General features: G+C 39.5%; 1 non-coding gene and 1 pseudogene across 1 annotated transcript; one reads left to right on the top strand and one right to left on the bottom strand.

The window, feature by feature from the left end:
- Positions 1–1391: 1391 nt before the first annotated feature.
- LOC126021475 (U6 spliceosomal RNA) lies at positions 1392–1498 on the bottom strand. The gene has a single exon (XR_007499988.1). It is a non-coding gene; the product is annotated as a U6 spliceosomal RNA (small nuclear RNA).
- A 25383-nt stretch (positions 1499–26881) lies between these two features.
- LOC126020278 (plasma membrane calcium-transporting ATPase 4-like) lies at positions 26882–54599 on the top strand (annotated as a pseudogene).
- Positions 54600–72089: the final 17490 nt, after the last annotated feature.

Raw genomic sequence — 72089 nt, 5'->3', positions numbered from 1 at the left:
GCGGGGAGAGTTTCCCTGAGGAGCATCCATAAATGGCATCCTGTGAGTTTTAGTAGGACTGATAGACTAATTGTAAAGGTGAGTTTGTTTTTTCTTTCTTTGCTGGTAATCTACATCACTAGGCGCTTAATTCTTATTCTTCATACTTGTTTTAAAAAGCTAAACATATTATATTTTATAAGTAAGGCTGTCCGGAATGGTACACTTGAGCTCATGGACATAGTTGAGCTTTCAGGTGTAATTATCCTGGCAAAAGGAAGTGGTGAGCTGAGTAATCATTGAGAAAATTCAGGTGAAATGGCCTTTTTCTGTCACTAGGGGAAAAGCATTTTTCTTGGGGTCAGAGTTTTCCAGATCAGCCATTAATTTTGTTTTCCTACTCTCTACCTTGAGTAAATTATTTTCAACTTGAATTGATTTTGTTTTCCTCGTGGAGGTGGGGGGTGATGGGGAGTAATGGAGAAGGAAGAACAGTAAAAATAGCCACATTTCACAGGCTTGGGAATGCATCCAGTTCAAGTCCCCATGAAGGCTCATTTCTATGTTTTAAAAATCATTCCAAAGCTTCACCTTGGTCTGGTAATTAGATAAACTGAGACAATTGAGCCAAAGGGCTCTAGGGTACTTTAATCACAAGGACTGCAGGACCAAGCTTTCTCTCTCAATAATAACCGTATACTACATCCAAGAAACATTCATTTCCGCACGTCGCTTTCTGAGCCCTGGTGATTGAACTCCTTTCCTGTTTGCCACATAAATGTACTCTCTGTCACCAGAGTCATCTCAAAGCAGACATATTGCCTAGAGTTTGGCATGGCCTGGGCCAGCTCCTGCCTCATATGGAGATGATCGCTCCTTTCACAAGCTTGGTTATTGGCATAATCATTCTTTCAAATGGATCCCTAGAGGTTTTTGCCTTCCCCAGCTGTTATGCATTTTCTCTGATGGGTTTTAAAGATAAACAACATGAAGTTCTTGAAATCAAGGAGTGTTGAGAGTTGGCAGCATAGATAGGTGAGTCAAGAATAAAGGACTGAAGGCAGAATGGCAGATGCCAGGGCATGAAAAAGTTAGGATTTAATGACTATGGAATTTCAGTTGGGAAAGATGAAAAGTTCTAGAAATGGATGAAGGTTAGCCAATAATGTAAAAGTCCATAATGACATAAACTGTACCCTTAAAAATTATTCAAAGGTTAACTTATGTTCCATTAAAATAAAAAAGAAAGAAGGTATTTTAAAGTCAAATCTACATCCATATCAATCATGAAATGTTTTTCTGTTGTCATGGAGTCAAACTGATGTTCCCACTGGCCTCCCACTATCCCCCCCCCAAAGGTGTTGATTTTTATGCCCCACTAAAGATAGGAAGTAGCTTTCCTTACATTTTTTTTAAATATGGAATGCTTCATGAATTTGCGTGTCATCCTTGCGCAGGGGCCATGCTAATCTTCTCTGTATCGTTCCAACTTTAGTATATGTGCTGCTGAAGCGAGCACGCTTTCCTTACATTTTACTATTTAAAGAACAGGTCAAAAACTATGAACGGTAAGTCCTAGATGAAGTGCAATCAGACTGGAAGTGGAAGGACTCTCTTGATTGATTGTCTACTTGAACAAAACAGGGTCATGCCTATGGATTCTGCCTCAACTTGGAGAATTAGAAATCTGGATACACAGTGGAGTACTATACAGCCATCAGGAAAATAAAGTCATGAAATTTTCCTATACATGGATGGACATGGAAACTATTATGCTGAGTGAAATAAGTCAGAGGGAGAGAGATAGACACAGCAATGTCACAGAATAGTCTCACTCATCTGTGGTATCTAAGAAAAATAAAATACATTATTGTAGTAAAACCCAGAGACAATAGAGATGAAGGCTGAAAGTAGCTGCCCACTATATGAAGCTTAACCACAAAGAGTGGTGAATGCAGTTAGAGAAATAACTACATTAACAACTATCATGACAATGGTAGTGAGCGAGAGAATTAGAATGCCTATCTCAAATACAGGCAGGGAGTGTGGGAGGAGGGAGATTGGGGGGGGGGGCATTGGTGGTGGGAAGGTTGCACTGGTGAAGGGTGGTGTTCTTTTTTATAACTGAAACCAAACTACAAATATGCTTGTAATTATGGTGCTTAAATAAAGATATTATTAAAGAAAAAAATAAATCTGAAGCTTTTAGAGGTTTCTCAGAGAGCACTGGGAATACCTCCTACATTAGATATAAGTCACCATTTCTCCCTGTAACCCTATAATGTTTTTCTATTTTTTCAAAGCATATAATTTCTGGCTAAATTTAATATGATAGCTATGTTGAGAAACATTGTTCTACATTTCAGTAATGTCATAAATGGTTCATCAAAGAATTTATCTCGGGGCCGGAGAGATAGCATGGAGGTAAGGTGTTTGCCTTTCATGCAGGAGGTCATCGGTTCAAATCCCGATGTCCCATATGGTCTTCCCCCCCCCCCCCCCCCGTGCCTGCCAGGAGCAATTTCTGAGCCTGGAGCCAGGAATAACCCCTGAGCACTGCCGGGTGTGACCCAAAAACCACAAAAAAAAAAAAAAAAAAAAAAAAGAATTGATCTCTTCCCATATGCCACACAGTACTTTGTTTTTGGAAGTGTGGTTGTTTAGGTGGTTCTCTTCCTTTTTATAATTGCATGTCAAAACTAGTCATCAGAATATTTTAACGAAGAGTTCGAACTGACAACAGCATAAAATAAAGATCTCTGTGATGATCTTAGTAAATATTTGTGTGGCCTTTAGAGCAAAATACTTACATTAAAATAAAATACATGTCTGGCAACCCTATAGAATTTTGCTTAAGTGCAGCACAAAGTTTCAAATGGAAAACAAAAGAAAATTGAGTGGAGACACTAACCCCTCATCAGAATAATGATCAGTGGTAATGTGCTCATACCTTCTGCTCTGCTGTTATTTCCACAGTTAAGTAGATACCCAACAGCAGCTACAACTCCAGTACCTGTGCTTTTGCATCAAAATCTCACTTAATGAAACCAACTTGTGTGTATGATTCAGAACAACTGCTGTTTTGAATCATTTCTGCAGACAAGATGAAGTCGTTATGGACAGGCATTGCATCTTTTTCAAAGCATTGATTTGAAAAGCTGAAACTGGCCCCCAGCCTCTTGGAAGCACATGCCTTCAGAAAGATGTGCTGTGCTGGCTGTTGAAATTTTTGCCAAACCTTTGGAAAAATGACACTTATGTTTGTCTCTGAAAGATTCAAGATCTGCAGGAGAAATAAAATTTCATAACTGACTGTGCTTTCCGTTAATGGGTCTTGTGCATCTGGAGGAATAAAGATATGGATATGATCATGAAGAGCAGATATATGAATTGTGTTTTATTTTTACATGATTTTTTTTAAAACATTGTTAGGTTTTTCCACTGATTTTCATTTTTAACCCTTTTACCTTTTAGGATAGTGTTTCTCTCCCACTGATTTGATTAGAAATACTGAAAATGTATTTGTGTGTGTGTGTGTGTGTGTGTGTGTGTGTACATCATAAAGATACATCGTTTTACAATTTTCCTTGATTTGCAACCCAACATTCTGAATTTTAGTATGTTTCCCATAGCTGAATGTTCACAATTTTCCTCTTCAGTTCAAACCCCACCCCCAATAAAAGTAACTCAGAGATGACGAGTCTTCAAAATGTAAAGTTGAAAAAAGCTAATAGGATATTAACTGAAACTTTAAATGAAAGAGACTCCTTTAATAACTAAGTTCATTTTCCCATAGATGCAAGGTCTGACAATCTTGATGAGAAAAAATGTCATCGTGTTCATGAATGGTTTAGTATCTTACCTGCCTCTGAAATACCTATATGCTCAAAGGAAATAGATGGATTTCTTTAAAGAAAGAAATGAGATGACAATTTAAATGGTGTCATTGGCTGACCTCCAGGAGAGATCAAGAATTGATTACCAAGAGCCATTTGATAGGTGTATAATGCATTGCCTGAAAAGAAAAAAATCAGATGAAATGCTCTAATAATGTCCTGGTCTGTCCATTCAAAAATGGAGCGAGACACAGTGAAAAGAAAGAGACTAATGCCCACATGTGGGAGTCTGTGTATACTTCCTTTCCCTTTTCATTAAACTCTTGAGGAAGATAATAATTAATAAGAACACTTCTTAAAAAAATTACTTCACTCCTAATAAGAGTATCTGCAGTTAGAAGAGACCAATTCAACACAATGAGAATGGCGCTTTTAAAGCCATTATTGTTTAATTCATTACATGTTGCATTATCTTTAGTCTTTTTAACATCCTTTGATTACATTGCATTATCTTTAGTCTTATAACATCCTTTGATTACATTACATTTCTTTGCTGTTTTATTTTAATATCAGATATCAAGTCTTCTTAAGCTCCTGGAATCCATTTATGTCTTTACCACCTTTAAAAAAAAAAAGAGAAAGCCTTTTTTATATTCTTTCAGCAATTATGTTTTAAATATATTTTTCTTTCAGAACTTAAACACATATTTTTTGAAATACACAAAATTGGTACATCACATTGATTAGATTTTCCTTTCTACTTTTAATAAAAAAAAGCTATGTACTAGTTTATTTCTTTAAATAATATCTTTATTTAAGCAGTATGATTACAAACATGTTTGTAGTTGGGAGGGAGATGGGGGGGTATTGGTGGTGGGAATGTTGCACTGGTGAAGGGGGTGGTCTTTTTAAGAAAGCCTTTTTTATCTGGAATTTAATGAAAGAGTATGTTCCAGAGATTCATCAGGCTGTTTGCTGGACTATTTCAAATTTTAAAAATTCAAAAGCACCAAAACATTTTCTCATCTTCTACAAATGTTTTTCTAGAAAAGGGATGACTATAAGGTCTGTGTGTATATGTGTGTGCATAAGAGAGACAGAGACAGAGAGACAGATAAAGAGTCAGAGATTTGTGAGCATGGACATAGCTGGGAAAATAGTGGATATGTGAGGATTAGGAAGAAATGTGAATAGGAATTATTTTTCCAAGTTTAAGATGGAAGTTCATCACATATACATATGTGTATGTATATATATATAGCCTTACTGCTTCAAAATTATTTCTAGATATCATGGAATAGCAAGTCTACATAAAATTTTCTACAAGTTATTATATCTCAACCAGAATTAACCATGGTCATCCAAAGTCTTATAAAGTTAACTGGAGATAGTTCCTTAAAAAAACAAAACAAGTTTAAAGAAGTTCTGAAGTTACAATTTAGTGACTGGCATACAGTACTCTTACCTATCAGGGGCAATAGTAGTTTCATTTTGTCTTCTGGTTACCTGCACTCCATAACTTTGGATCAATCAATCTTTGCACTATCAGCATTTATTCCTAATCTGCACATTGGTTTTTACAAACAATTGGACTCTGTGACTTCAAATACTGAATTTCATCAAGACTTTTTCAAGTCCTCTCTGGTACTGGTACCTGAATTCTGATAAGTATAGTTTGACTTATTCCTTTCCATTCTCTTTATTCTTCAAATTTGTGGTGGATAATTTAAATCTTTGGGAATATTTGTTGTTGTTTGTAAGTAGTTTCAGTTATCCTTCAATTCTGTTAGTTGTGATAATTCAAAAAATAAAAGAACACAACAGGTACATTATTTTCAAACAGCATATATTGTCAAATAACGATAGTTCCAAAAAACTTAAAATATCCTAGTACCTCTAGTATAAAACAATAAAAACTCAGTATCTCCACTGGGGGTGAAGGAATCAAGAAGTAAAGTAGGATAGAATTAGAAATTATTTTAATTTTAATTTTTTGCTTTTTGATGCTTCTCAAGTACTGACATGAAACCAAAATAAAAATGAGAAGTGAGAAAATTAATAAATCATCATTGATTTTAATCTGGCAGATTGGGGGTGTAAAAAAACCAAGAATTTGTTATAAATTTAAGCATTTCTTATTAAAATGGTGGTTCAGGCTCGGCTGAGGTGAGTGTTTGGGGGCCGGAGCGCGGCCGCGCACTCCACCTCGCCAATGAGTACCACCACAACACGTAGAAAAACCCACAGCGGCTCCACTGAAAATCATAGCAGCAGGGAGGGACTTCAGAGCATAAAAACCGGCTAACCTTTGCAAAAGCTGGCTCCCTGTGTGTGACACCAGGCGGGGAAAATCCGCGAAAGTACACCGGCCCAGTGGGGCTCAGCTGTGAAAGACTGTGAGTGTGACCTGTCTATGTCTGTCTACTGTCCTCTTGCGTGAAACTCTTGCGAGTGGGGCAAAAAGAGGCTCAGAGGAGCACGGCCGCTCCGCTTCGCTACGCGGCCATGCACTCTTTCTAAGGAAAGAACTCCATTGCAACAAGAAGGAAAAATCACACTAAGAACGGCGCTATATCACAGAAGCAAACATTTCTCTCTGGACTGTCTTCTCTGTTGCATGCTCGGGCCTAAGATTGGACCCAGTGTGAGGCTTTATCCACGGAGGACTCCCCTCCCTTAGAGGCAAGTCAGCCCATCCAGAAAGGGAGGAGCCAGAGGAGTGTGCTGCCTACATCATATAGACAATGAATACCACCACAACACGTAGAAAAACCCACAATACAAGTGTGACAATGGGGAAACAACGCAGGCCAGCATCAGACATAGAGAATGAAGATGACAATTCTGAGGACCAGATAATGACTGAACAACTAATCAACCTCTCAGATAAGGACTTTAGACTAGCAATATGGAAGGTGCTCAACAGACTCCAAGAAACCATGGATCGAGTTGAACAGAACACTAATAAGAACCAAGAAAATATGAAGGCAGAAATGACAAAACTCCAAACTGAAATAACATGTCAACTAACAGGACTGAAAAAGTCAGTAAACGAAGTGAATGACAAAATGGATAAGCTCTGGGACAGGGTATCAGAAGCTGAGAATAGACTTGGTGCTGTGGAAGATGAGATACATAACAATTCCATACAGCAGGAGAGATTGGACAAAAAACTTAAAGCAAATGAGCAGACAATGGAAAAATTAGTCAAAGAATGGGAACAGACGAAAATAGAAGTCTATGATAAGATCAACAGAAACAACTTAAGAATCATTGGAGTCCCAGAGACCCAGGAAGAAAATTTCCAGGAAGAATCAATGGTCAAGAACATCATTAAAGAGAAACTTCCAGAGCTAAAGAATATATGTGATCAAATCCTGCATGCTCGAAGAGTACCAACCAAAAGAGACCCCAGAAAAACCACCCCAAGACACATCCTAGTCACAATGACAAATCCCACAGATAGAGACAGAATTCTGAAAACAGCAAGATCAAAAGGGGAAATCATGTTCAAGCAAGCTTCCCTGAGATTTACAGCAGACCTGTCACCAGAAACACTCAATGCCAGAAAGCAGTGGTGGGATATTGTGACAAGACTGAATGAAATGAATGCTTCACCCAGAATACTATACCCAGCAAAACTCACTTTCCAGTTTGATGGAAGAATACATGGTTTCACAGACAAAAAACAGCTCAGAAACTTCACAGACACAAAACCAGTCTTAAGAGAAAAACTGAAAGACCTAATCTAAGACAAGACTACCCAAAAGACACACCAAATTTTGAAATAAAGATGGCGTTAAATCCCAGGACAATTCTTTCTCTCAACGTCAATGGACTAAATGCACCAGTTAAGAGACACAGAGTGGCTAAATGGATCAAAAAACTCAATCCAACCTTCTGCTGCCTACAAGAAACGCACCTGAATAGTCAGAACAAACATAGACTCAAAATAAAAGGCTGGAGAAAAGTTATCCAAGCAAACAACACCCATAAAAAAGCTGGAGTGGCCATACTAATATCAGATAATGCAAAGTTTATACTCAGGAAGGTTGTAAGGGACAAAGACGGACATTTTATATTAATCAAGGGGTACGTAGAGCAGGAAGAATTCACTCTCCTAAACATATATGCACCGAATGAGGGGCCAGCAAAATATTTAATACAACTGTTGACAAATCTGAAAAATAATATCAACAACAACACAATAATTGTGGGGGACCTTAACACGGCTTTGTCAACACTGGACAGGTCAACCAGACTGAAACCCAACAAGAATATACTAGACCTGAGGAGAGAAATGGAAGAAAGAGGCCTAGTGGATATATATAGGACACTCCATCCCCAGAAACCTGGATACACATTCTTCTCCAATGTACATGGGACATTCTCCAGGATAGACTACATGCTGGCACATAAAACATACCTCCATAAGATCAAGAGGATAGAAATTTTGCAGACTACCTTCGCTGACCACAAGGCTCTGAAGTTATTTGTGAACTCCAAAGGGACTCAGAAGAAACACTTTAACACCTGGAAGTTAAACAGCCTCATGCTCAATAACCAGTGGGTCCGAGATGAAATCAAGGAGGAAATAAAAAGGTTCCTGGAAACAAATGACAATAAAGACACAAACTCTCAGAACTTATGGGACACAGCAAAAGCAGTACTGAGAGGAAAATTTATAGCTTTGCAAGCACACATCAGGAAGGAAGAAGGAGCTTACCTGAGTAGCTTAATGACACAGCTAATAGAACTAGAAAATGCTCAACAAAAGGACCCAAGAATAGGAAGACAGAAGGAAATAACAAAGCTGAGAGCAGAAATCAACGAAGTGGAAACTCAAAAAACAATCCGAAAGATCAACGAAAGCAGAAGTTGGTTCTTTGAAAAAATAAACAAGATTGATAGACCACTGGCAAACCTAACAAAGAAAGAGAGAGAGAAAAACTTGATAACTCGTATCAGGAATGAAAAAGGAGAGATCACTACTGATATGACAGAGATTCAAAGGGTAATCAGAAACTACTTTGAAAAACTCTACGCCACTAAAAATGAGAACCTGGAAGAAATGGATAAATTCTTGGACTCTTATAATCTTCCACGGTTGAAGGAAGAAGATGTAGCATATCTAAACACCCCCATCACCATTGATGAAATTAAAACAGTAATCAAATGTCTGCCGAAAAACAAAAGCCCAGGTCCAGATGGATTCACTAATGAATTCTATCAAACTTTCCAAGAGGAACTACTGCCAATCTTGGCAAGACTCTTTCATGAAATTGAACAAACAGAAACACTTCCAAATAGCTTTTATGAAGCCAACATCACCTTGATACCTAAACCAGACAGAGACGCTACCAAAAAAGAAAATTACAGACCAATATCACTGATGAATGCAGATGCAAAGATCCTCAACAAAATCCTGGCAAATAGGATTCAATGCCTCGTTAAGAAGATCATCCACTACGATCAAGTAGGTTTCATCCCAGGAATGCAAGGCTGGTTTAACATCCGTAAATCTATCAACATAATACACAACATCAATAACAAGAAAAATAAAAACCACATGATCATATCAATAGATGCAGAGAAAGCATTTGATAAGGTCCAACACCCATTCTTGATCAAAACTCTCAGCAAGATGGGAATGGAGGGAACCTTTCTCAATATAGTGAAGGCCATCTACCACAAGCCAGTGGCAAATATTATCCTCAATGGAGAAAAACTGAAAGCCTTCCCTCTAAATTCTGGCCCAAGACAAGGCTGTCCTCTCTCACCACTCCTATTCAACATAGCACTGGAAGTACTTGCTATAGCGATTAGGCAAGAAAAGGATATCAAGGGAATCCAGATAGGAAAGGAAGAAGTCAAGCTCTCACTGTTTGCAGATGACATGATACTCTACTTAGAAAACCCTAAAGACTCTATCAAAAAGCTTCTAGAAACAATAGACTCATATAGCAAGGTGGCAGGCTACAAAATTAACACACAAAAATCAATGGCCTTTCTATATACCAATAGTAATAAGGATGAAATGGACATTAAGAAAACAACCCCATTCACAATAGTACCACACAAACTCAAATATCTTGGAATCAACTTGACTAAATATGTGAAGGACCTATACAAAGAAAACTATAAAACTCTGCTCCAAGAAATAAGAGAGGACACACGGAAATGGAAACACATACCCTGCTCATGGATTGGCAGGATTAACATCATCAAAATGTCAATACTCCCCAAGGCATTATACAGATTTAATGCCATCCCTCTAAAGATACCCATGACATTCTTCAAAGAAGTGGATCAGACACTTTTGAAATTCATTTGGAACAATAAACACCCTCGAATAGCTAAAGCAATCATTGGGAAAAAGAATATGGGAGGAATTACTTTTCCCAACTTTAAACTGTACTACAAAGCAACAATTATCAAAACAGCATGGTATTGGAATAAGGATAGGTCCTCAGATCAGTGGAATAGGCTTGAATACTCAGAAAATGTTCCCCAGAGATACAACCATCTAATTTTTGATAAAGGAGCAGGAAATCCTAAATGGAGCAGGGAAAGCCTCTTCAACAAGTGGTGTTGGCACAATTGGATAGCCACTTGCAAAAAATTAAACTTAGACCCCCAGCTAACATCATGTACAAAGGTAAAATCCAAATGGATTAAAGACCTCGATATCAGCCCCAAAACCATAAGATATATAGAACAGCACATAGGCAAAACACTACAGGACATTACAGGCATCTTCAAGGAGGAAACTGCACTCTCCAAGCAAGTGAAAGCAGAGATTAACAGATGGGAATATATTAAGCTGAGAAGCTTCTGCACCTCAAAGGAAATAGTGCCCAGGATACAAGAGCCACCCACTGAGTGGGAGAAACTATTCACCCAATACCCATCAGATAAGGGGCTAATCTCCAAAATATACAAGGCACTGACAGAACTTTACAAGAAAAAAACATCTAACCCCATCAAAAAATGGGGAGAAGAAATGAACAGACACTTTGACAAAGAAGAAATACAAATGGCCAAAAGACACATGAAAAAATGTTCCACATCACTAATCATCAGGGAGATGCAAATCAAAACAACGATGAGATACCACCTCACACCCCAGAGAATGGCACACATCACAAAGAATGAGAATAAACAGTGTTGGCGGGGATGTGGAGAGAAAGGAACTCTTATCCACTGCTGGTGGGAATGCTGTCTAGTTCAACCTTTATGGAAAGCGATATGGAGATTCCTCCAAAAACTGGAAATCGAGCTCCCATACGATCCAGCTATACCACTCCTAGGAATATACCCTAGGAACACAAAAATACAATACAAAAACCCCTTCCTTACACCTATATTCATTGCAGCTCTATTTACCATAGCAAGACTCTGGAAACAACCAAGATGCCCTTCAACAGACGAATGGCTAAAGAAACTGTGGTACATATACACAATGGAATATTATGCAGCTGTCAGGAGAGATGAAGTCATGAAATTTTCCTATACATGGATGTACATGGAATCTATTATGCTGAGTGAAATAAGTCAGAGAGAGAGAGAAAAACGCAGAATGGTCTCACTCATCTATGGGTTTTAAGAAAAATGAAAGACACCCTTGTAATAATAATTTTCAGACACAAAAGAGAAAAGAGCTGGAAGTTCCAGCTCACCTCAGGAAGCTCACCACAAAGAGTGATGAGTTTAGTTAGAGAAATAACTACATTTTGAACTGTCCTAATATTGAGAATGTATGAGGGAAATGTAGAGCCTGTTTAGGGTACAGGCGGGGGTTGGGTGGGGAGGAGGGAGATTTGGGACTTGGGTGATGGGAATGTTGCACTGGTGATGGGTGGTGTTCCTTTTATGACTGAAACCCAAACACAATCATGTATGTAATCAAGGTGTTTAAATAAAAAAAAATTATGCATTAAAAAAAAAGCAAAAAAAAAAAAAAAGAAAAACCCACAGCGTAAGCGAGACAATGGGGAGACTACGCAGACCAACTTCAACCATAGAGAATGAAGATGCAAACTCTGATGACCCAACAACGACCAACTACCTAAGCAGTCTTTCAGAAATGGAGTTTAGAGACGAAATATGGAGGTTGCTAACAGATATCAAAGAAAGTATAAATCAGAGCACTAATAAAAATCAAGAGAATATGAAGATAGAAATCAGAAAACTCCAAACTGAAATATCAGATCAGATAACAGGTCTGAAAAACTCAGTAGACGAATTGAAGAACATAATGGATGAGTTTTCCAACAGGTTAACAGCAGCTGAGGATAGAATTAGTGCCTTAGAAGACGAGATGCATAACAACTTTACACAGTGGAAGAGATTAGAAAAAAGCCTCAAATCAAATGATCAGACAATGGAAAATTTACTCAAAGAATATGAGAAGATGAAAATAGAAGTCTTTGATAAGCTCAACAGAAACAACTTTAGAATCATTGGAGTTCCAGAGACCCAAGAAGAAAATCTTCAGGAAGAATTAATGGTTAAGAACATCATCACAGAGAAACTACCAGAGCTAAAGAAAACATGTGACCAAATCCTGCATGCCCGAAGAGTACCAGCTAAAAAAGACCCCAGTAGAAACACCCCAAGACACATCCTAGTCACCATGATGAAACCCACCGATAGAGATAGAATACTGCAAGCAGCAAGATCGAAAAGGGAAATTACATTCCAGGGAGCATCCTTGAAATTTACAGCAGACCTGTCACCAGAAACACTCAAGGCCAGAAGGCAGTGGTGGGACGTAGTGGCAAAACTCAATGAAATAAATGCTTCGCCAAGAATATTGCACCCAGCAAAACTAAGTTTCAGGTTTGACGGATGTATACACGGCTTCACAGATAAACAACAGCTCAAAATCTTTGCAGACTCAAAACCAGCCTTAAAAGAAAAACTGAAAGATCTACTCTAAAAACAAGACAGAACAAAAAACACACCAAACTTCTACACAAAGATGGCAATAAATCCCATGACAATTATTTCTCTCAATGTCAATGGACTAAATAAATGCACCAGTTAAGAGGCACAGAGTGGCGAAATGGATCAAAAAACTGAAGCCAACCTTCTGCTGTCTACAAGAAACACACCTGAATAGTCAGAATAAACATAGACTCAAAATCAAAGGCTGGAGGAAAATCATTCAAGCAAACAACACCCTTAAAAAAGCGGGGGTGGCCATACTAATATCCGATGACACAAACTTTATACTCAGAAAAATTGTAAGGGACAAAGATGGATATTATGTACTAATCAAGGGATTTGTACAGCAAGAAGAAATCACTCTCCTAAACATATACGCACCGAATGAGGGTCCAGCAAAGTATTTAATACAATTGTTGACAAATCTGAAGAAGGATATCAATAATAACACAATAATTGTGGGAGACCTCAACACAGGCTTGTCAACACTTGATAGGTCAACCAAATGGAAACCCAACAAAAATATACTAGACCTGCAAAGAGAAATGGATGAAAGAGGCCTAGTAGATATATATAGGGCACTCTATCCTCAGAAACCTGGATACACATTCTTTTCCAATGTACATGGATCATTCTCCAGGATAGATCATGTGCTGGCACATAAAACATACCTCCATAAAATAACAAAGATAGACATTTTGCAGGCTGCCTTTGCTGACCACAAGGCTCTGAAGTTAGATGTGAACTGCAAAGGGACACAGAAGAAAAAATTTAACACCTGGAAGTTAAACAGCCTCATACTCAATAACCAGTGGGTCCGAGATGAAATCAAGGAGGAAATCAAAAGGTTCCTGGAAACAAATGACAATAAAGACACAAACTATCAGAACTTATGGGACACAGCAAAAGCAGTACTGAGAGGAAAATTTATAGCTTTGCAAGCACACATCAGGAAGGAAGAAGGAGCTTACCTGAGTAGCTTAATGACACAGCTAATAGAACTAGAAAGTGCTCAACAAAAGGACCCAAAAATAGGGAGACAGAAGGAAATAACAAAGCTGAGAGCAGAAATCAACGAAGTGGAAACCCAAAAAACAATCCGAAAGATCAACGAAAGCAGAAGTTGGTTCTTTGAAAAAATAAACAAGATTGATAGACCATTGGCAAAACTCACAAAGCAAAAGAAAGAGAGAAACTTGATAACGCGTATTAGAAATGAAAAGGGGGAGATCACTACAGATACTGCAGAGATTCAAAGGGTATTCAGAGAATACTTTGAGAAACTCTATGCCACTAAATATGAGAACCTGGAAGAAATGGATAAATTTCTGAACTCATATAACCTTCCACGGTTGAATAAAGAAGAGGTAGCATATCTAAACACCCCCATCACTATTGAGGAAATTAAAACTGTAATCAAAAATTTACCCAAAAACAAAAGCCCAGGCCCTGATGGATTCACGAATGAATTCTTTCAAACCTTTCAAGAGGAACTACTACCAATTCTGGCCAGGCTCTTTTATGAAATCGAAAAAACAGGAATACTTCCAAATAGCTTTTATGAAGCCAACATCACCTTAATACCAAAACCTGATAGAGATGCTGCCAAAAAAGAAAATTACAGACCAATATCCCTGATGAACACAGATGCAAAGATCCTCAACAAAATCCTGGCGAACAGGATCCAGTGCCTCATCAAGAAGATCATTCACTTTGATCAAGTAGGTTTCATCCCAGGAATGCAAGGATGGTTTAACATCCGTAAATCTATCAATATAATACACAACATAAACAACAACAAAAATAAAAATCACATGGTCATATCAATAGATGCAGAAAAAGCATTTGATAAGGTCCAACACCCATTCTTGATCAAAACTCTCAGCAAGATAGGAATAAAAGGAACCTTTCTCAATATAGTCAAAGCCATCTACCAGAAGCCAGTGGCAAATATTATCCTCAATGGAGAAAAACTAAAATCCTTTCCTCTAAATTCTGGTACAAGACAAGGCTGTCCTCTCTCACCACTCCTATTCAACATAGCACTGGAAGTACTTGCTATAGCGATTAGGCAAGAAAAAGATATCAAGGGAATCCAGATAGGAAAGGAAGAAGTCAAGCTCTCACTGTTTGCAGATGACATGATACTCTACTTAGAAAACCCTAAAGACTCTACCAAAAAGCTTCTAGAAATAATAGATTTGTATAGCAAAGTGGCAGGATACAAAATTAACACACAAAAATCAATGGCCTTTTTATACACTAATAATGATAGGGAAGAAATGGACATTAAGAGAACAATCCCATTCACATTAGTTCCACACAAACTCAAATATCTTGGAGTCAACCTGACTAAAGATGTGAAGGATCTATACAAAGAAAACTACAAAACACTGCTCCAAGAAATAAGAGAGGACACGCGGAAATGGAAACACATACCATGCTCATGGATTGGCAGGATCAACATCATTAAAATGGCAATACTTCCAAAAGCATTGTACAGATTTAACGCGATTCCTCTAAAGATACCCATGACATTTTTCAAAGAAGTGGATCAAATACTTCTGAAATTCATCTGGAACAACAAACAACCTCGAATAGCTAAAGCACTCCTTGGGAAAAGGAATATGGGAGGCATTACTTTCCCCAATTTTAAGTTGTATTACAAAGCAACAGTTATAAAAACAGCATGGTATTGGAATAAAAACAGACCCTCAGATCAGTGGAATAGGCTTGAGTACTCAGAGAAGGTTCCTCAGACATATAACCACCTTGTTTTTGATAAAGGAGCAAGAAATCCTAAATGGAGCAGGGAAAGCCTATTCAACAAGTGGTGTTGGCACAACTGGTTAACCACTTGCAAAAAAGCGAACTCAGACCCCCAGCTAACACCATATACAAAGGTAAAATCCAAATGGATTAAAGACCTTGATATCAGAACTGAAACTATAAGGTATATAGAACAACATGTAGGTGAAACACTCCAGGACATTGAGACTAAAGGCATCTTTAAGGAGGAGACAGCACTTTCCAAGCAAGTGGAAGCAGAGATAAACAGATGGGACTATATTAAGCTGAAAAGCTTCTGCATCTCAAAGGAAATAGTGCCCAGAATACAAAGGCCACCCACTGAGTGGGAGAAATTATTCACCCAATACACATCAGATAAAGGGCTAATATCCAAAATTTACAAGGTACTGACAGAACTATACAAGAAAAAAACAACTAACCCCATCAAAAAATGGGGAGAAGAAATGAACAGACACTTTGAAAAAGAAGAAAGGCAAATGGCCAAAAGGCACATGAAAAGATGTTCAACATCACTAATCATCAGGGAGATGCAAATCAAAACTACTATGAGGTACCACCTCACGCCACTGAGATTGGCACACATCACAAAAAAGGAAAACAAGCAGTGCTGGCGGGGATGTGGAGAGAAAGGAACTCTTTTTCACTGCTGGTGGGAATGCCGTCTAGTACAACCTTTATGGAAAGCGATATGGAGATTCCTTCACAAACTGGAAATTGAGCTTCCATACGATCCAGCTATACCACTCCTAGGAATATACCCAAGAAACACAAAAATACAATGCAAAAAACCCTTCCTTACTCCTATATTCATTGCAGCGCTATTTACAATAGCCAGACTCTGGAAACAACCAAGATGCCCTTCAACAGATGAGTGGCTGAAGAAACTGTGGTACATATACACAATGGAATACTATGCAGCCATCAGGAGAGATGAAGTCATGAAATTTTCCAATACATGGATGTACATGGAATCTATTATGCTGAGTGAAGTAAGTCAGAGGGAGAGAGAAAGACGCAGAATGGTCTCACTCATCTATGGGCTTTAAGAAAAATGAAGGACATTTTTAACAGTATCTCAGAGACAAGAGAGATGAGGGCTGGTAGGTGCAGCTCAGGACATGCAGCTCATCACATAGAGTGATGAGTGCAGTTGCAGAGATGACTACACTGAAAACTATCATAAAATGTGAATGAATGAGGGAAGTAGAAAGCCTGTCTCGAGTACAGGTGTAGGGGGGTGGGGAGGAGGGAGATCTGGGAAATTGGTGGTGGGAATGTTGCACCGGTGAAGGGGGGTGCTCTTTACATGACTGTAATCATACAACTATAATCATGTTTGTAATCACGGTGTTTAAATAAAGATAAAAAAAAGAAAAAAAAAGAAAAAAAATAATAGTAATAATAATAAAGATATTACTCTAATTCAATCTTATCAAGAAGCACTTGTTGAATTACTATTTACTGCATGTAATGGGGCAATGGAATATGGTGGCAATTTATTTCTGAGATAGAAATTTCCAGGGAGATTTGGATATGTCAAGACACCACTTTTCTCTGCTTGCTCCAGCAGGATGAATTCCAGTTGCCAAGATGTCAGAGACTGTGTGAATGTGGAGATACTGGCTCTGTTCTAGTGTCTCTGCTTGCCACACGTCTCAGATCTGCTGCCAGAACAACATACTGAAACTTTTGACTTTCCTTTGCAAAATATTCTTGATAATTTTGTACAGAAATTGTATTTGTTTCATTTTTACTATTGTTCACAACAGGGGATGGTTGCTTAGCATGCACTCACTTAGTAACCAACAGTTTTGGGGAGTCTGTTCCTAGTCGTTTAGCTGGTTCTCACAGCTACACATCATGCTACATGGAGACCAATGTTCCCCTAAATGCTGCACAGAGCATCACTGGTGTGGGCTCCTGATACACATGTCAGAAACTTCTATTGCAAGCATTGGACTCAATGTGGTCCATCTTCCCATGGCCTCTGCTGTGAAGCCCTTTATGTGGCTCACATATTTGCTTCCCCACATTGCTGCTTATGAGGTGGAGGTTCAGCACTTTCCAGACCTGCCTGCCAGCACCAATGGATTATTCTGAAAGAACTTGTTGACCAGGCTTTGGCCCAGGTATCACTTCTAGGCTCTCTACTAAAAACGATACTTGACCTCTATCCACAACACTACATAACATAAGCATAATTTCAAGAATTATTAAAAAGGATTGGTTATGGGAATGTTGCACTGGTGAAGCTAGGTGTTCTTAATATGACTGAAACCCAACTACAATCATGTTCGTAATAAAGATATAAAATATATAATAAAGATATAAAAAAATGTCACAAGGGTCAGCAATGCCAACAAGTTCAATAGAATCTGAATTGACTATACTTGTTGCCATTTTATTGTTTTTTTTTTCATATTTATAAGTTAGGGATAAATTATTATTCAAATTGATTTGTATTTCATATCTAGAGTTCTCATTCTAATATTTTAATTCATTTGTCAGTTAATTGCTTTGATGATAACCAACCTTATTTATATATAAATTAAAATTGCATGTAGTGATGACAAAAATTAAGGATGCAAACATGAAAATTATGTAAAATAATAAAAATGTTTTGATTTAAAAAAATAAAAAAGATAATGATTCAACTTAGTACTTCTCATCTATTTCACTACTTAGTAAGTAGGATGATAGTTTCTAATCAGATACATAATTCTAATTGCTTTATCATTGTAATGAATGTAAATAGTTTAGGTACAAGCTATTGACCTGCCTAAGGTTTTGCCGTTCTTAAAACCTGTGATATCAGATAATGACAAAAAAAAAAGAAAAAAAATGGTGGTTCAGAAAATAAGAACATATTAAACTTTGTGGGAATATTTAAGTTTGGTAAGTTGTTTTTTGTTTTATTGATGGTATGGGGGCATTGTGTGTGTGCGTGTGTGTGTGTGTGTGTGTGTGTGTGTGTGTTTGGTGTTTTCTAATCATTTTCACAGAGATTTCTCATCTGTTTCACTTGATAGAGAACATTGAGTTCGAGATCACAGTTCCTTTGTTTATTATATTACTCCTATATTACCACCTCACATACTCTTTAGCGACATTTATTTGCCAAATTCTTCCTCCTCTGATTAGTCTAGAGGGCTAGAATAATGTTTGTTTTTCTTTCCAGCATGTTTCAGAAACCCAAATGTGTACAGCACAAAGTCGGTGCTCAATAAATGTTTGAGGGATGATCTAGTGAATGAATTCCTAATTAGCATTGGGACTTGAAGAAGACAGAAGGGCAAGACTTATTGATAGTCACATAAAGATAGATTCATTGCTATTGAGACAGTTCCTGAGTCTTGCAGACCCCTCCCCCAAACAAAAACAAAACAAAAATAAACAAAACACTCTTTTACCAAATAATCAAATACAGATCAGTTCACAGAATACAGATAAAAATAAAAGGCAAATTGGATTCATTGTTTTGTTTATCCTTTATAAATTTCTCTTCTTCCTACTAATAGGGGTTGATTCTTCTGGGTCCTAGAAGAAAGCAAAAGAAATAAAGAAGACAGGTAACTTTTCTGAAATCAGGAAGTAAAGTAGGATAGGATTAGAGATCATTATAATTTTAATTTTTTGTTTTTCAATGCTTCTCAGGTACTAACATGAAAGCAAAATAAGATTGAAAAATCAGAAAAATTAATAAGAAATTAAGCATGGGTGTGAGGCATTGAAGACAGACTTCTTTTAGATTCAGTTTTATTTTTTCCAACCAGAGTGATTTGAACCTGAATACCTAATGGTTTTCAGGGTTCACTCTTGGCAGAGAGCACACAGTACTGAAGTTCTAATTTCTTTACCTTCATGCCTCAAGGCTGCTCTTTTGGGTTGGATCTGAGACAACTCAGACAACTCCATGCTGGTGTTCACGGTTGCCTGACAAGGAAACACACAACCTACCCTTCCCCTAAGAATTCTTAGTGGTTGGCACTTAGCAAATTACATCTCTTAATTCTGCCTCATAGTTCTTCAACCAACCACATTCACTTTTCATTTATTTTTAAGAAAGAGATCATATTCAGTTCTATACATGCTTACTATTGGCTCTGCTCTCAGTGATCCCTCCTGGCAGTGCTCAGGAAACCATATGTGGTACCAGGGATTGAATCTCAGTTGGCTGTCTGTGAGGCAAGCACTGTGCCTACTGTACTATCTCTCTAGGCCCTACTTTCAAATTTTTAATGTGATTCAGATGTCAGTATAATAGCTCCCCAGGTTACAGACAGCCTATCTCCTGTTATCTGGGCTTTCTCTTAAGATGTATCTTTCCCCACTTGGGTTACCCAAACTACTATATTTTAATATATAAAACAATAAGATGAGACTGAGGAGAACCTGGGGAACGCAATGACATTTTGTTGTGAGGGAGAATCTTATTGATCAGTTCTGGTTCAGGTACCCACCCACCCACTCCAATCAATTTTGGCTTCGTGGACAAGGTGGTAGACTACAAAGATGGGCTTTAGAATCAGTCATTGTGGGCAGAAAAAGTTCAGGGAATGGATTTATGAACTAGTAAGACCTATTTGAAGGGGCCAACAGCATACCTTGAATGAAGCAAAGTCAGAATTTCTTATTAATCACACAGTTATGGATAGTACCAGCCATTCTGACTCTTAGATTCTCATTTTTTATACTCCATAAAGGCCCCTCCATTTATTGATATTTCTTTTTTACAAGGGCTGATGCCACTTATTTGCTATTTCTAGATCTCTAAGTAGCCATTTTGTATTTTTAAGTAACTTTGCATATATTGAATTTATGCAATTGGTGTGAATAATCAAATTCTGGGAGACCTATAAGTACTACCTCTTATATTCATTAAATTGCAAACCCTCAAAAAACACTTAGTTCCATAAAATTCAACATAACTTTCACTCATATGCATTAATTTCTATGAGTTTGCAATCCCTCAGTGACCAAACGCTGCAGTGTTGCTCAGGCTCATTGGTGCTGAGAGCCAGGGAGTTGCAGGATTGAACTTTAAGCAAAGGGTGCAAAAGACTGCATGATCCAACTCTTTGTGCTCTTTCTTTCCCTGGCAGCATAATTTGCACTTAAAAGTAAACCCAACTACAAGTATGTTTGTAATCACAGTGCTTAAATAAAGATATTACTATTTTCATCTGCCCTCCCCCAAAAGTAAACCAGTGGACCTAAATAATAGCAGAGAAGATAGGGCTTCTTGCATGTTAGCTACCCAGGTTCAGTCCTCATATGGTCCTCTTCCAGGAGTAATTTCTTTCTTTTTTTTTTTTTTTTTTGGTGGGGCACACCCCACTGTGCTCAGGGGTTACTCCTGACTCTGCACTCAGAAATTGCTCCTGGCTTGGGGGACCATATAGTATCCCGGGGATCAAACCTGTGTCCGTCTTGGGTCAGCCTTGTGCAAGGCCAACACCCTACTACTGTGCTACCACTCTAATTCCTCAAAAGTGATTTCTGAGCACAGAACCAGGAGTAATGCCTAAGCACTATAGGGTGTGGTCCAAACACACAAACACATACACACAATTTTATTTGTGCCACTTCCAAGTACATTTTAAACAAATTTCAGGAAATGTTTAATCCTCAGTAAAACTTACCCAAGCAGTTGCACCTTGCAGGACAGCAAAGGAAACCATGTCTGGTTAAAAGCAGGGCACATAAAGCAAGACTATGCAGAATACAAAATGGCTCCTATTCTAAACTTTTAGATGGCAGATCTACTCACTCATACTAAGCCTCAGGTTCCTTGTTTCTTTTTTGTTTTGAAACCACACCTAGAAATGCTCAGGGCTTATTCCTGGTGAAGCTCAGGAAACAATATATGATTCCAAGAATCAAAACTGGGTTGCATGTAATGCCTTACTCAGGTACTATCTTTCCAGCAGTCAGTTTCTTCTTTTGCATAATAAAACCAGAGCTGAGAGCAAGTGCGGAAAGAGTCAGGGTAGCTTTAGTTAATAGGTGAGAAGTGCTCATAACTAGTCTTGCAAATAGCAAGCTTTAAGTGATGGTTAAATTAAAAACATAATCTGTATATGATAGTATTTTGTAAAAAACTAACCAAATGTAAGGAATTGAGAGAAAAAAATGCTATTAATAATTCAGCAGCTCAAAAAACCTTCAGAAAGTCATATAGCTCTTTCAGCATCTCTGAAATCACAATAGAAAAGTGCTTTAGAATCTATTTTCCAAGTCATCAATTATCCCTCTGCTGTCATAATTAATTCCTATTGTTATACTTAATAATGGCCAACATCATCATCTTGAGGGTTATTGTTTTATTCTATTAAGCTATTTCATTATACTCAAACAGGCTGAGGGAATGCATATAATTGACTTGTGAAAATTATTCCATTTGCAAAAGAAATTCATCCAACATGTAAGAGAATTGGGTCAAAGAAGAGCCACGCTAACTAAATTATGAGGTCCTTCTATTTGCTTTCCCACTCTCCAAGGGACTTTTTTTTAATAGACTGAATGGAAAAGAAGGAAGTAATTGAATTCTACTTGGAATTTTGAGGATGCCCTCCTTGCCATTTTAAGAAGCCTTCACTTAAAAGAAAAAAAAAAGGAGTCATTGGCATCCAAGTTATGGTTTTCTCTGTTCAACTGTGAGAGGCCTTATAACAGGTCTGGACAGGGGAAACAGATCCTAAGAACAGTGGTCTCCACAGCAGCTGAAAACTGACCTAAAGACTGGAGTAGCAGCCTCCAAGTAGAAGGTCCAGTAGCTTCTTAATGGGGTTGCTTTTTCCATCTCCCTGTCTCCTTTCCTGTTGTCATTGGGAACGGAGAGTTTATGAAAAAGGGGCATTTTTTAGGTATTAATTTAAAAGTAACCCCTGAGTGTCACCGGGTGTGGCCCAAAAACCAAAAACCAAAAAATAAAATAAAATAAAATAAAATAATATTAATTTTGGCACCTTTAAGTTGGAGTAGATAAATACAACCATTCAAATCATTACCCAATACAATCATCATGACATAATGAAATAAGCACTTTTCTTCCCTATCTATAGACTTTAGAAAAATCACCACATATCAAAATATGAACCCATTCTATTGCCTTGCTTTCCTTCAAACAAAACCACATAACTCGAACTATCTAGTTCCTTCCGCCTCTCAAATAGAGGGGGAAACAAGGAAGGGTGCTAGGACCAAACAGATATATTATCACTAATAGTAAGCTAGACACAGAGGGGACCACTTACTCTAGCAGCCCGGGGGGTGTTGGTGGGGGATATCGGTTGCAGGAAGGGAATGGGGATGGAAGAGGACAAATTTGGTGGTGGGTATTCCCCTGATTCAATGTTAATATGTACCTAAAATACTACTGTGAAAGATATGTAAGCCAATATGGTCAAAATAATTTTTTAAAAAAATAAAATTAAATTAAAGTGAAAAAAGAAAGTTTAAATAAAAAATAAGAAATATCTAATTAAAAATAGACAATGTTACAAAAAATTTTAAAAAAAGGCAGGGGAGGGAGAGGATGGTTCATTACGCTCTAGCAAGTTCCTATCCCAAATAAGCATTGTTCACATCTACAACATTCAGTATTATTTATTTGAAGATTCAATGCATCCTCATCTATTAGAAAACTTTTCATGTTTCTTGCCATATCATAGGCAATTAAATTTATATTTTTTCCTCTTTGAGATCAACATAATGGGACTTTGTCTATTATTTCCTATATTGACCAATAACCAACATCAGGTTTTGAACAGATTTTGTTGAGGCAAGATAGCTAGGAGGTAATTTTCTCAACTAATCAGTAGTTCCAAGAGAGGAGCTTTCTTTGTTCAGGTCCAAATAGCTTTTGTCCATGTTTTAAGACAAAATGAAAGCCATTGAGATTCACGCTGAGAGGAATTGCTCAGGCTGGAATCAATGGATACAGGAAATAAGGGTATTCCCTCCCCAGTGACACATCTGCTTCCATCTTTGCTTACCAGTGTTCTCTTCTGTCTTTACTTCCCTGATGTCTAGGAAACATGGAAATATTTCCCAACCAGACAGGACTCTTCCAAGTAGATCACTGCATCACTTGGGTTTCTAGTTTATTGTTGTTTTGTGTGTCTTTGTGTAACTTTTATGCCATTACAGAATAAGTAAAACTGTGAATTAGAATTTCTCATAAAAAAGTACTACTTCTCATTTTGTGTTGTATGCATAGATAATATTCAGTAGCAGTCATATACAATAGTGTTCGGCTTGTACTTTTGGTGTCCCTCCCAGCTCTCTTTCCGGTGCACCTGTCCTCTGACACTGTATGGGTAGTTGTTCATAGCTCTGTGAAGGATTTGCCAGTTGACAGTCAAAAAGCACCTCCCTCAAACTCAGGAGACTATCTGCCTGTCCTTCCCAGAAGGACAGATGACCAGGCATTATACAATACATTTGTTTATAATTTAAGCATCTTTCCGCAAAACAGAACTTCCAGTCACTCAAGGGACTCCTTGAGAAGATCAAGATGGAAAATGAACTCACTCCTCACCTGACTTTTTCACTGCCTTGTTTTGCATCCCCTGCTTTTAGTTTTACCAGAGACCACATCCCTTCATAAACTCGCTGCTTGCAGATCAGACTCTCGGGTTTTATGTCTCAAGAATGTGACTTAAAACTCTAAAAGAATGTGACTTAAGATGTCTTCGGATTTTGTGTTTTGATAGGACCAACCATGTTGTCAAAGGAGAAGAAAGAGTTCAACAAAACTGGAATGATGTGGGTTTAGTATATGTTCTGGTTATTATGTATTGATCAGAATTTGAGGCAATATGCAGGGTATTTTTTTCAACTATTTCATTTTCAGATGGTAGATAAATTGATAGCTTCTGCCTGACTTAGGATGAGCTGACCAAGTAGAGTCCTGGAGAAATAGATGTGAGGAACTACTACTAGTTTGCATACTAGGACAATTCTTCTGTCAACATGCAACCGCCCTACTACTGTGTGGTTGCTACATGCAAAACGGTTGTGTACAATGCTGACAGGAAAGAAAGAGGAGAGTGTAGAGACAGAGACTCAGAGACAGAGAGACAGAGAAATAGAGAGACAGAGGGGGACAAAAAGGGAGGGCTGTTTCTATTATTTTAGAAACTAAAAACCAGAATTCACATTTCATGTAGACATCCCAATAAAGATGCCTGTGACCAGGACTTATAGGAGCTGCATGTGATTCTTTTCTTTTTTTTTCTTTTGGTTTTTCGGGCCACACACCCGTTTGATACTCAGGGGTTATTCCTAGCTACGCGCTCAGAAATTGCCCCTGGCTTCGGGGGACCATATGGGACGCCGGGGATCGAACCGTGGTCCTTTTCTTGGCTTGCGCTTGCAAGGCAGACACCTTACCTCTAGTGCCACCACCACGCCGGCCCCGTGATTCTTGTTTTACTTGAAACCAGTTATTTGGCTCTGGACAGTTCACAGCCATTTCAATTTCCCCCTCAATCAACTGGATGAAGTAAAAAGTGTGTTCCTGGGAATGTTAACTTATCCCTAGAGTGTGTGGGTGGGCAAATTTTATCTCATCTCATAAATCTCAGAATGGGGAATATAAGAAGGGAGGGGGGTTAGCTGTCATAAATAGGAACCAACTGTTTAAATTAAATGGCATCAGTTACACAAATTGGATAACATTAGTCCTGGATCCATTTGTTCTGCAACTGTGTAAAAATCACAGATTTCCCAAATACTGAAAAAAATACCTCTATTGCTTCCACATAAAAGTAACCTGAGCCCCTCTCCCAGACCTTCTGTTTTGTCACTGTTTCCATGTCTAAGAGGAGTAGAGTACTGGGTTAGCCGCTATTTTATGAGCTTCCTGGAATCCTTGGCAAGTTTTTCTGAGCTTTCCAGCTTAGATCCTTCAGGAAACATAATCTGATGAGTCTCCTCTTGGCTGAGATTACCTTTCTTCATATGAGGGAGAAAGAAGTGTGATGACAGATGAATAGTGCCTAGGTCTCACTCGGATGTGCACGTGATAGAGTTGGAAGTTCAATTTCACTAAAGTCCTGTCAGTGATTGTTTTTTCTCTTACCCCCAAATATCTGATTCCTCAATGCACTTTGTACAATAATTCACATTATTGATCTTTTGTCAGAATTTTTTCGGTGGGTGTTAAAGCTGGTTTTTAAATTATTGTTTGTTTTCCTTTTAGTCCTGTAGATTGTTTGGCCTGGCACTCTTTGGTGAGAATCATTGGGGTTTTAGAAAATATTTTAGCGAATGATTTTTATTACTAAATGGGATGTCAATGGAGCAATGTATACAACTTTGAAACTATCTTCTTAAAGGGAAGCAATGAGCCCCCCCTCCAATTTTCCTTCAGGTTCACTAGATTAATAAACCTGAAAACTTAGCGCATAGGACTTCTGCTACAAATAACACTGAACACTGCCACATACCAGCTTAGTCTTTAACTTGTTAAACCACTAATGGGGAGTTTAGCCTCTCTCTTACAGATATAACAGCAAGGCTATAAATAAATCTTTATATCTTTTGTGAGTTTTATAGTGTTTGGTGATGGCATCTGAAGAACCATGCTTCTTATCTGGTGTTTGGATTTGAGGGTGCCTTTCCAGCAAATTCTCAGCCAAGTGAAACAAAAAGACAACAGAGTAAATACAGAGATCAACAATGCCTAATAATGCACATGATCAAGACTTTGTACTTTATGCTTTATACAAGGAGTCCCAGCACTAAACTAAAATAAACAATCAAATTTAAATACAATTGTCCAACATTCACAGAGATGATTGGCCTACTATATATCCACCCTAGGAATTGTCCATGAATGTTAGACTTGCAAAATTTTATTCACATACGGAAAAAAACAAACATGAGAATTTATAAAGAATCAACTTCCAACATTTTAGGTCCCGCTAGAATGCAAAAGACGTCATATGGGGACTCTTTACCTTGAAATTAAAACCTAAAATAAGGTAAGCCAAGAACTGTCAGCATGAGGAAAAACATAGACCAAACACTAGCCAGTAAAATGCATCATTTATGGTTTTGTCAACAAGTTGTTCAGGTTTCAAAGTAGATATTAATAGAATATTCATTTTATATATTTTTATTTATTTTATTATATATTTATATTCTATTTATATAAACTGTAGAATACCCTAATTGTCTAAAAGATTTTTTTTACTATTCTTGCTGCTTTTAATTAGTTAGAAACTAATTTTAGCATCATCTTCCTCTTTCATCTTTCCACTTCTAGAAAGAACTATCATTTTATAGGACCCTGTAACATGTCAACTGCTTTGATGTATTCAGGAACCTTTCAGGGTGGTGCTGTTTGTAAAACCCAGTCTAATGGTTTCCAGACTTTACTGCACACTGCAATCAGCAGGTAAACTTTGGAAACTACTGGAAATACCTGGACCCCATCCTCAGAGCTCCTATTTTTGGTAATTGGTAAAGACCTGATGTGAGACTTTTAAAAGGCACCGAGGAAATTTGAATAAGTCATCTGTACACCTCAAAATGAAATTTTGGCTGCTGAAAAATGACATAAGATAGCTAGAGAGAAAGTACAGCTGGGAAAGCTCCTGCCTTGTTTGCAGCCAACCCTGGTTCAATTTCTGACATTGTTCATGATCCACCAAGCACCTCCAGGAGTGATTCCTGAGTACAGAGCCAGGAGTAAGCTCTGAGCACCACAAGGTATTCCCCACCCCTCACTCCCTAGAAAAGAAAAAGGAAAAGGACATAAGCAGGTAGAAGATCTAATGTCAAATCTCCTCATTATTCCCCGATTTCCAGAGCTACAATGGACAACCAGTGGACTATCTGCTGGGTGAGCTGTGGGCTTCAGCATAGGCCAGTAGGCAGAATCATTATTTTATTTGTTTGTTTTATTGTGATGGGCCACTTCCAGTGGATCAGGGTTCATGGATTACAAGATCAAAGCCAGCATCTGTCCCCAAATATGTGTCCTCATATTTGTGCCACATTGTGGACTGAGCCTATTTATAAGAATCATTGCAGGAGGTAATGGTTGGGAGATGGCTTAGCTTAGAACCAACTGAAGGAAAATGAAAAATCAAGGTCAGGGAGGTCTTTTGGTAAACTCTCTTGCCCTCTAATTGACCTTGGTGTCTACAGATTAATCCTTCATGGAGTCCAGAAAATGTGGATAAAATAATAAGGTGCCATCGCAGTCCATTTCCAAGCACCAGATCCTAGGATCCTGAAGAAGAGCAGAGAAAACCCAATAACCAGAGTCACATTTCTCTAATTTTTCAGTGTATTTTCTCCAGCTCTACTTGATACACTAAAAGTCTGCAGTAAAACCAGCTTAGGATATTTTTCCACTTAAGGATAAAACAAGTTACCAATCCTGGCAAGACTCTTTCATGAAATCAAAAAAACAGGAACACTTCCAAATAGCTATTATGAAGCCAACATCACCTTGATACCTAAACCAGACAGAGATGCTATGAAAAAAGAAAATTACAGACCAATATCGCTGATGAATACAGATGCAAAGATCCTCAACAAAATCCTGGCAAATAGGATTCAATGCCTCATTAAGAAGATCATCCACTATGATCAAGTAGGTTTTATCCCAGGAATGCAAGGCTGGTTTAACATCCATAAATCTATCAACATAATACACAACATCAACAACAAGAAAAATAAAAATCACATGATCATATCAATAGACGCAGAGAAAGCATTTGATAAGGTTCAACACCCTTATCAAAACTCTCAGCAAGATGGGAATGGAAGGAACCTTTCTCAATATAGTTAAGGCCATCTACCACAAGCCAGAGGCAAATATTGTCCTCCATGGAGAAAAATTGAAAGCCTTTCCTCTAAATTCTGGCAAAATTCAAGACTGTCCTCTCTCATCGCTCCTATTCAACATAGCACTGGAAGTACTTGCTATAGCGATTAGGCACGAAAAAGATATCAAGGGAATCCAGATAGGAAAGGAAGAAGTCAAGCTCTCATTGTTTGCAGATGACATGATACTCTACTTAGAAAACCCTAAATTCTCTATGAAAAAGCTTCTAGAAACAATAGACTCATATAGCAAGGTGGCAGGCTAGAAAATTAACACACAAAAATCAATGGCCTTTCTATACACCAATAGTAATAAGGAAGAAATGGACATTAAGAAAATAACCCCATTCACAATAGTGCCACACAAACTCAAATATATTGGAATCAACTAGACTAAAAATGTGAAGAACCTATACAAAGAAAACTATAAAACTCTGCTCCAAGAAATAAGAGAGGACACGCGAAAATGGAAACACATACCCTGCTCATGGATTGGCAGGATTAACATCATTAAAATGGCAATACTCCCCAAAGCATTGTACAGATTTAATGCGATCTGCTAAAGATACCCATGACATTCTTCAAAGAAGTGGATCAGGCACTTTTGAAATTTATTTGGAACAATAAACACACTAGAGTAGCTAAAGCAATTATTGGGAAATAAAATATGGGAGGAATTACTTTCCCCAACTTTAAACTGTACTACAAAGCAATAGTTATCAAAACAGCATGGTATTGGAATAAAGACAGGACCTCAGATCAGTGGAATAGGCTTGAATACTCTGAGAATGTTCCTCAGACATACAATCACCTAATTTTTGATAAAGGAGCAAGAAATCCTAAATGGAGCAAAGAAAGCCTCTTCAACAAGTGGTGTTGGCACAACTGGCTAGCCACTTGCAAAAAATTGAACTTAGACTCCCAGTTAACATCATGTAGGAAGGTTAAATCTAAATGGATGAAAGACCTCGATATTGGGCCTGAAACCATAAGATATATAGAACAACACATAGGTAAAACACTTCAGGACATTGAGACTAAAGGCATCTTCAAGGAGGAAACTGCACTCTCCAAGCAAGTGAAAGCAGAAGTTAACAGATGGGAATATATTAAACTGAGAAGCTTCTGCACCTCAAAGGAAATAGCGCCCAGGATACAAGAGCCCCCCAGTGAGTGGGAGAAACTATTCACCCAATACCCATCAAATAAGGAACTAATCTCCAAAATATACAAGGCACTGACAGAAATTTATAAGAAAAAAAACATCTAATCCCATCAAAAAGTGGGGAGAAGAAATGGACAGACACTTTGACAAATGGCCAAAAGACACATGAAAAAATGCTCCACATAACTAGTCATCAGGGAGATGCAAATCAAAACAACTATGAGGTACCAACCACCTCACACCCCAGAGATTGGCACGCATCACAAAGAATGAGAACAAGCAGTGTTGGCGGGGATGTGGAGAGAAAGGAACTCTTATCCACTGCTGGTGGGAATGCCGTCTAGTTCAAACTTTATGGAAAGCAATGTGGAGATTCCTCCAAAAACTGAAAATCGAGCTCCCATATGACCCAGCTATACCACTCCTAGGAATATACCCTAGAAACACAAAAATACAATACAAAAATTCCTTCCTTACACCTATATTCATTGCAGCACTATTTACCATAGCAAGACTCTGGAAACAGCGAAGATACCCTTTAACAGATGAATGGCTAAAGAAACTGTGGTACATATACACAATGGAATATTATGCAGCTGTCAGGAGAGATGAAGTCATAAAATTTTCCTATACATGGATGTACATGGAATCTATTATGCTGAGTGAAATAAGTCAGAGAGAGAGAAAGACACAGAATGGTCTCACTCATTGATGGGTTTTAAGAAAAATGAAAGACATTCTTGCAATCATAATTTTCAGACACAAAAGAGAAAAGAGCTGGAAGTTATAGCTCACCTCATGAAGCTCACCACAAACAGGGATGAGTTTAGTTAGAGAAATAACTACGTTTTGAACTATCCTAATAATGAGAATGTATGAGGGAAATAGAAAGCCTGTCTAGAGTACAGGTGGGGGTTGGGTGGGGAGGAGGGAGATTTGGGACATTGGTGATGGGAATGTTGCACTGGTGATGGGTGGTGTTCTCTACATGACTGAAACCCAAACATAATCATATATGTAATAAAGTTGGTTAAAGAAAAATATATAAAAAAAGAATAAAGTAAGTACAGATCTTTTTTCCTCTGGGTTTCTTGAGCCAAGGTCATGTGGCCACAAAATAGTAACTCCTTGTATAAATGTTATAAACTGTTAGATCTGCATGATTAAACCCACTTCCCCTTAATTTTGCTTTGTCAAATAAATTTGTAGCTGTGTAGACTCTACGTTTATGACAGCCTATGTAGGCAGACTTTGCAAATTGGCATCCACTGTTTTAATTCATTCCCATCCATTTCCCAGTTGCATTGATCATCCTAAAGAAAAATAGATTTATTTGAAAGATAGTTGGACATACAGATCAGTTTCCTGATGGAGATATCCTGATCTTCATCTACAGGACATTTTTTTTCATTTTATAATTAAGGAAACTGAAGCTTAGGGTAATGCCTTTGTAGTGTTTCTTAATTCCAAAGATTATATATATATATATATATATATATATATATATATATATATATATATATATATATATATATATATCTGTTGGCCCACTAGCTTGGGCATGCTTCTTCTGATTTCTGTGTATCTTTAACCTGACAAAGAAATTTTTCTCATTGGAGAATACACAGACAATTCTATCACCCCCACCTAGCTCCCACACAAACACACACCATTTTTTAAAAGCCAGAATTTGTCTACATCCAATGACTCAGTAATTAACAATAGGATAGTCAAAATTGTTTAATGGGGCTTGTGAATGAAAACAGATGGACTACTTTGTTTATTTTTCAATGTAGAATATTTCGCCTTAGTAGAAAATTTTTTATTTAATTTTTTTACTTTATTTAAACACTCTGATTTACACAGTTGTTCATAATACAGTTTTTTAGGGTAGTCAATGTTCCAACACTAACCAGTGTGACCTTCCCTTCATCTTTGTTCCCAATTTTCCACCTCCCCAAGCCTTTCCCTTAACAGGTACAGAATAATTTATTTTATATTGCTTGCTACAACAAATTAGATAATAAAATTATTGAAAAATACTTCAGCAAAAGAAAATTTGTGAAAATTGTTATATCTCATTATGGGGTCATTAAGGTAACTGTTTTAGGGTCTATTAAGTTGTTTGTTGCTACTTGTGCCTTCTATATTCTTGTTTTTGTTTATTGTACTTAGTGTCTATGCTACTTTCCCATCTAATTTGGTTTACCTCTTCTAGGCTATTAGTACTGTGGGATTTCAGATTTTAGGAGCGCAAGAATCTGTAGAACTGGGCTGATAAGTTTCAGGGTAGGCTTGGCTTGTGTCTTTCCTGAGATTAGTAATGAAGCTATAAAATTGCGCCACCATTTATATAGCAGGGGCTATGGGATGTGTGGCTGCTGGAGCTTACATCAAGAGTGGTGGTAAGCTGCTTGCTTCCACTCTGGGAAGATCCCAGAATTTTCAGCCTAAAAACAGGGATTTGGGGCAGCTTGACTTCTCTACAAAGGTTATTTGTGAAAATAACTGTTTGCATGTTTTGCAACATGTTTGCATGTTTGCATGTTTTGCATAACATTGGCTATGGGGTTCCTGTGTAACTGCTGGAGCCTTGGAAGGACAACATGACCAGTCTTCCTCTCAAGGGTTTTCAGCCTGAGACTGGTGTACCTAAGAGTTTTAGTAGCTTGGCTTGCATTCCTTCTGAGATTATCTGTGAAGCTATAAAGTTGGGCCATTATTTACATCTGTTGGCTGTAAAACATGTATGCACACAATAATTGTAACTAATTTATTTATATTTAATTTAAAATTCCAGCTAAATAAAATTTTTGTGAAGCAAAATAATTGTTTGTTTTTGTGTTACACCCAGCAGCACACGAAGTTTACTCCTGCCTTTGTGCTCAGAGATTACTCTTCCAGGCTTGGGGGGGCCATATGGATGCTGGAATTGTGGGACTTATACCCTGATCAGCTGTATACAAAGCAAAAGCCCTACCTGTTCTACTATTTCTCCAGCCCAGAAAAATAGATTTTTTGAAAGAAATTTCTTTAGAAAAGTGTGAGGAGATAGAAAATGACACGTACATTTTCTTTTCTTCTTTTTTTTTTTTAGAAGTAAATACAGATTTTATTTGGAAATACTGAGGAAGGGAAGGGAGAATATAAGAGAGAAAGACAGAGACAGAGAGTAATTAGTAATACACTCAAGAGAGCATAGAGTTCTCCAAAGGCAAAATGAACCCAGCATGAAATAGGAAAGTACGCATCTCAAGAGGGGAGACAGAGGCCACATGAACCCAAGCAACATGTACCAGGTACACCTCATTTGTTGTTCTAAGTTGACTTTTATAGGGTTTTCCCAACTGACCCATGTTTTCTGATCCAGGGGAATGATCTCAAGATTGACGAGAGCTCTCTCACTGGGGAATCAGACGTCAAAAAGTCTCTGGAAAAGGAATCCATGCTTTCAGGAACGCATGTCATGGAAGGGTCTGCCAGATGGTCGTGAAGACTGTGGGTATCAACTCCCAGACTGGAATGAACTTTACTTTCTTGGTGGCCAGTGAAGGCGAAGAGGGGTAGAAAAAAAAATGGTAAAAAACAAACAAACAAGGAGTCCCTGAAAATCTTAACAAAGCAAAGACTCAGGATAGAGTGGCCCTGGAGATCCAGCCAGGACAGTGCTGACTTAGAGGAGAGGGAGAAGAGGGTGGCCAAGATGCCCAAGAAGGAACAGTTGGTGAAAGCTGATGAGCCTGGCAGTTCAGTTCTGGAAAGCCGGTTTCATCATGCCCACCATCACCATCCTCATCCTGTTCTCTACTTTGTGATTGATAACTTCGGCTTGCCGAGTGTACGCCCATTCAGTACTTTATCATCGGCACCACTGTGCTGGTGGTGGCTATGTCAGAGTGGCTGCTGCTGGTGGTCACCATCTCCCTGGCCTACTCTGTGAAGAAAATGATGAAAGACAATAATCTGAAGGAAGGAAACCTGGTAAGGCACTTGAATGCCTGTGAGATGATGGCCAATGCCACCGCCATCTGCTCTGACAAGTTGGGCACTTTGATCATGAATCACATGATTATGGTGCAGGCCTACATCGGGGACATGCACTATTGTCAGATCCCCAGCCCTGATGCCCTGGCATCCAAGACCCTGGAGCTGCTTATCAGTGGCATTGTATCAACAGTGTCTACACCTCCAAGATCCTGCCTCTGGGAGAAGGGGGCCTGCCACTGCAGGTGGGCAACAAGACCCAGTGCACCTTACTAGGCCTCTTCATAGACTTGAAGCAGGACTACAGTGCCATGCATAGCAAAGTGCCTGAGCAGAAGTTCTACAAAGTCTATACATTCAACTCGGAACCCAAGTCCATGAGCACTGTCATCCAGAAGCCAGCCTGTGGCTTCCTTATGTACAGCATGAGCACCTCAGAGATCATCCTCTGCAAGTGTAACCAGATCCTGAATCAGAAAGGAGATGTCAGGTCCATCAAGAGCAAGGACTGTGATGAGATGGTGCGACTGTCATCGAGCCCATGGCATGAGAGGGGCTGCGGACCATCTGCATTGCCTACCGTGACTTCAGCACTGAGCCCATGTGGGACAATAAGCCCAAGATCCTCATAGAAGTGTATGATCTATTTATTTAAAAAGTGGCATTAACATCATGCATAGACAAATAAAAATGAATTAAATACCACGATATGAGACCTGAAACCAGAAGGTAGACAGAGAAAAATATAGGCAGAACACTCCATGACATGAAGTTAAAGGCATCTTCAAGGATGAAACACCACTGACCAAACAAATGGAAGCAAAGATAAACAAATGGGACTACATTAAACTGAGAAGCTTCTGTACTTCAAAGGACATCGTGACTAGGATACAAAGTCTGCCCACAGAAGGGAGAAACTATTCACCCAATACCCATATAAGAGGTTAATATCTTAATTATATATGGCACTGCTAGAGCTGAACAAAAAAATCTCTAACTCTATCCAAAAATAGAAAGAAGAGATATTCCTAAAGAATTACAGATGACCAAATGGCACATGAAAAATTCTACACAAGATTAGTCATCAGGGAAATGCAAACCAAAACACTGACATACATCAAAAAGAACAAGAACAACCAGTGCTGGCATGGATGTGGAAAGAAAGGGACTCTCATTCACTGCATCTGGGAATGTTGACTAGTCTAGCCTTTTAGAAAAACAATACAGATATTTCTCAAAAAACTATATATTGTACTTTCATATGGCTCAGCCATACCACTCCAAGAAATATACCTTAGGGGCAAACAAACAAAGCAGAAAAGCCCTCTGCACTCCTATGTTTATTACAAGCACTATTCACAATAGCCAGAATCTGGAAACAACCCAAGTACCTAAGAACAGATGAGTAAATAAAGAAACTGTGGTACATCTACACAATGGAATACTATGCATATGTTAGAAAAAATTAACTAATGAAATTAGCTTATACATGGATAGATATGGAGAGTATTATGCTGAATGAAATGAGTAGAGGGATATGTATAGACATAGAATGATTACACTCATTTATGAGATATAAAAAAAAACTAAATAGTATGGAAATAATATCCAGGGACCAGGAGGACCAGTCCATGATAAGAAGCTTGCCACAAGTAGTGGGAGGGTGTAGTTAGGGCAGAAAAGGGACCATTTGACCAAAAAAGTTGCAAAAGATCACTCTGAACAAGAATTGGGTGTTGAAAGGAGACAAAGTGATATGCATGACACTCCTTCAGTAACAATATTGCAAACCACAGTGTCTAAAAGGAAAAAGGGGAAGAGAGAAAAAAGAAGAACAACAACAAACAACAAGAACAAGAAGAACAAGAAAAGCAAGATGTAGAAGGAGGAGGAGGAAGAGGAAAAGGGAAAAAACTTATCTGCCACAAAGGAAGGCAGGGAGAAGGCAGGTGGTGGGCAGGAGAGAAACTGGGGACATTGGTGGTAGGTAATGTGCACAGGTGAAGAGTGTTGTACATAGTATGACCAAAACTCAATCATAAATTACTTTGTATCTGTTAAAAAAAATTAAACAACTATATTATGAACAACTTGCAAACCTCAGTATTTAAAAAATTTTTAAAAGCCATAAAATACCTGGTTCAATTAAAGCTGGATATTTAAGAGTTGATTAAGATTAATTTTCTAATTAACACATTATTTTGGTGGGGTGGGAAAGGGCACTTCAGAGTTGTCACCTCTGCACACACCCAGGCCCACGCATGGCCAGTCTGATTGCTGCGGTGAGCCTAGTCACATTGCCTGCCGGCTCTGGGGAGCTCTGGAGTGGACAGGCTGCTGCCTGCTGCCACTATTTCCCACCCTTTGGTTACATTTTTCTCCCAAGCCAAGATGAAAACCCCTGTCATTAACTGGGAGTCCCCAGCCCAGCCCCCAGCCCCTTGCTCATTCTTCGAGATGACCTGCTTGTCCCTCTGACCAACAGACCAGCAAGAAACATCTGCAACTTAAAAGAAACACAGACACAGCTGCGCTCCCCCGATTAGGGGTCAATAGATTCCCTGATACAGAAGATCCTCTGAACCACTCCTCCTCCCACCAAGGTGTTGGGGGCGTTTTTATACACCATATTTAGAAACTGGCTGCTTCTCCTCTAGCCCTTGCTCTCATTTGACCCAACTCCATCAGGAAGAAGCTCCCATGGTCCCCTGTTTCCCTCCTTATGGCTCACAATTATCCCCTGGCTTTGGAGGGGCTCCACCAGTCACACAGCGGGGGGGGGCCCCCAATGGACTCCCATTTGCAAAGCTTGAAAGATGCTGAGGACAACAGCTGCAGTGCTGGCTTGTTCTTGATAAATGGGCCTGTCATTCTTGCTATTGATTAGCAATATTATGACATTTCCCTTCAAAAATGCAGATGTGGCAGGGTTAGTCTATGGCTCCAGATGGGAAATGAGGTTGGCTATGAGGGAATCTCTCCTGTCTTCCTCTTCTCTCCTTTCCAGGAATTCAGAAACAGATTCTTAGGGTAATTCAAAGACCTAAACCAGTAAATGGCCCTAGACTCTTAAAAACTAACTTACGTTAGAAAGTCAGAGTTGCCTCATTGGAGAGAGACATGGCCGGTCATCTGGGGGACACTGCAGAGAGAAAAGGAGCCACTTGAGTAACTAGAGAATGGGAACTCCCTCTGTTCTGGAGAAGCCCCTCTGCAAGTTTGCTTGCTGCATAACTCAAGCCAAGATGGGAGCATGAAGTCCAGGAAGGAAACTGATGCAGGGACACCTTATTTCTACTTAAAAGTTCTTAAATCTTCACCTGGCACTAAGGGGCAGGCCTTGAATGAAAAAGGAAAAGACACCTAATTCTATTTTAGTTCCCTGAACAAAGCATTCAGACGATTGAACCTACTTTAATTTGTGAAACTTGCATGGGGTCCTTCTCCCCAAACTATTCCCAGTATGTATTCCCAGGGCAAGGAGGTGGAGAGAGGGCAGGTTTCCAACAGTCCATTTAAAAAGGGAAAAAAAGAAAAGTGCATCTTGCAGTCCAACATATGGTACATTTTGAGGTAAATTACAGGTAATTCAGGAACATTTCCAGCAGGGAGATTGCCATCAGGGGACTCTTGTATATCCATTACGTTCTCTTCTCATTTTTGTGGTTCAAGGAATCTCTCAAGTCTTTGAAGCAGAAAAGGCAACACTCTCTGTGCACTATTTTGTCCTGCAACATAGTTATTATATTGCTAACACACGGGACTGATCCAGCAACTTGATTTAGGCAAAGCTGATGGAAAACAGGCTGCAAAGGGGCATATGTAGTGTGGCTTTTACAATGTGCAAGAATTGGGAGTTGGCAAGCTCAGCAGTCAAATAGGAAAATAAAATTTGAGCAGACTAGAAACAGTCAGGCTGATACTATTGGATAAAAGAAAAAAAAGGAAGTCACTGGGGATGAGGAGGAGAAACAAAAGGAAGAAAAATTGGGCCTGTTAGCCCTGGGGGTCTGTGATGTAAATTAATATGAGTTAAATGGGATGTGACCAATTTGTAAGGCATGTGTTTCTCTCCTGAGGTGGAGATCTCAAACAATCAGAACTGGCCTTGGGCTACCAACCCACCCCCCCATTAGTCCTACAACTATGTTGACCATCTCTCTTAATATTACAGAACCCCTCTCAGCTCCTATTACACCCCAAGCCCAACAACTCTGTAAATTTACTTCTGTGACATTAATGTCTTTCTACTTGGGACAAAGCCTACATTTTGGGTCCCAAGGTTATGGGGAAAGATGAAGGGAAGACAGAACAGAGGAGAAAGGAAGAACAAAATAAACTGAATATTTGGCCTCTCTGCATTGTTTGCGCTGCCTTTGTGTCTGGGCTACCCCCAAGAATTATGCAACTTCCAAAGTTTCTTTCACATCAAAGAGCTTCTGGAAGAGCTCTCCAAGCTCTGTGGCAGAACAGCCCGCGCCTCCCCTACCCGCATCCTAAATCAAGCTTTTATCTGCCTTCCCATCAGAACTGATGCTAAGTGTTCCTGACACACATACTCTCCAAATAATTTGAACTGGATCTGAGGCTTTCGGCCTTTTTGACTCAAGAAAGTTGCCTATCATTTGCTTGGCAGCCATCCACCCTAGCCCATGCAATTGTGGACAATGAAGGAGCAGTTGCCATGGCAACAGAGTTCAAAGGTAGAATCAAGGAGAGTGATAATGCCATAAGGTTGTATCTCCTGAGCTACAGAGAAGTGAACAAGTAATGGGGTTTGGGGGCCAGCAACACAGCCATTCACGATAAAGAATATGTCTGAATTATGCATTTGTTTGGCATTTTAGGGATCTATTTATTTACTGGAAAGGGTGCACAATAGGGGTTTTCAAGATCTCCTATAGCCTAGTTAGATAATTGAGTGCCCTTAATCTTCATGCTCACTAGTCTCAATAGTTAAATGAGGGGTCTAGATAAAATCCAACATTCTTTCAATTGCTAAGATGCTTTGAGAGCATTCAGATGTTGATCAAATTTGTTTTCTTAAGACCTTACAAGATGAAAAAAATGGGTGAATATTGGCTGAAAGTAGGATTTAGAATTCACAGAATAAATGCTTTAGATGTATCTAGTTGTCTCTGAGAACTGTCCAAAGTCTGGAGGACAGAGTAGAAAGGTCCCTATTTTCAGCAAACATCCATTCTATCTACAAAGAGACTTTGAATTGTTCAGTCTTTTCTGAGTTGTTATACAAAGGGGCCACCATATAGACAATAGCATGTATCTGGAAAGTCTCTAGGAGCTCTAGGTGGTTTGGGTGGACTGGTGTATAACAAGGAGGTTTTTGAAATATGAAGACTTTAGGATAGTATCTGAAAAATGAGTAGGAGATAGAAAAAGGTCTTGTAGGTGAAGGGGAAGGCACATGATTTGGGGGATGGGACAGAACCTGGACAAGCTGATCCTTGGGTTTAGGAAGATGGGCATGGTCCTGTCAACAAGGGCAGGAAAACTACACTCAGCAGTTTTGTTTTCAAACTCAGAGCAAAAAAGGGTCAAGGAAGCTTTATAAAAAGGGTTGCTTCGGCAGACCTGTATTCTTACAAGGTCTCTCTGGCTACTTTCTAGAGAAGGATGACAGTTCCAGGGAAGGTAACACTTCATTTTCAGGAAAGAGAATATCCATCCTCAAGACAATTATAAATAATTCAAGAATCAAATTTCTTTTACTCCAGGTTGCCTGCATTGATAGTTGGGGGCAATTCAGAAAATAATTTCACAATCTTTTCTCTTCTGTCTTGCCTGGGTGGACACATCCCATAATGACTTTCCTGGCCTCCAATTGGTGGAGGCTACCCAGGGAATTTGTGTGACCAGTGGTGAATTATTATTGATCTATTATTCTTTCAGTGTACTTCCACTGGCCTGCAGACATTTCCTGTTATAAGAAGGGTAGTGAGTGGAGAAGGGTGAGGATTACTCATCTTTTAATTCTAAAATGCTTTCTTTGAAAATCCAAACGTTCGCAGAGCTATTTGTAAAGCTGTACGTGTGTGTGTGTGTGTGTGTGTGTGTGTGTGTGTGTGTGTGTGTGTGTGCGCGTGCGTGTGCACGCACGCACGCACTTTGGCATGGAACAAATATAAACTTCAAAAATGCAAACGTTTTGCCTGAAAGGACTGAATATTTTACACTTCTTTACTGAGGAATGTCAGAGTGCCTGTAGCCAAGAATGATATTGAGTAGTTAGGGTGTCAGGGAATAACAAGGGAAATCCAAATGATTCGTTTTGGAGGATAGAGGCCAGACGGTATATGGTTAGCATAGACGATGACCCTTAAACTTTCCCCCCATTTCAAATGTGTTGCCTACTTTACTATTTTCTATTTCCCATGTGTAGTGCTTTTTGTTTCTTTCTTTATTTAATATTTAGAGCAGTCTCATGAGTAGGTACCATTATCCATTATTATCACCATCTTCTTGAAGAGAAAGGAGGTCTCATCTATTTGTATTAACCACCCTTAGCAGTCAGTTTTCTGCTCTTCCCTGCTCCCTTTATGTTTTATCGATGGTATAATTGATCCCCCCCTGGGGGAGTAGCAGTAACAAGAAATTAGAGAGAAAAAGGCAGACTCAGAGAAGAGAACCTCATGCTATGAGACCTTCTCTCCCTTCCAACTGAGTTATTCTTTCTCCTTGTCCCTGCCTCCTTTCCTAGTCCTAGAGAGAGGCCATAGTGAAAGATTTACAAACAAGGAAATGTTCTCTAACCCCCTTATAAACTTTATGGTTCAATTGGATGTAGAATATAAACAAGATGTGCAAGGCCAGAGTTCTGTAAATAGTGATATCACTGAAGAAAATCTCCAAAAGAATCTCGTTCCCAGGAGAGAACAGACAAGGGTCCTGAAAACAGCGTGTGAAGAATGATGAAAGCTGCTTTGAAGTGAGGCCCAGGGCCTGTGGTGTTTTCAGCAACTCTCCCCCTGCAGCCCTTGGAATTTTAGGGCAATAAAAAAAATACCAAAAGAAAGCAGCAGTGTCTGGTCATATTTGTTAAAGTACAAGCCATGTGAGACCCTAAGGAGAATAGCACACTGGTGAGAAAGCAGGTGGGAGGAGGATGAGGACCAAAGACAGGTCTTTAGAATGAATGATTTAGATCCACCAAGATTTAGTCATACACAAATAAAATGATAGGCAGAATACCTGGAGCTTCCATTAAATTGTCTCCTTGGGTTCATAGTAGCCACGCTGGATAGCTAGTGTTAACATACCCACTTTATAGATAAGAAAACTAGAGTATTGACTTTGACCACGTTCTATTTCTTGGGCAGTGTCAACAGTGGTAACAAAGATATGGAGAACTATCAATGAGACAGAAATGAGCCCATTTCTTTAATGTGCTGGGAGTTTCTTCATTTGTGTCACTCAGGAACTTGAGTAGATGTGATAGGGTTGGTTGCTGCAGGCCTAATAATAATGATTCAGAATCATTCTCACTCATTGATTCCAATAAAATTACTGAATTCGTCCAAAGGTCTCCTAGGCTGAGACTCATACTGCAAAAGAACTATGAAGGTGGGTGGTAGGAAGTCCCCCAAAATCTCTGTCTCTTTGCATTCAGACCCTTTTCTTGGCTCCCTTTGATATTGTATCGGAGTTGATCTGTATGAAAAGAGAATGTGACAAATGTTTGCCACTTTTGAGACATCAAAGTTAGAGGTCTCCACTTTAGGTTCATTTTCCCTACATGTTATCTGTCTCTTTTCTCTCATCCCTGACAGTTATGATATTCTGCAGCTTGTGAGGAGAATTGGGCAGTGAACTGAGAAGTCTTAAAGGCAAAGAACTGCATCCTCTAGTTAAGTACTCCCCTCAAAGTCTTCCAGGTGGCAGAATCCTTCCAACAACCACAAGACTGTATCTGGAAGTGACCCTTCCCCCACTCAAGCCTTCAAATAAACCCAATCTCAAACAACTCAGTCCCAGCTGGCAGTTTGACTGCAACCTCATGAGAAACTATGACCAAGGTGTCCCAAATTTCTGGCCCACCAAAACTTAGATCATTAAAGTTTATTGTTTTAACTTGTTGCATTTTGAAGTAATCTGCTCTATGCAAATAGATAACTAATAGAACTGAGCTCTTCTACTCAGAGGCATAAATAGCAAAGAATTAAATTTTGCCATTTAAAAGTGTCTTTATAATAGATTCCATGTTTCTAGATTCCGTATTCTATAATAGAATTCATAGATTCTATTATGCTGAGTGAAATAAGTCAGAGAGAGAGAGAGAAAAACGCAGAATGGTCTCACTCATCTATGGGTTTTAAGAAAAATGAAAGACATTCTTGCAATCATAATTTTCAGACACAAAAGAGAAAAGAGCTGGAAGTTCCAGCTCACCTCAGGAAGCTCACCACAAATAGTGGTGAGTTTAGTTAGAGAAATAACTACGTTTTGAACTATCCTAATAATGAGAATGTACGAGGGAAATGGAGAGCCTGTTTAGAGTACAGGCGGGGGTCGGGTGGGGAGGAGGGAAACTTGGGACATTGGTGATGGGAATGTTGCACTGGTGATGGGGGGTGTTCTTTACATGACTGAAACCCAAACACAATCATGTATGTAATCAAGGTGTTTAAATAAAAAAATAAATAAATAAAATAAAAGTTTCTTTAAAGCACAGTTATCATGTCTGCATTCAACCTCCTCTATAGACTCACTCTGTTCTCAAAAGAGATGTAAACTAAACTGTGACGAATTATGAGTACACCAGCCATGCAGCTGAAAGCTGACAATCTTGGTAGAAAAGGGTGGATCAAGTCCTTGCCCTGCCAAAGTCATGCCTGCTGCAGCCGTCACCCACAATCATCACTTTGTCAATGGTCACATGCAGCTCCCGGCCAAAATGAATGCGGCTCTTTGCCTCTTATCATTATTTTGTATACTTGGCTCTTTGCCAAGTTTGGATTTTGTTGTGCTGCTTCTGAGGAGGGACCTCTGAGAAGAGATCTCCGAGCACGGAGTCCCGCCCTCAGGCTGTGTCCTCCCGTCTCCCATCCCTCGGAAACAACTGCACGGGCCAGCAAGCGGGGGACACGTGTGTCACATGTTGCGTCACATCTGGCCGTTAGTTCTTACTGAGGAGGATGCAGCACACCCTCACCATCACTGCAGGATTTTGACCCTCACTCAAAATGGCAAAATGCAATATGTGTTTAATAGATTATTGTTAAAATTACATGCTTTTGTGTGTTTGTCTGTTTTGGCAGGTCACTGCATGATGTGGCTCTCTGACTCTAACAGTTTAAAATTTTGGCTCTTTGTGTCGAACTTGTTTGCCACCCCTGGTCTAGATTCACATTTCATTTACACATCTCATCAGATTGCAGAGACACCATTCTGACCAAACCTTCAGGTATGCTGGTATTTGGGCTGCTACCACCAGGATATTTTTGGAATGAGTGAAGGCACCCTGTCCCTGACTTCTTATATTTTCAGAAATCCTGGCAACTTAAAGTACATCCCACAAAAGCTGCAGTATCAGGATTAATGCTTGAAATTCCTAGGTCATGCAGTCACATTTATGGCCGCACAAAAGCTCCATTTTTTTAAATGCTATTATTCCCATAGAAACACACCAATTTAGAAGCCAATGTATTAATGAAGCTACCCAATGTTCAAAAAAAAAAAAAGTAACAGAATGATCAAGAAACAAGTCTTATTGCTTACTAAATTATTGACAATAACCTAATGACCTCACTGAGAGATACAATAATTTTTTAATATCTTTATTTAAACACCTTGATTACAAACATGATTGTGGTTGGGTTTCAGTTATGTAAAGAACATCCCCCTTCACCAGTGCAACATTCCCATCACCAATGTCCCAAATCTCCCTCCTCCCCACCCCACCCCTGCCTGTACTCTAGACAGGCTTTCTACTTTCCTCATTCATTCACATTGTTAGAATAGTTCTCAATGTAGTTATTTCTCTAACTCCACTCACCATTCTTCGTGGTGAGCTTTATGTAGTGAGCTGTAACTTCTAGCCCTCCTCTCTTTTGACTCTGAAAATTATTGCAAAAATGTCTTTTATTTTTCTTAAAATCCATAGATAAGTGAGACTATTCTGTTTCTGAGATACAATAATTTTTACATTTTTTGTTGCTGTACTCTTATATTTTCTTTCTTCTTGTTTTTTCTTTCTCTGTATTTTTTCTCCCAATTATAATGTATTATAATCAACTATGGTTTTTAAATAAAGTAATTTATATTTTTAAAAAGGGTTCTTGTGGGATACTAGAGTATTTTTAGACAGGAAGTAATTGGGAATGGGGGGGAAGGAATTAATATATGGGTGCAATTTTCTAGGAGAGCACGAAAGTTTCTGAAATAGAAGATGGGAGGGGACTCTGGGAACAGTGACAGATAAGTCAAATGAACCTTGTTGCTGTGTCATTTGGACAAGTCACTTATATTCTCTGTGCCTCAGTTTTCTTCTTTATAAAATATGACTCTTAGAAGTTCCCAGTGCATAGGGCTGGGACTGTTGTGAGTCTGAATAAATTTATTACCAAATGCTTAAAACAGAGCTGGATACACAGCATGTGCTCCATTAATATTTACCTTTATTATTACCCTTTTTCAAATATGACCCATTGAACAACGTGACAGTGCAAATTATTTCAAGGCCAAGGAAGCATACCAGAAAAGAAAGTTGGGGTAAAGTGTCTACAGAACTTCTCAGCCTCAGATAAAGATTGGGAACAATGTTGGGAAAGATAGATAAGCTTTAGTAAGAAAGGTCAGAGCTTAATCAAAGACAAGTTTCCCCTGTTAACTTTTGATAGTACTAATTTGAGCGGTTGAAGATCATTTAAAAAAAAATGGCTTTAGGACCGAAGAGATAGCATGGAGGTAAGGCGTTTGCCTTTCATGCAGAAGGACGGTGGTTCGAATCCCGACATCCCATATGGTCCCCTGGCAATTTCTGAGCATAGAGCCAGGAGTAACCCCTGAGCACTGCTGGGTGTGACCCAAAAACCAAACAAAAATAATAAAAAATAAAAAATTGGCTTTGGAATCATCCTTTTAGGATATCTACTATGTGGCCACTTTGAACTTAGCACCATTAACAAACTAGAGAGAAGAATACCAATACCATGAGGTTGTTAATTTAGCTAAGTAAGATAATACGGGGATAGCTGGGTGTGTGGCTCAGTAGTGAGCATGTGGCTCACATACTTTGTGTGTGTGAGGGCTTGGTTTGATTTCCAGCACTGGGAAAAAATATGTGGAAAGTAATTTACAAATACAAATCTATCTATAAATGACAGATATTTTTACTAAATTTTATCAGTATTGATTATAAGACACAAACCAATCTCAAAAAGTCCTAATAGGAGAGAAATAGAATATAGAAAATAAAATGGAAAAAAAGCAAGTCCCATTTCCCAAGTTATCAAGGCACTGTTTCAAAAATAGAATAAATAATTTTCACTTAATGATTTAACCAGCTCAACAAATATATGACTTTATCATCTCCAATTTACAGTGGAAGAAAACTGAGCTTAAAGAGCAAGTTCAGAGCTACACAATTGGTCAATGTTTAGCTCCCTGCTTCAAATCTTGTCTACTTCTAAACTTTCACTTCAGTCTGCTTATGTATGTGGAGTGACACTCCTTGGTGTGGGGAAAGGTTGTAGATGACAAGGCTGGCCCTTCATGGTGACATGAAGAAGTTGAATGAAGTGTGTCTCCTCCCATCCTCTTTCTCATGTGGAGAGGAAGAGAGGTGTCAGCAGTTTCATCAGGAATCCTGAAATTGGAGGAAAACTCAAGAGAGTATCTGGCAGAAGAAGGCTTTTTACCCAACTTCAGGCTTACCTTGCACTGGATGGACCCAAACAGAGACAAAGCTCAGACTAGTCTCTTTATTGCTACCAGGTGTAAAGGTTCACTTTTCACCTTTCAGTACAGGTGACCAGAGAGAAACTATGATTTTAATCTGGAAAGGAAGTGTTACTACTGGTCCTTCCTGCTCTGTCATGAATTCTGAGTCTGAAAGGAAACAGCATTCTTGTGCAAGGAAAAAGAGAGCAAACAGAATGGGGAGGAGCACTCAGTGGCATCAGTGACAGGGGGCAGGGAGAGAAAGATTTGGGAAATAAAGACGGCATAGGCATTCTTTGAGAATGTGTTGTTTTATTCTGTGTTGTTTTTTTGTTTTGTTTTGTGTGTGTGTGTGTGAATTTTTTGTTTTGTTTTAGAGCCATATCAGGGATTACTCCTTGGCACCACAGTCAGGAATCACTCCTAGCATTTTTAGGGGACCCTATGGGATTCCAAAAATATAACCCAGGTCAGTCGTGTGCAAGGAAAGTGCTCTGCCCACTGTACTGTCTCTCTGGCTCCAACATAGGCATTCTGATTGATGTTGTTTGCACCAGTGACTACTGGGCTTTCAATAGCCAAATTAAATGAGGGATGGAAGAAAATCCAGTTGGAATAAGCCTGTCATTAAAAATAGAAAACCAGACCTGAAAACCATTATCGTCACATATGTGTGCTGAAATAATCAGTAATATAATAAATAATAAACAATAAAAATCAGTAATAATTAGTATTGGGCATCATGCTAAGCTATACCCACACAACAGCTCGTTGAATCCCTGTAACAATGCTTGAAGGTAGCTGCTGTCATTCTCCTGATGAGACGGGGAAATCTGTGCCTCCAAGAGATTAAAAAACTAACTTTCCCAAAGCTTTATAGAGTCACACAAAGTCTATGTCTGGGTCTGAATAATTCAAGAGCCCACAGTCCTGATTGATTTGCCATGCTAGTCAGGAAATCTTTGGAAATTTCTATCTCAGCATACATGAGGCAATACAATGCCTATTTGAACCTCTGGAATTGAGTCACTGGCCCCTAGAATATAAAACCTAAATAATTAATTCTAATCAATTACTGAAGTCCGTATACCATCAATGAAATATACATGTTATCTACATTGTCATATATCATTTAACATAATGTAATCTATGAGGCCAATCTAATAATAAATCCCTCTTTTGAATAACAGAAGCAAGAGATCTAATTTGCTGTGGTAAGGGTAAGACTTAGACTTGCTGTGTCTGAATACAATGCCTTCTCTTTTGACTTTTTGGTAATCCCTGACTCGTACTATTTGTTAAATAAATTTGCAACTTGGAAAGACAAAAACAAAAAAAAATTGCAACTTGTGTTTAGGGAAAAATGAAGGGGTTAATTTTTGTTGCTTGTTTGTTTAATTTGGGCCACAACTGACAGTCCTCAGGGCTTACTTCTGGCTCTGTGCCTAGGGATCACTCCTGCTGGGACTGGGGAAGCAGAGGATCAACCTTGGGTTGGCTGCATTCAAGACAAATGTCCTATCTGTTGTGCTATTTCTCCAGTCATCAAAAGGATATTTTGAATCCTTTCTTTTATTCTGTGAAGTGTTGTGTTCTTATTTATTTATTCTTATTTATTTAAAATAATTTCTATAAGTCTGCTGCTTTTGTTCTTACCTCTGAGGCTAAGGAGTGTTAGCCATGCAATGCCCTCTCATGCTTTGATTACATACCACATATTTTGTCCTAACAATATCACTGGATGAACAGTGCCAGGCAGAATTATGGGAGACAATTTGGAAATGGCCACTTGCCACAGTGGAAATGCAGCCAATTCCATTTCCTGCTCAGGCTGTCACATGGAGCAAAAATCTGGAGGCACCTTTCTTTGACTCCCACGTAACTTCACCTCTTTCTCTCTTCCATCCAGCTGCCGGCTGGGCTGGTTGCAATTCGCCTTAGGCAGTCTGCTGCAATTTTCCATGTCTCAATCTTATCCTCCATTACAAAAAAAAAAAAAAAAAAAGAAAATATAATAGGCTGAAAGAATTCCGATCGCAGATGCCAGACATCAAATTACACAGGTAGTAATCACACAGATTAGGAAACATAATGAATACAATATTCAAGCTGAACACAGACAATGAATTTTCAGTATGATACAAGCTTCTTGTTAATAAAATGAAATAACAATTTTCTTCTTATTAAAGCTAAAGCAATCTCTGTTTTCTAAAGGGACACATACATGTCCCTCAGACCTCTAAGCTGAAATGATCAGGAGCCTAACACTCAAGGGACCAAATGGATTTATAGATATTTTGGCTGACTCTTACATTTCAGATTATGATGCTTTTATTGCTCATTATGCAGTGATTTAGAAGTTCCTCCTAATGTTTCTAAAAACCTTTTCAGAAACAAATAGATTGATATTCATAGCAAATGGGACACAGAGAGATCCTGATGTTATCTTTGGAGGATGTGAACTTTCATCCCAGCTAACATGGTAAGCTTCTGTGACCTTGGCTGTATAAAGAGAGATTTATAAGAATGAATCACTATGAATGGGCTACCTGGAGATGGGGAAACGGGGGAGGGAGAAATAAGGGGGTTCATTGTCCATAGAGAATTTCAAGCAATAATTAAACTGACTAGCAGGCAGTCTGCTTTTCATTATCATGCTCAATCCATGCGCAGCAATGTCAGTGATAAACTGGTCCTCAAATATTTTGTTGGTTCAAGTCTTAAGCAATTGATTCAAGTAAATAAATCAATTGTGCATATATACACATATGCTTCCCGTTAACCCATTTTTATTACTTATTTTTTCATAAACATGATATTTTACAGGGAAGTTCATTCTAAAAACTCCCAGTTACACAGTTGGGCTCCAACACATGGAGACTCACTCCATGCACAAAGCATTTGTTTTCAGGGAGAGTCTGGAATGACTCAGATTGCTGGGAGCTGTTTGTGTTTTTAGCCCCATGATACTACAGACTCCTACAAGGCAGATTCAGAATAAACAATAGCAAGTGATGGGAAAGACAAAAAACAGAACTTCTTTTCTGTCATTCCATGTGACCATTTAGTGTTTTGTTTATTTAAAATGTACCAGGGTAAGAGACCAGAGCAATAGTGCAGCAGGTAGGGCACTTGCCTTGAACAAGACTGACCCAGGCTCAATCCTTGTATAATCTCCCAAACCCAGATTCCCTGAGCCCAGAGTCAAGGGTAAGTCCTGAGCAAGCTGGGCAGGGCCCCAAAATAAATAAATAAATATTTACCAGAGAACAGGGTAGGCATCTTGAATTAAAGAGGCTAATATGTAAACGGCAGCTAGACTTTTGTTGGAGATCTCATGTGGACCATACAGATGATTACTTTAAATACACACCTGAACTCTAGGTTTGTGATGCAATAAACTCATGTTGATGTTGCAATGTTACAACAATGAAAATCCTTTAAAAAATTAAGCAACTTGTGTGACTGAAATTCAACCAACAACTTCTTTTTAACTCTATCCCACGGTAATTCAAACAGTTCTAAATATTAAAGCAAAGCATCTGAGTGTCTATGTTGTACAGAGTTAAATTGGTTTGGTAAGGGCAAATTTTCCACCCCTCATGGAACATTTAACTCATTTTGCAGCATATTTTTCTTAAGAAAAATTCAATCTCATTTTGGGCACCATGGTTTATGAACTGTTAGTAGTAGTATATATATATGTACTACTGTTCTTAGTAGTATGAACTACTGTTCATACATACATATGAACTAGCTGTTCTTAATGTACATACATCATGTAGTCCAGTACCACCCTCTACACCCAAGTGTGTGTTTCCATCATCACTGTTATTTCCCTACAGTGATTCTTTATGCCACATATGAGAGAGATAATTCTGTTTGTCCTTCTCCTGACTAACATCACCCAGCATGAGACACTCCAACACCATATACATAGCAGCAATTTCATGATTTCATTTCTGTTGTCTTAATATAAATTAATGAATCCTATTGTTGGTAGGGGGATGGTGAGGCCTTCCTGGGCTTGACCCGGCTCCCGCAGCCCCTCTGGTCTAGCAGATCTGAATGCTGCAGGGTGAGGGCAGAGAGATTCACAAAGCAGTCAGATGAAGTTTCAGGTGTCAGCTAGCTTTATTTCACAGTCCTACTGCCATGTACACCTCCCTCTATACTAAGCCTTTTCATAGCAGCTACTTCCCTACTCCTCTGGCTCTCTCAGCCTCTGTCTCCCTTTCAATTGCTTTTTTCCAGGCTTCCTAACTGGCTTCCAGGCTGACCAACTCCCTCTGGTGATGCTACTGCTGCTGCTTCTTGATGATGCTCAATTGCTAATGCTGAACCTGATGCTGAATCTCTGATGATGTTGCCTCTCATACACTTCTCTTTCTTACTCTCCTTCTTATCCCCTCTCTCTCCCCCATGCAGACTCCTCCACACGCCCATTTCCAGTTGTAGGCAGTTCTGATGATTCAGGTGAGATAAATAAGAAGTTGGGGGAGGGGATACCCACAATTTCTTCTTGCAGCTGAATACTATTTCATATGTGCATGGTCCATAGTTTCTTTACATAGACACTTGCTCTTGGACACTTGGATTGTTTTCATATTTTGACTAATGTGAACGATGTTGAAATAAATATAGGAGGAAAGTGTCTTTTCTAAATTGAGTATTTGAGCCCTTAGGTAATGTATTATACTTTTCTACTGAAATGTATCTTCAATTTTTTTTTTTTGTTTTTGGACCACATCAAGCAGTGCTCAGAGGTTACTCCTGGCAGGCTCGGGGGACCATATGGGATGGCAGGGATCGAACCTGGGTCCATCCAGGGTCAGCCGCATCCAAGACAAATGTTCTACCACTGCGCTATCACTCTGCCCCCTAAATATTTCTTTTGTCTGTTTCTTGCGGGGAGAACCACACTCGGCGGTGCGTAGGGGTACTTCTGGCTCTATGATCAGAAATTACTCCTGGAAGGCTCTGGGGATGAGGTGCCATATGGGATGATTGGTATTGACCTTGGGTTGACCATGTGCAAGGCTAATGCCTTACCCACTGTGCTATTGTTCCAGTCCCCTTCAAACATTTCTTATCAGAGTCATACTCAAGGGTGCTAGGGTTTGGAGAGGGGACTGGGGGTTGGGGGTCCACTCCCAGTCAGTGGTTTTTGGCCAGAGGTTTTAGGCCTGACAATTTGGTGCTCTGGATGTGTGGTGCCCAGGGTCACCAGGCACTCAGCAGTGTTCAGAGTCCACTAGACTATATTCAGCAGTGGATATAGTGTGGGCCTGTGCTACTAGGGAGGATCAGTCACTGCTCAAACATGCAGGCATTTGTTCTACCACTTACGTTTTCTCCCTGGCCTGAATCATTTTACAACTAAAGAAAAATCTACAACATAATAATGGCTACTAATTCTACACATTGATTTGTTGTATGGCAGAAAGATATGTGGCCAGGTACCACTGACAACTGAGTGAGGCATATATACTGGGGTGTGAACTCACCTGTTAGACTCACCTGAACCCTGAAGAACAGTCTCTCCTGGGAGGTGACTGTGTTTGAGAAGTATTCCTTTTTTTCTTTTATATATATATATATTTTATTTAAACACCTTGATTACATATATGATTGTGTTTGGGTTTTAGTCATGTAAAGAACACCACCCATCACCAGTGCAACATTCCCATCACCAATGTCCCAAATCTCCCTCCTCCCCACCCAACCCCCACCTGTACTCTAGACAGGCTTTCTATTTCCCTCATACATTCTCATTATTAGGACAGTTCAAACTGTAGTTATTTCTCTAACTAAACTCATCACTTTTTGTGGTGAGCTTCATGAGGTGAGCTGTAACTTTCAGCCCTTCTCTCTTTTGTGTCTGAAAATTATTATTGCAAGAATGTCTTTCATTTTTCTTAAAACCCATAGATGAGTGAGACCATTCTGAGTTTTTCTCTCTCTCTGACTTATTTCACTCAGATTCCATGTACATCCATGTATAGAAAAAATCCATGACTTCATCTCTCCTGACAGCTGCATAATATTCCATTGTGTATATGTACCACAGTTTCTTTAGCCATTCATCTGTTGAAGGGTATCTTGGTTGTTTCCAGAGTCTTGCTATGGTAAAGAGTGCTGGTATGAATATAGGTGTAAGGAAGGAATTTTTGTATTCTATTTTTGTGTTCCTAGGGTATATTCCTAGAAGTGGTATAGCTGGATTGTATGGGAGCTCAATTTCCAGTTTTTGGAGGAATCTTCATATCGCTTTCCATAAAGGTTGAACTAGACGGCATTCCCACCAGCAGTGGATAAGAGTTCCTTTCTCTCCACATCCCCTCCAACACTGCTTGTTCTCATTCTTTGTGATGTGTGCCAATCTCTGTGGCGTGAGGTGGTACCTTATAGTTGTTTTGATTTGCATCTCCCTGATGATTAGTGATGTGGAGCAGTTTTTCATTTGTCTTTTGGCCATTTGTATTTCTTCTTTGTCAAGTGTCTGTCCATTTCTTCTCCCCATTTTTTGATGGGATTAGATCAGGTGTCCTCAAACTTTTTAAACAGGGGGCCAGTTCACTGTCCCTCAGACCATTGGAGGGTCTGACTATAGTAAAAACAAAACTTATGAACAAATTCTTATGCACACTGCATATATCTTATTTTGCAATGAAGAAACAAAACAGATACAAATACAATATGTGGCCTGCAGGCCATAGTTTGAGGACCACTGGATTAGATGCTTTTTTCTTGTAAAGTTCTGTCAGTGCCTTGTATATTTTGGAGATTAGCCCTTTGAAGGACCTATACAAAGAAAATTATAAAACTCTGCTCCAAGAAATAAGAGAGGACACGCAAAAATGGAAATACATACCCTGCTCATGGATTGGCAGGATTAACATCATTAAAATGGCAATACTCCCCAAAGCATTGTACAGATTTAATGCGATCCCTCTAAAGATATCCATGACATTCTTCAAAGAAGTGGATCAGGCACTTTTGAAATTTATTTGGAACAATAAACACCCTAGAATAGCTAAAGCAATCATTGGGAAATATAATATGGGAGGAATTACTTTCCCCAACTTTAAACTGTACTACAAAGCAATAGTTATCAAAACAACATGGTATTGGAATAAAGACAGGACCTCAGATCAGTGGAATAGACTTGAATATTCAAAGAATGTTCCCCAGTCATACAATCACCTAATTTTTATAAAGGAGCAAGAAATCCTAAATGGAGCAGGGAAAGCCTCTTCAACAAGTGGTGTTGGTACAACTGGCTAGCCACTTGCAAAAAAATGAATTTAGACCCCCAGTTAACATCATGTACGAAGGTAAAATCCAATGGATGAAAGACCTCTATATCAGACCCGAAACCATAAGATATATAGAACAACACGTAGGCAAAACACTCCAGGACATTGAGACTACAGGCATCTTCAAGGAGGAAACTGCACTCTCCAAGCAAGTGAAAGCAGAGATTAACAGATGGGAATATATAAAGCTGAGAAACTTCTGCACCTCAAAGGAAATAGCACCCAGGATACAAGAGCCACCCACTGAGTGGGAGAAACTATTCACCCAGTATTCACTTTTTTTCTTGAGCTCTCCATAAGATCAGGGGCTCCACTTGAGAAGTGGTCTTTTCCCCAGATCCTTTTGGGTCTTTAGAACTGTGCATCATCTTCAAGGTTCTGCAACATTCTGCCATAAAAAGAAGACCAATGCGACTTAAAGCTCAAATGTGTATCCCACCTGACATAGGTCCTTCCTGAGCTTGCAGGTAGATGTGCAGTGGTCAGTGAGTATATTTGTGACCACCACCAACCACTGCACAGACAATAGTTCTCCATCCTGGCTGACCACAGAACTCCCCTAGGGAGTCTTTAAAACCTTCTATCCCAGGTCCCTGAGCAATAGCACAGCTGGTAAGGAGTTTGCTTTGCACGGGGCCAACCTGAGTTCGATCTCAGGCATCCCATATGGTCTCTGAGCCTGCTAGAATTTCTAAACACAAAGCCAGGAATAACTTCTAAGCCCTAGCTGTGTGTAATCCAAAAATAAAAAATAAGTAAAAGAAACATACCTACGCTATACCCCCAACCAATAGATTAAGAGTCTTTGGGTTTTTTTTCTGTTGTTAGGAGCTATTCCTGATGATGCTCAGGGCTTACTCCTGACTCTATGCTCAGGGATTACTGGTGCTGCCAGGGATGCAAGAAAAACCTTACTATCACTCCAGTTCCTTGGGGAAGATCTCCAATCAAGATTTTGGACCCCACTTTTACTGCTGCCCCAAGGTGATACCAGAATATTTCAGAGTCTGAGGGCCTGAGCCCATTCCACCTCTCTGTCTTTACCACATGGTAACTGGGGAGTCTCTAGAAATTTTCAGTCCCCACCATGTCCCATTCCTGGTCTTGGCCTGGCAACAGTAGGATAGCTGCCATCAAACTGGGGGTCAGGTCATGATGCCCACTCTTCACCGACCTCAGTAACAAGCTAGCCAGGTTGTCTAGAGCATTTCAAAATGAGGATGTCATTAATAATAACAAAAGACAAATGGCTCCTTAAGACACCCCCCTTTTCCAAAGTTGAAAATGGGACATTTGTGTGCTAAGGTGGTGCCCAGATGCCCTGACTTGCAAGAGAGCAGTGGAAAAGAAACAACTGCTTCCTCCAAGCCTGAGCTTATTTGCCTATTAATTTCCAGGAATTCTGAGCAGCAGATTCATTTAACCTGAGTCTCTCTCAATAGTTCCCCAGGGCCTTGCCCTGGGACAGAGCGGGCAGGGGAAAGTCCACATTGGCCAGAGTTCAGGGCTACTACCATAGCTCATGAAAAGAGAAAAGCAGCCCTGTTTAAAGGAGGCACAAATTAGTAGTAGCAAGACAAATGTTAATGTTTTCTTGAAATTAATTGTTCAAGAACCAGCCCTCCACCCCCACCCCAGCTCAGCTCCAGTGTCCCTATTCAGCAGAATTCCAAGGCTGTTGTTGCTTTTGGGCAGAAACCTGGGGCCTGCCCTGTACTGAATCTGGGGGTCCCAGCTGAGACTTTTGCTCCAGTTTCAACTGCACTTGCTGCTTCCCAGCAGCTTAGGGTCCCCACGACTACTGTTTGCTAATCAAGGACATGTTTAAAGTTTGGGTTGGAGCCTGGCTCATCAGGAAATTGTAGAGATTGGCCCCATCCAGACACCTGTATACAGGATTTTACTGTATGGTGAGACACCTGGCCCTGCTAGAGAAGTTCCTCTCTCCCAGTTTAGCTGAGATCACTGGTTAGATCTAAGCAATTAAATATCCTTGTGGGGGGCCCGGAGAGATAGCACAGCTGTGTTTGCCTTGCAAGCAGCCCGTCCACGACCAAAGGTGGTTGGTTCAAATCCTGGTGTCCCGTATGGTCCCCCGTGCCTGCCAGGAGCTATTTCTGAGCAGACAGCCAGGAGTAACCCCTGAGCACCGCCGGGTGTGACCCCCCCCAAAAAAAAAATATCCTTGTGGGGAGTGGTGGGCAGTTCCTTCTGGAGAGAGTTGAAGTGTAATCTTTATTTTATTGTTTTAGGGCCACACCTGGAGGTGCTCAGGGTTTTAGTCCTGGTTATTTGCTAGGAATTACTCTAGGTAAGATCAGGGGACCATATGGGATAGAATCTGGGTCAGCTATATGCAAGGCAAATGCTCTATCTGCTGTTGTATCACTCGAGCCTTGAAATGTGATCTTTAGAACTTGGTAGTTGGTGTTCTGTGCTAAGTACCTTTTGGGGGTAGGGGGTATCCTTGTCTGTGGCCACCATCTTGAAATTGTCTCACCATCTGAGTATTTCTCAACATTCTTATCTGTAGAACATTAAAGCATGAGTTTATTAAGTGAGTTCCTGTGATATGTACATTCTGATAAACAAAACTAAACAGTTACTCAGAACCACTCATGTATCTGAGACTATTCACTGAGGGGCTAAAATAAGGGGCTAGAAAAAGTAGTAATTCCCAAATTTATTAAACCATGACATTATTTTAAGGTGAGAATGGGTGTTGTCTTTTTAAAAAAATAAAATAAAATAAAAAAGACCTAGAATCACAGAGGCATTATCATATCTGTCTATGATTTGGTTTCTCTTCTCTGTGAAACAGGAATAAAAGAGTACTTCTACAGATCAAGGGGTTGAAGATTAAATGAAATCAATACACAGGCTGAAAACTCTGGGATACTTTCAGAATGGGTCCACCCCACCCTGCCCCTCCAGAAAACCCAGCAGCCTCCACCCACACTGCCATCTTCCCAACAGAAAACCAGCCTAGCTCTTCTATTAAATTCCAAGAGAAAATGATGACCACTAACTCTCCCCTGGTAGTCTAGTCTGGGCTGATACCTCTAGGACCATCACAGAATGGATGGAGGCAAATTTCATTTTTGGCATGAACCACAGCCTCACCCTTCTACCCTGCAAGCAAAACAGCACAACTCCAAAACTTAACCTTTTCAAACTGCCAAGCCACCAAATTTATTTCAGATCTATAAATCCTGGATCTCCCTGAAACCAAAAGCAGCCCTGCCACACCTTAAAATTTCATAGTTTTATCAGTCCAGTAATATCACAAAAAAATCTGATGGGAAAGTTAAATAGAAATCTACCAAGCTCAGTGAGCCTTAACAGTAACACAGAAGGCTCAACTCGAATCAATCACAGCTCAGTAAATCCTTAGACACTGACTTAAGTAACACTGTAGAAAGATATAATAAACATTTCAAATTGACCTTTGATCTAATTTTTGATAATTTCATTTACTTTTGTGTTGCAACAAACAATAGAAAGTAAATGTGTTTGTGACTTCAAGTGAAGTCACAAAGTGAAGCTGAGGCTGGTGGTTGGGAAATTGGAACACTGGTAAAGGGAAGATCACACTAGAGGTAGGATTGGTGATTGAACAATTAATGCCTGAAATAACTGTATTATGAACAACTTAATAACAGCGATATAATAAAAAATAATTAAAAAATATATCAATGCATGTAAATTAGGCCAGTGTTTGGAACAAGGGTTACCCTAATTAGAACTTAAAGTCCAACTCAAATGCATATTATTTATTTGTTGTTTTGTTTCTGTTTTGGGGCCACACCTGAAGATGTTCAGGTGTTACTCCTGGCTATGCACTCAGAAATCGCACCTGGCTTGGGAACTATATGGGATGCAGGTTCATTCTAGGTTAGCCATGTGCAAAGCAAACGCCCTACCACTTGCACCACTGCTCCAGCCCCTCAGATGCATATTATTAAACTGAAATTTAGGCACGTGGAATCTTAGTTTATCTCTAAGTTAAGAACTTAACGTCTTTAGAAGCACACATGACATATTGCCTTTAATTTGCTGAGCAAACTTCTGGCACAAAGCAAATGTTGAAAACCAGCTAGCTAAGGCAAGCAAAAAAAAATTTATCTCATTTATCGAAGGACAGCTTGACCAAATTTGAAACTTAATAGACTGAGGCTCATTGACTCTGGGAGAAAGAAATCATAGCATTCATTCCAAAACTTGCCCAGGATCAGGGCCTATTTCCATAGTTCACTTGTGAAATGAACTGTTATAATCCCACAAAAGGGTTTATGGATGCCATGGTAAAATATGTAATAATTAGAGTTTATTACAAAATCTTAAAATAGACCTTATTTCCAAACTACAAATGATAATTTTGAAAAATCTGATCTAATACAGATTTAAATTACAAGAGATTTCTGTGGACTTACCATCTGCTACCATTCATCCCTCTCCTCCCCCCCAAACAATCTCAATATTTTGGAGAATATAAAGGAAAAGAGATCAGGTTTTTTTCTACCTTCAATGAGATCATAGCTATAAATAGAAAATTGTATACAACTAATATAATTAAGTATTAATTAACTAAGTTTGTGCTATTGGAAATATCTGTACACTTGAGTGAGCTAGTAGTACCATGATCTAGTACTAAATATGTAAGTGATCAGATTTCCCAAAACTGAAGTATATATGCACCAGCAAACTCCCTGTACAACTGATTTGATTCCCAATATAATTCCTTTTACCCAATAATAAAGCAATCAAGAAGTCTTGATAAATGACAATGTTCCAAGGAACCCATATTATTGTTTTTACCATTATATTTCTGAATGTTCGACCTTCTCCTTAAACCAACCAAAATCTCAGTATAACCCTTTCAAAGTTAATTATAAAAAATATTTTAGCTAAAGCTAGAATTAGCTAAATCAAAATAGAACTTTGAAATTTCTAACATTTAATTATTTTAAGCAAAAAATACATTAACTCTAAGTAGCCATTATTTCTACTAAATTAAAGCAATGACTTGACAATATTTTTCTTAGCTTTTAAAATATTATTTTGAGTATCAAAAGAAATAAAACCTAATTCCTCTTGGAATTCAGCAAAGTCAAACAATATTAGAGATAGACATGGAATCCTGATCCATATTTATCTTGAGCAACTTTGCAGTTTGGTAACATCTTCCTGTTCTATTTTTAATGGCTATAAAGTTTCTATCACATACAGTAATTATCTTCAGTCTCAAAAGGAGAAAGGAAATTCCATAAGAACTATATGAAACCCCTGAGTGTACAGGTGCCAGAAAATATTGTTTTGTTTAGTGGAGATGATATCATAAAAATATGGCTCTTTTTAATGCATGTTCTCCAGTTTATTTTTGACACCATCCCCTAACATCTTTATTTGATGTGGAGCAGAAGTAGTAGAGAAAAAGAAAATCAGGGTGGTGATTATATACCACTATTTTTAAGTGGTATATTCTCTCCAACAGCCTCTTTTTTACTATTCGCAGCTATAGCTACCTTCTTCCCCAAAAGTTGGGACGCAATTTAAGCCATAACAAGCAAAAGTATTTTAAATTTCTCAAGAGCAAGCTGGGCTTCATCTTGGAGAAAATTGGAAGAAATATCAAAGAGAATTTATTGTCTGATGATCACTCCTAGTTATTTAGTGAAAGCTATAAGAGAAAAAATAGCAGCGGTTAAAAGATCTGTTGAAAACTTTCTTTAAGGGCGGGCCTGGAGAGAGAGCTTGTGGTCTCATTTTATGCTTTGGAAACAGGAATACCTTTGATAACAAGTGATTAATTTTTTGTTGCATTTGTAGATAAGTTATATCAAGCAATTACACCAGGTTATTATGATTGCTTTGGAAAGGACAAAATAATGACCTCATTAATGGCGAATTCCATTCAGTGCAGTGAAGAGTAAAAGTGTCTGCCACTCTGCCCATTCACAGTGGAATCATTAATAATTACTTCTTTCCACAGATGGAGAATGTGCATTAACTGGATGTTAGAAAAATAAATAGTGCTTTTCTGTCTACTACAAAGTGCTTCCCCAAAGAATGCAACAGTTCTAGTGTCTAAAGTAGCTACAAATGTACACCCACTTCAGAGAGACAACTTTATTATCAATGGACTCATTTCCTTAAATGAACAAAGGTGAGTTAATCGATATTTTCTTCTCAGATCTCAATATCTAAGTTTGTGTTCCCAAGCAAGATGAATTACAAGGATTTATCCCAGGAAGGGCACAAGAATACATGGTTTTGTTGTGGATTATTAACAGTGGACAAGTGTCTCACACTGACTGATAAAGAGGACCATTTCAGAACACCAGGTTCCCTTAGTGAAGGAGGGTGGGATGAAGAAAGAGCCTGAAAGAGACCAAGAAGAAATACTTGGACACTTTCCTCACAAGCCCACTTTGCATTTCTCAAATTAGTTGATAAAAAGAATGGAGTTGGTATATCCTTCACTGAATATTCCTCAGATACTTGGTGAGTACAAAATCACCCGCCAAGGATATTCCCAGTTTCCCCAGAAATTCTGGCAGCCCCTGAACTGATCTGAACAAAATTCACTGGGGAAAAAACCCAAACTTTGCCCAACAGAGGTCGGGTAACTCGAGGGCAATTTATTATCTTGGGTGTTCTGCTACTGGCCTGGAGTTTGGGTAAGTAAAGATAATTTTCAACTCCCTCTGGCAACTGGGAGCTGAGGTGTCCTGGTAGAGAGAGCAAATGCCCTTCTAGCATGAGCTGCTATCCTAACAGTCTGCAAAAAGGGTAGCTGGGGGGGAAGGGCTGCTATTAGTGATGTGATCTGATTGCAAAGCAAAGCTGGGGAAAGTTGTATGCCACCCCTAAGCCCCGACAAACACACACACACACACACACACACACACACACCACCACCACCACCACCACCACCACCACATCCAGTTTAGATAAGAGGTTTTCTCATTAAACATTTAGAAACAGATTATCCCAAGTTCTGCCTATTGCATTGTGTTTTGGTCTTCTGACTTAACATACAACACATTACCTAATAAAAATCACACCACATTAAACAGGCTGTGTTGAGTATGCTGCAGTTAGTGTGACTTTATGGGTGTTATTTTAAGTGTCTGTTCTCTAAATTCCCCTGGACTTTATGCTGTAAACTCCCACAAACACAAACAGACCTCCCAGGACTGCAACCCCACATGCTCCAGCTCTCTACTAGGAGGTAACTTTCCTTCCAGGAAAAATGAATGCCCCAGATGCCCCAGATGGTTGCATTTTGTCCAAGACTCTTGAGTACCTGCTGGATAGCCTTGTTTAAAAACTCCTTCTAAAATAGATGGCTAAGCAAGCAGACAAAAAATTTTGTGTAATCATAGAGAATGTTTAGAAAACATTGGGGAGGGAAATCATGCTTTTATGCTCCTTCCAAGAGGATAAATAATGCAATTTCCCTTCTACAGGGCCCCCGGTAAGCTGGCTTTTGTATTGCTAATAAAACAAAGAAAAGACTTCGTCTCCTGAAGGGAGTCATATGAAAACATCAAATATTTGGCCATTTGGCCTACAAATGTGAGCCAAAATCAGGTCCTCTTATGAGTAAGGCAAAGAGGGAACACAGGCACTTCAAAGGTTTTCCAGAAAGATACGACTAGCAGCACAGAGAAAAATCTCTTGTGAGAAATCTTTTGGGTTTTTTTCCAGAAAGGTTTACCTAATTTTAAGAGTGGAGTTGTCTATTTTTAGCTAGGGAGGTCAGTGCTTTCCTGCACTCCTTTAATTTATAGTTTTGTTTTTATTTTTCCATATGAAACAGCATTTCTTATTTAGCTGTGAGTTTGGGGATCACACTCCATAGTGCTCAGGGCTTACTTACTCTCTTTAATGCTCAAGGGACTGGATGTGGTGCCTGGAACTTGACTTGGATCTGCAGAATGCAATGATCCTACCTGCTGTACTATCTCCAGCCCCTGAAATTATATTTCTAATGAGTTTCTTTTCTCTTCTTTTCTTGTTTGTTTTGTTTTGTTTGTTTTGGGGCCACACCCAGCAGTGCTCAGAAGTTATTCCAGTCAGAATCGGGGTGGGGTGGGGGTCCATAGGGAATGTCAAGAATCAAACCCAGGTAAGCCCCTTACAAGGCAAACGTCCTACCTGCTGTGCTATAACTCTGGCACTCTAATGAGTTTGTAATACCCTAAAAGATGATGCTTTTAATGTGTAACAATTGTTTCTGTACAGTTCTGAACTTTTGTGAGAAAAGGGACTTTTGACCTTTTAAGTTCCCAATGTATATTTGTATACTTTTTTGCAGCACTAAAAAATCATGGCTCCAGATAAAACTGTAGATGAGAAAGTATCTGCATAAATAGGTTTCCTAAACTTTATTCCAAACCCTTCGAAGGCCACCAGAAAGGGAGGTAGAATCGCTGGTGATGTGGCGACACCTGCTGGAAAATTTAAGAATGACATCAAAAGTTCCTGTACCTTCCAAGGGTCAGCAAAAACTGCATTTATCTTTGCACCATCTAGCGAAGTGTCCCAAATTCATGCAGTGTAGCACTATGCCCTTTCGTCATGCTGATTTGTGCCATACTGGAGAAGATGCATTTCTAGATATCCTAAGAGTAATTGCCATATTATAAACCAAACTTCATGATTTGCAATGTAAACACAGAGTATGTTTATGTTCAAGGATCTTAAAATGTCCCATCTGTGAAAGGAGGATAATAATATTACATTAAATAATTCATGGTATGGGATGAACAGAGATCATTCCTGTTAAATGTTTAGAACAATGCCAGCCACATTATAACAGCCAGTCATGTGAGGTCTTAGTAAAATTTGTATTTATTCTGGTACCTTGAACACTGGTTGGTAATTACCCCCATCAGAATGATATGTATTCATTTTCTTTTCAGATATACGAATTAACATTGATAGGACTGGCACAGACTTTAAGATGTCAGGTTCATCTCCTGCTGTGGAAATTGAGGTTCCATGCCGCTCCCCCTTTGAAGGCCTTGAAAAAGGATTCTGTCCACCTCTCAGTAAACGAATTCCCTCACCTGGTTCTCTTACAGTCTTGTCTCTGTTTCTACCTGTAGCCTCCCAACTGTATCCCCAACTGCTGTCACTTACAGCTCTTTGCTGACCACTGCTTCCCCTACAAAGCTATTTTTTCTCATATGCATGTGCCACCTTTATGCTCCTATAATAGCTGTATTATTTTTATTTTTGATTTAGGGTTAATGTCCGACAGGTATCAGGAACTGATTCTAGCTCTGTGGTCTGGAGCAACTCCTGGTGGTACTTGGAGGACCATACACCATGCTAGACTAGAACTGGGGTGGCAGCATGCAAAGGCAAGTGCCTTAACCCAGCACTGTGTCTCCAGCTCAGACCTGGGGCATTTCTGGAACCTCAAACCTCTACAATGAGTTGATCTCCCTTTCTCTTCTTCCCTGCTACTTATGCCACACCTAGTACAGGTATTCATTTATTCCTGCCTCTGCTCCAGCTTTCTCACATCGCTGTCCCAATACGCTGAAATCATTATTTCCAAAACATGAGCCTGATGTTAGTTCTTCTATTGCACTCCTCCATGACAATATACTTCTATAACTACAATTTATCCACCAAGAAGTTCTGTTCAGAAAAAAAAAGTTCCGTTCAAATTTTCCCCCAAAGAACATCATAGCAGATGACAGCTCTTATTTTATCATGGGAATAACAAGATGGTGGTAATTTCTCATATTTACATAGAATTTTGTTTCCCCGAGCAGCCCTTTGAGCAACTAGTTATGAGTCCTTAATCTCCTACCTAGCCTCACAGCAGTATGAAGAAGGCAGGTTCTACCCTCACCACTGTAAGATGTTCAGAATAATGCCTCTCATAAAACTCTACAAAAGAGTTTGCTAGCACAGCCCAAACGTGCACCTATGGGTCATATGAGTGTACCCACAGAGGGCATCAGGGTCGAAGGGTCCTTTCCAGGGCATCGGGTTAACTTTACCCAATTCCCCAGCATTCTTAGAATCCAAAGAATTAAACCTGGTATTACCCAAGCAACCAGCAGAGGTCAGTCAAGGACAGTTAGATTTCTGATAAAAAGCTTTCCATGGTGGGAGGCTGCGTTATCCTTAACCAGAATAACATTTTAGAGTCATACTTGGCTTTAATATTTATTGTTTAATGTTGTCCATTAAGAGTTACAAGGTAGCAATTCACCCACGTCCTGCCAAAAAGAGAGCCATCACCGTTGAAACCTGTGTAGAGAGATCAGCTGCACAGTCATGAGCTAGGGGTAGGTAGCTATCAGTGGAAGAGAAATGAGACAGTGATATCACATATTTATTGCTGCAAGAGCATTTTTTATTATTAGCAACTCCAAATCAAAATTACAAGGTGATACCATCTCATACCAATGAGAATGGCACTTATCAAAAATACTGAGAAAAATATATATTGGGGATATGGGAGGGGGAGGATTCTTATACTGTTGATGGGAGTGTTGTCTAGTTCCCATAAAAAACAGTTTGGAGATTTTTCAGTAATCTGACAATGGAGCTGCCACATGACCTAGCAATTCCACACTAGTACACAAAAAAAAAACGCATCATTCAAAAAGACATATGTATACTACACATTGCAACACTTGGTATAATAGCTGAGATGGAATCAATGTAGGTTTTCAATAAAAGATGAGTGGATTATGATAATTTTGTACATATACACAATGGAATACTATGCAGCAGCAGAGAATGACAAAATATAACTTGGGTGAAATTGGAGGATATCATGCTAAGTAGTCAGAATGGTCTCACTTATCTGTGATCTATAGAAAAATTGGACTAAGAAATATGAGGTATTAAAGGAGAAAATAACTTCATCAACTTGATTTGATAATATTGGAAGAAGAAAAACAGAGAGGGAAAGAAATCAAGGGGGTAACAAGAAGTGATGGACAAGAAATAATAAGGACCCTTGACTGCTCTGTATCCAAACCACTGAAAGCACAAGACCTAAACTACAGCAACCAAGAAGAGAGGCTGGAATATGGGAGAGAACTTGAAGACATTGGAGGAGAGAAGTTGGCACTAGTGGTATACTAGTGGTATACCTAAAATACAACAACTATAAATAACTTTGTCAATCACCATGCCATAATAATAATAAATTGATGGAAATAAGAGAACCTGAAGCAGGAAGAAAGAGTGCTGGACCTGAACACTGAGGAGTAGCTAATGGGTAGAAGAGCCAATTGGTTCCAAGAGACTCAGAAGGCTGCAGAAATACCACATAGGCTGACAATATGAGGAAAATAAAAATGAAAGCTTGGACACTCAAAAGTCTTCTCTGGTGGCAGCATAAATATGTAGGAATAGATTTAAGACCATTTGAATAAAGCCCAGAGGAGGGAAAGATGGTATTGGGGTATGAGGTCCATGTCTTGAATAGGCTGCCCTGGCTCAATCCTAGGTAGCGCATGGTCCCCAAGCATCATGGTGTGGCCCAAGTCATCCCTGTCTCTGCAGCACTGTGTTTTTTGATTCCTTGCATGAAGTCACAGGTCAGATTGGTGATTTTATCTAAGCCCTTAATGACTCTTATGTGGTCACAATAAAATAAGATAAAGATAAAACCCAGAAGTGTTGCAGCTGCTGCCGTGCTGTGTGGTTTAGACTTCCTAGTGACAAATACAAGAGGTATTTTCTGTAATACTTGACTGCTTTAAAAATGTGTTCATTAGCATTACTTTATATCAGCTTCAAAAATCCCAGGAATATCTGAGGCCACAAACCCCACTTCCTGGCAGATCCCACATCTCATGGTGTTTTGAAACTTCCCTAGGTCTTTGCACATAATAGGAATTCCATAAATATTTGTTAAATAGATCATTTCTGAAGAGGTAATATGTCTTTGGTATCTAACCCCCAGAACACTAAAACATTTATTCTAAAGGATATTTGAACATCATTAGGTACTCGTTGAAGCACTCAGTACAATGGCTAGGATATAGAAAGGTTAAGTGTTCAACCACAGATGAGTGAATAAGGAAGGTGTGGTATATACACAGTGGATTACAGATATACTTCACACTAAACTGAATGCCTATAGATGTAGTTCAGAGGAATAGTACACAGGAATAAAAAAAATAGTACACAGGAATAAAAAAAAAAGACAGAATTGAAAGATGGTTGAATTTTCCACAGAGTATTTCAGCAAATTTGCTAGAGGTGTACAGATGAAAATTACTTCATAGACAAATGATCACACAAATATAATTATTGAGATATTTAGCTTCCACCCAAAAAAAAAAAAAACACACAGAATAATGATATGTAAGAATTTATCTTCCTTGGGACTGGAGAGTTAGTACATAAAGTAGAGCACTTCTTGCCTTGCACACAGTTGACCCAGGTGAAATCTCCAGCACCCCATAAGATCTCCCCAGCCTATCAGGAATGACTTCCGAATGCAGAGGCAGAAGTAAGACCTGAGGTGCATGGCCCAAAAACAAACAGAAAAAAAATAACTTATCTTCCTACAGTTAGTATTCAATTCATATTTGTTTGAGTTAGACATTCTATTTGTTAGATATCTCCTTCATTTTTATCTTCATTTTGTCTTCTTTTTAATTTTACGTATCAAGGATTGGGCCTAACATTGCTGACCATCCTTCTAACTGGCATCATCTCAATGCATAATCCCTGTTTCTTATCTTGTCCTCATCTTACAGAATGAACATCATCAGTTTTTCCATGTTTCCACGTGTCCTGTCCCCAGCCTTTATTCTTAAGTTCTTATTGTGTAGTCAATGGACCCATTTAAATATATGTGCAGGGGGTTTGGGAGACAGTTCACTTGCCTAACATGTGTGAGCCTTGGCATCAGTCCCCAGGACCTCATGATCTTCCCAAACTCTGTCAGGTGTGACCTGGTGGTTCCTGAGTATCCCTTAGTCATTTCAGTATTTCCAAGCAAAGCATGGGAGGATACATGTTCGGGGGGGGGGGGGGGGAGAGAAGGGACAGAGGAGGGAGAGAGAGAGAGGAAGGTGGAAGAAGAGGAAGAAGGTGGAGGAGGAAGTGGAAGAGGAAGAAGAAAGGATATTTAGAGCATATCAGAACCACTACCACATATTGAAATGATATCATTCAAGCAGTAGGATCGACAGATCTGCCTGTGATGGGATCTGAATTTTCAGCGCATTTCCTTGGTGGATTTGCAATGCATCAACTACATTATCTTTTTTGTACCACATCTCCATAAAAGAAGTGCTGAGTGAAAATGAAATCAGGTAAAAATTGGAGAGACATTGGGAACATGGCAATGGAAGAGGGTGAGTCAGGCCAACACTTCCAGCTCTTGGCCCAGGAGTGAACACACAGTCCTCCCAAATGTAAGGGCAGGCCCATTAGGACTTTCTCCTCCTGCAGTGTGGCCACACCCACAAGACTGTGGAGACAGTCTGGCACCAGGAGATCAGAGATGGGGGCTTCCAGGGTCCCTGAGCCTCTGGAGAGGACTTGACCTTCCTCTTTGTGTGGGTTCTCCACACTCACCAAGCAACACTCTCATGCCTGCCTCCCAGCTGGGTCAGAGCGCGGACACCCCAGCAACAGGGGTCTGGTCACCAGGTGTCTGCCTAACTTGCCAATTCCCTTTCAGCAGCAGCCGGGATGTGAGCACTGCCCTTGATGGGCATAAATGGATACAGTACAAGCGATCATTTATTAGAGAAGAAGGAGACAGCTTGAGCCTTGGGAAACGTGGGGGTTCTGTCCGTGAGGTGAGGATAAAAACTGTGAGAAATGACAGGAGGCAGAGGCCTGAAGTCTGGGCCAGACAGAGGCCAAACACCTGGCAGGGTGAGTCCATTGCCAATAATTTAATTCCAGCCTAGTCTGTATAGTTAACATCAAGTTTAGGGGCCTGGAAAATGGCAGAGTTAAGAATAACAGCAATTCATACATCATCATCATATTCTCTAGCTCTTAGAAAGAGAGAGAGTGAAAGGAGAGAGAGGAGAGAAAGAAAGGAAGGAGAAAAAAGAGAGAAAAAGAAAAAGAGAGAGGGGGAGAGAAAGAGAGATGAGACAAAGAGAGAGAAAAAGAGAAGAGAGAGCCTTGAATTGTAGGAGCACAGTTACTGCTCTCAATCTCACAGTAGTTTCCACCATCCCCACACCATACCCAGGAAGTCCAGAGTTCTGCTATGTCCTCAATACCTGAAAATTGACCACTGAGTAGCTCGCTCCAGCCTGAGTCTCTCAGCTGCCTTTCTTGAATAATGAGTGATTTTCCTAAGAGAGGAGCTGAAGAAGGGGGCCTGGACTCTGCAACTGATCTCAAGGATCCCCCCCTCCCCAACTCACTCTCCGCTTTCTTAGCACTGCTTGCACTTTAGAGGAGGGATGTGGTGAGAGAAAGTTGGCCCCAGATGTGTCCCGGGTATCTCTGTCCAGAACTAGAGAGAATGTTTGGCACATCTTCTAGGTACAAGTAAACTCCTAACGGGTGTTGGCAGATGACAAGCAATTAGGTGGCTGCACTCCATGATCAGCCCATGGGGTAAAGGGCCACCTGAGGCCAGATTCCTGGTGAGGGACTGTTTGGGTTAGAATGAGGCTGCTTTTCCTTCAACATCCCCACTCAGGGACACTGGACCTCCAAGTTCACCTTTAGGGGCAACTTCAAACTGGCCACTACAGTGAATTTATAAGGTCTCCTAAATCTGCCTAAATTTTCTTAAGGGAGAAGAGAGAAAGTGATGACACAGAGAGAATACTTTGTGCTGGAGAAAAAAAAAAAACTGTCTCTTGACTTTGTGACAAATGTGGGGAAGCAGAGAGGCCTTGTGGTTGTCCCACCGAGTGAAGGCTATCCCTAAGGCACAAGGAATGGAAACAGTTGTACAAGGGAGGTCTTTGGACAAAAGGCAACCCAAATGTCCCCTGCTTTCTGATGAACCCCTTTCCCTGGGTGGAGTGTGAGGAAGTTTGACTTCTTCAAGGCACAGCTTCAAGTACAAAGCATCAACACTCACTTTGGGGATCCTGGCATGTGGACTTCCTCAGCCTTCTAAGTTGTGTGTTTGTCCTGGGCTCTGCTACACAGACATAAAAGCTGCTGACTTTCACCATTGAGCACAGTCACTCCACACTACCCAGGAGGAGAAACTCCTGGATTCTAGAGAAAGTCCTTCTCTAGACCTGGTGACCACCCCCCAGGTGGTGCAGGCTTCTGACAAAGACAGACATAGTGATTCAGCTAATGGGAAAATACTTCTGAAATGGGTTGCAAGTTGGTTTACAAAAAAAGGAGTTGGGGGAAAAAATCTATTAGGTTGCAATCTCTTTTTGGGGAATGTGTTTCTAAAGGGAGTTTACATGCCATGGAAACAAATCCCTGAAGCTCAGTTTCAGCTTATTAGTGCTAAATTGGCCACAGCAAATGAGCACTGCAATTGTCAGTGACCTGAGGTTTTTATAAGCACTTGGGGACCGTTTGCAGAGATTTTACATGCACCCCGTTGAGCAGCAGGCGACCTACGATTCCATTTTAGAGCCCAGAATAGCAATGAAGCTACCCCACGGTGCCCTCCAAGGCACAGATCTCTGGGGTGGAAACATCCTTGAGCTCTTTGCCCAACAGCTTGGTTTTACCCAAGAGACTAAAAGAGGCTCCATGAAAAAGTTCTACCTGGGGAAGGAGCCTAATTCTCAAAGACTTCAAAAAGAATAAGAGATGTTCAGCCTGCCAGAGATGGGGATGGCTATGAAAATCAGCACAAAGGGCACAGGGAGAGGAGCCAGTGCAGCCCCTCAAGAGAACAAGTAATGAGGACTAGTGAAGGGAGCAGAAAAATATCACACACACACACACACACACACACACACTCTCCCTCCCTCTCCCTCCCTCTCCCTCCCTCTCCCTCTCTCTCTCCCTCCCTCTCCCTCCCTCTCCCTCTCTCTCTCCCTCCCTCTCCCTCCCTCTCCCTCCCTCTCCCTCCCTCTCCCTCCCTCTCCCTCTCTCTCTCCCTCCCTCTCCCTCCCTCTCCCTCTCTCTCTCCCTCCCTCTCCCTCCCTCTCCCTCCCTCTCCCTCCCTCTCCCTCCCTCTCCCTCCCTCTCCCTCTCTCTCTCCCTCTCTCTCTCCCTCCCTCCTTCCCTCTCCCTCTTCCTCTCCCTACCCCCCCCCTCTCTCTCTGCTGGAGAGCTGGGTCCAGATCTTACCCCTCTTTTATTATAGTTTTCTATCATCTATGACCAGGTTTCATCCTCTCTGGAGTCCTCATGCTAGGGGCAGACAGATGAACAAATAAAATGTGTTCTTGAGAGAAGAATTCAATAACTGTAAAAATAAAGTTTGTTCTATAAAGGAAACCAGCCAGAGGCAAAACCAGGCAGAGATGGTAGTGGGCAGACATCAGTACTGTGGGGTGATGCATGAGGCCTCTGGAGGTAGGACTTTGGGGAGACCCATTAAGGAACAGCAGACAGAAGCCAGGTCTCTCAGAGGCCAGGAGCAGGTAGGAATTCAAAACAGGAGAACAGTAACAGTAACCATGTTTGCAGGGAAGGAGAAAGTTCTAGATTCTCTTAGAAGGCAAAGAAAGCTATCATGAGGGAAAGCAAAACAATATTAAAGGGTAGCCTGGGGCCTCAAAGTGGTAGAATCTTGTCAGCAGGTTTGTATTTTAATTTTTTTAATGCTCTGCTTTGAAATTTAATTTCTTCTCTTCTGCAAAATAACAATATCATGGTGCTTCATGGTGCCCTATGGCCAGACCATATAACTCGGACCAAACATTTTTTGAAGTGACTTTCAATATTGTCTTTTCTCCAAACCCCAATATCTAATTAACTGATTAATTAATTCTGTAAGCCTTTACAAATCTCTACTATGTGCAAAATATTCTATTAGCTTCCTGAAATATTCAAACTAGAACTTCTGAATGAGATCTCTGCCTTGCCCATTTAGACCTGCGATTGGTGATTTGCTATTCAGGGCATCTGTGGAGTAGAATGTGTCAAGGAGTATGTCATCCATCATTGGGACTTAATGAGATGACATTTGAGATAGGTCCCCAAGGGCAAATAGAAGACTTTCATCGGTAAGAAGGAGCTGTGGGTGAAACAACAAGACAAAGAGACATCACACATGTGGCACAGAAAAGAGGACCATCTTTTAGGTACCAGAACAGCTCTTATTGAACTCTCAACCTGTTGGGTGGGTTCCAGAGTTTGTAGAGAAGCCAGGAAATACCATTTCTGTCACTGTGAGCCCTCCACAAAGAAGAGGTACAGAGCATTGGGAAACAGCATCCACGTGTGAGAACTGGTATATGGCTTTGAACTATGAAGACTGGCATACTCTGAGATAAAGAAAATACAAATATGCCCAACTAAAAAGTTGAACTCCACAAGTTAAAATAAACATCCTGTTCTTAGCAATTATCAATACTCTTTTAGAACTCATACTAGGCCCAAGTGTGAGGGTCCCTCCACTCCAACCAAAATGAGAGCTGAACTGAAAGCTTAATAGATGATTGGATACCTTAAAATAACACGTGGGGAAATGGTAACAAAGCTGGGTTTGGGCAGATCAGGAAACACAGGTGAAACACTCAGCCTCATGGAAGAAAAGGCTTTACTATGAAAAATAGTATACTTGATCTTTTATTTCTCCCTCTCACATATGCATATGCACATATACAAACTCACACACAGGAAACAGAAAAAAATGATTTCTTGTAAGCCAGAATTTTAATTAGATGTGAGTTTTCCAGGCAAAAAAAAAAGGTCTTTTCCAAATATGACCATGTTTACAGCTCTGACATGACTTATGAGTGAATTTGCCTATATACAGCATGTTCAAAGAGACCAGGTGATGTCGCTCCTAACATAGAGAATGGTTTGTTTGATTGGAGGGGGTGGTAATGGAGATGCTCAGGGCTTATTTCTAGTTCAGGCTCATTAATCATTCCTGGTGATGCTTGGTGTGGGGGACCAAATGTGATGTTAGAGTTTGAACCAGGGTTAGCCAAATGGAAGGTAAGCACTTTCACAAACCCTGTGCTATCTCACTGGTAGAGTTTTTATTTTAGACTAAAGAGGTTAAATTTCCCATGAACAATCTGAAACTAACCATTTCAGCCCACGGTAGACACTTCAAATTCTTTTGCCGAATTATTTTGTAACTAAGTCCTGTTTATACCTCTTTTCATTAATATTTTATAAAATAATTTTTATTGTGACCAAAGTGAATTACGAATCTTTCACAGTAATATTTAAGGTACATAATGAATCAAAGCCATTCCCACCATCAGTGTTGTCCTCCCTCCACCCCTGTTTCCAGCATGCACCCCCTGTCTTCCTCATTTGCCCCCTGGACTGCTAGTGTAACTACTCCCCTCTGCGTATAGCTTGTTGTAAGATTGGGTATCAAGTCTGTTGTTGAATTTGGGTTTGGTGTTTGAGTCTGATCATTTTTTATTTCCACTCAATGTTCATACAACTGTTTGAACATTATTTTTCCCCCTTAATTCATGAGGCAGAACAAGATGATTCAAATTATGTGGTTCTTTTGGGGGGGAAGAAAAAAACAAACAAACAGAAAACCCAAACTGGGAGGATTTCATCTAGAGGTTATTAATATCAATTTAAAAGATGAAAAAGGAAAAATAAAAATATCAACTACACAAAAAAGCACCCAGTGCTAAAAACAACCACCATCAGATAATAACCATGAGAGAGAAAGAAAATAAAAATAAAAAATATTAAAAAATTAAAAAGAAAGAAAAAGGGAAGAAAACATAGAAAAGAGAAGAAAAATAAGAAGAAAAAGAAAAGAAAATGAAGGAAGGAGAGCTGGTATGGCAAGGTTTTGTGGGTTTTTTTTTTCCTTTTGCATAGGCACAGTCAGTATTGGGGAAATTAGAAAGGGATTCCCTTGGCCTAAAAGATACAATCTTTCCATTAACTCTTGAGCAGTCAAAGAGATGTCATAACTGCACACTGTTCAAAATAGAATCCTACCAGTTTGCTTCAAACTGAGCAAATTGAGTTGTTCATACTTTCATTCACTGTCTTTGCTGGTATTATTTCCCCCCATCAACTCCAAAGAAATGTTTTGTTTATTTGTGCTTTAGTGGCTAAATATTATTTACCATGAGAGACAGAATGTTTGTACAAACTTTCTTCTATAAATTTGTTCAATAAATAAAATTCAGACATTACCATGCCTGCTGGAGGCTTAAGAAGGTTCAGAAGCTGAAAAATAGGATT

The sequence above is a fragment of the Suncus etruscus genome, chromosome 10 (assembly GCF_024139225.1).
Source record: "Suncus etruscus isolate mSunEtr1 chromosome 10, mSunEtr1.pri.cur, whole genome shotgun sequence".
Taxonomy (NCBI): Eukaryota; Metazoa; Chordata; class Mammalia; order Eulipotyphla; family Soricidae; genus Suncus; species Suncus etruscus.
The sequence above is the reverse complement of the archived record's forward strand: the minus strand, read 5'-3'. Positions and strand labels throughout refer to the sequence as shown.